This window comes from Sceloporus undulatus, chromosome 3 (assembly GCF_019175285.1).
Source record: "Sceloporus undulatus isolate JIND9_A2432 ecotype Alabama chromosome 3, SceUnd_v1.1, whole genome shotgun sequence".
Taxonomy (NCBI): Eukaryota; Metazoa; Chordata; class Lepidosauria; order Squamata; family Phrynosomatidae; genus Sceloporus; species Sceloporus undulatus.
In genome coordinates this window covers 245,563,765-245,635,853 of record NC_056524.1, presented here as the reverse complement: position 1 = coordinate 245,635,853, position 72,089 = coordinate 245,563,765, and the positions used below count along the sequence as shown (strand labels likewise).

At 39.6% G+C, this 72,089-nt stretch overlaps 2 protein-coding genes across 9 annotated transcripts in view; one reads left to right on the top strand and one right to left on the bottom strand.

Moving 5' to 3' along the window:
* Positions 1 to 23,521: 23,521 nt before the first annotated feature.
* On the bottom strand, positions 23,522 to 58,304 carry LOC121927128 (lysosomal amino acid transporter 1 homolog). Of its 7 annotated transcripts, none has more exons than XM_042460706.1 (9): positions 58,206 to 58,304; positions 42,824 to 42,938; positions 37,959 to 38,298; positions 33,822 to 33,951; positions 32,649 to 32,739; positions 31,559 to 31,683; positions 30,820 to 30,915; positions 28,855 to 29,040; positions 23,522 to 24,094 (listed from the first exon to the last, which is right to left on the bottom strand). In XM_042460706.1, exons 3-9 carry the CDS (start codon positions 38,138 to 38,140, stop codon positions 23,996 to 23,998), a joined length of 909 nt encoding a protein of 302 aa, XP_042316640.1. In that variant the 5' UTR covers positions 38,141 to 38,298; positions 42,824 to 42,938; positions 58,206 to 58,304; the 3' UTR covers positions 23,522 to 23,995. The 7 variants fall into 7 exon arrangements, with proteins under 7 accessions (XP_042316640.1, XP_042316636.1, XP_042316638.1 ...); XM_042460702.1 differs by lacking the exon at positions 58,206 to 58,304 and adding an exon at positions 47,053 to 47,194; XM_042460704.1 differs by lacking the exon at positions 58,206 to 58,304 and adding an exon at positions 45,990 to 46,740.
* A 7,717-nt stretch (positions 58,305 to 66,021) lies between these two features.
* The window catches only part of VEPH1 (ventricular zone expressed PH domain containing 1), a 177,363-nt gene continuing 171,295 nt past the window's right edge, over positions 66,022 to 72,089 (top strand). For both annotated transcript variants that reach the window (XM_042459676.1, XM_042459677.1), the window contains exons 1-3: positions 66,022 to 66,148; positions 66,956 to 67,058; positions 69,433 to 69,559. The gene's annotated coding sequence lies outside the window, so the exon portion shown is untranslated. The remainder of the gene's footprint in view (positions 66,149 to 66,955; positions 67,059 to 69,432; positions 69,560 to 72,089) is intronic.

The following is a 72,089-nucleotide window of genomic DNA, read 5'->3' as shown; positions in this document are numbered from 1 at the left end:
CTGCCTTTGGTATCTCCTCAAATTATTATTTTTTCCTCCTGTTTCATATCCTTCCCCAAACTGTTTTTGGGGAGGTGTGGGAATTATACAGGCTTCCAGAGGTATGTACCCTACAGCTGTCCTGATTTGGTAGGGAGTCCTACTCCTCTGTCATCCCACTTTTTCATCTGATTTTAAAATGTCCCAGTTTCTTTTGTCTTCTCCCACTTTTCCCCTTTGTCCATGGTTTACTTCAGTTGCTGCAAACTGAGTTTAAAGTGCAATTTTAAGTGAATGATTGTTGCTGCTTATTACTGGTTATTGCTGGAATAAGTCTTGTTTAATTACAAAGTGTGTGAAAATCATAGGTTTTGTGTGAGTTTTTCGGGCTATGTGGCCATGTTCTAGCAGAGTTTCTTTGTGATGTTTCGCCAGCATCTGTGGCTGGCAAAGCATTCTCTGAAGATGCCAGAAAATCATCAACGCCATTGCCCAATTTTCATGGGATAATGTCCATTTAAACTGCTGATTTTCTCCATGTGATAAAGTCCATATTTGCTGGTTTTCATCTGCAAAATGATGGAGGGTATAGATGTCACTGAACAACACTCTCCATTATTGGTTCTGCTGGCTAGGATTGCTGAGTGCTGCAGTTCAACACCTGGTATGCAGTATAATCCTCTGTTTTGCAGAGGGTCAAGAGAGCCACCATGAGATCTTTAATGAGGAATTGGGGTGTGACTTTTCTGCATCCACTTACACAGAAAGTTCTTTTTCTCTGTAGCTGAAGGTAGCAAGAGAATTAATTGATGAATTATCAGGGTGCAATTTTAATTGGAGACAGACAGCATGATGCAGTGGGTGTGAGTGTTGGACTAGGAAACAAGGGTTCAAATCCCTGCTCAGCCATTGAAACCTACTGGGCAACCTTGCATAAGACACACACTCTCACCCCCAGAGGAAGGCAGTAAAAACCTCCTCTGAACAAATCTTGCCAAGTGAGCCCCATGATAGAGTTGAGTTCAGAGCAAGAATTTGATGGCACACAACAATAAGAATTTTAATTGGGGAGTCAGGGGCTCTGCAGACTGGCAGTTTGGGCTGGCCTGGGGGCAGAGTCAGGGCGTAGTGTCTACATGACACACACCCCAGCTCTGTCCCAGGATGGTGTGATGCCATGCATTGCACCACACAGTGTGAGGCATCACGGTGCTCCTCTGGCACTGCATCTGCAAAATACAGTGCCAAAAGAGCACCATAAAGCTGCAGCACTGTGACTATCGCGCCCTTTCCAGGACACAAAAAGGAGCCGCTTTTTGCGGCTCCTTTTTGCGTCCTGGAAAGGCCAGATTGGGGCTGTGGTGTGTGGTTGCTGTGGCCCCGATCTGGTTGTAAAACAGGTGGCTGGAGGCTGCCCCTTCAGGGCTGTCTGTACAGCCCCTCAGTGAGTCAAAGGTGCCTCCATTTAATTTTAGGCTACTGATCTTTACTGAAGTCTGAGGTGCATGAGAGAATTGTAATTGGAAATATAAGACTATTTCAGCCACACCTCTAACTCCAGCCACAGACTACACTGCAGGACTGTTGTTAGGCTCTTTCCTTAAATCACTACTCCTTTGCGTTATGGGAATAATGGAGCAAGTTTTAAAAACTTAGAACAAAAACAACAATTGCTACACAAAACTGCAAGACCCCATGTCTTTGCTGCACTCTTTTTGTTAGATGAATACATGTAATGCAATCATAAGTATGCTAAAATCATAGAGTTCTCCATTACCTTTTTGTGGCTAGCTATCATTTCTGCCCTATGTGGGCCTTGCAACTGGGTTCTGTATGTGATTGTAATGATGCTCCTCTCTAATATGATTTGTTATTTTCCCAACACCAGCTTTCCGTTCCAGTGGGTTTCTTATCAGCATGCAAGAAACTACATGGAAATAAAGCTTACACATTAATGAGCTCAGTAGACATTATTATTATTATTATTATTATTATTATTATTATTATTATATATTTCCCACCTCTTCCTGCGGATCAAGGGGGGATTACAACAATAGAAACAACATTACAAGATAAAAACTACAATTTCATATAAAAAACACTCAATGAAACAGTAAAACCGCTATCAATACAATACATAGACTAAATCATCATTTAAAATACATATCTCACAAATAGAGGTGGGGTATTTCTAACTCTCTTATAGCAGATTGGGTGGATAGGCCTTAAGCCAAGATGTATCAGAAGACATTTTCCTTGAGCAAATATCTATCTTCTTCATGTCTTATCATCCTAGAAACAGGACACTTCACAATTTTATCCCTGAATATCCTTGTTTGCTGGCATTTATTGTGGTAGCCATCCTGAGTCCCCTACCATGCTTTAAGAAGAACACTAAGGCTGCATCTACTCTACAGAAATAATGAGATTTGATACCATTTTAACCACCATGGTGCAATGCTATGGAATTTTGTGAATTGTAGTTTGTTGTGGCACCAGAGCAAGAATTCTAATACTCCAGAACAAAGCCCAAGTCTGTGCTATTAGATGCACCAAGAGTGGTAATTTGGATACCAACACAATTGCTGCTTTGGTCACATGCAGTGGTAATAACAGCAACTCCCCCAGAAAAATGGAAAGCAGCTGTATTTCAGCCATGGATACCGGTGAGTGTAATCCTAAGAAACTGGTGGATAATTCCCCACTCCTGGAAATTTGGGAAATAGTCTTCCAACCCCAGCTTCTCTGCTAGGAAATTTCAAAAGGCCATTTGCAATAGCAGTCCTGCTGTGGCCCCTGCTCTGAGTCTGCATTCAGAGATGAAAAACAGTTTTGCTGTGTTGCTGTTTTGTCAAGATTCTTGACAAAAGTAATTATGATCTACCTAAAACTAACACATTTGAGGGTTTAGAGTACATTTCAGAGAAATACAGTTTAGCCAAACCATGCATGCTACATTTCTCTAAAATGCATTAAACTGTATTGGTGCCTGTTTTCAACTGTACACTTTTTTGCCTTGTCCATCCTAAAAACGTATAAAAATGCATACACACATTTTAAAACTGCAACTGACTGAACTATGTATGGTTGAAAATTAGGTACTGTAATTATTTTGTCAAGGGAGGAAGGACACATGTATAAAAATACCTTTGTTAGGAAAAATATGCATGAAAAATACCATATTCTCCAGCATTTCACAGATGAAAACTGGGACACGTCTAGCCAAATAACATTCGAGTACAGTCAAAGTGGCAAAATTTATTAATCAGGAAGAAAAGACAAGCTAGGAGAGGCTGTAGTAGCTGGCTTTTGCCTGAGTCTTCTGGGAAGGGCAAAATCCCCACCTCTTTCTTTTCTCTCCCCCCTGCTGATATAACTGAATGCAAATTACTTTTGCATTTTGAATTCAGTCTGAAGTAACTGAAGTTAAGTTGAGAACAAAGGGGTAAAGTGGGAGAAGGAAAAATAAACTGGGACATTTTAAAAGCAGCTGAAAAAGTGGGATGTCAGAGGATTAATCAGAACTGTCTCAACCAAATCAGGTCAGTTGAATGAAACACATACAAATGTCTATGAAGGAATTAAAAGGCAAATTTTATGACCTCATATGAACAAAGGCTGCAAATGCAGGTGAGATTCAGAGAAAAATAACAAGCTCAAAAGTGGGAGTTACATTTGTACCTGCAAGCCTCTCAGCCATTTTTGTAGTCTCATGAGTCCTGCTCTCTGTATTTCCTTCTGCCTACTTATCTGCTCACCTTCACTGCTCTGGATTCTGACTTCAACATGCCTCTCTATTTGTATTTCACTCTCTTGATCCAAATGCTTTTTATCTGAAAGTGATTCCTGAGCAGGTGAGAAATCCTGACCTGAAAATGACTCTCTGATCCTCTTAAGTCCCTAGTGACTATTGTAGTAGTATGGCCTTCTCTGTCAGCAACCCAAACACTTAAATACAAAGCTCTCTTCGGCCACCATTTGTAAATCAGAATGATAATGCGCTGTCGGTATCTGCTCTCTGTAGACAACTCGTGGACAGAAAAATAATTTGTGAGAACGACACTAACAAGGGCTTGGGATATTCCTGGTTTATAGGTTGCAAAGGAATAATAAAGAGGATTAGATTCCCCAGCCCTCCTGTTCAGAGGCATGTAAAGAAGTTTACAAGCCCAGGACTGCACAGTCTCAATGTCAGTAGCTCCAGTCCCAACAGACTGAAAATGATGACAGACATCAAAGAAACAACTATCCGGGGAAATGGTCAGAAGCCAGAGACAGCTTAACCACAAAGTTGAAAGCTGAAAACTGTATATTGCAGGCTTGAAAGTCAGATTCAATATCTCCGCTTGAACACCACATCAGAAGATTTCTGCAGAAGCCGTCAACAGATGGACACCAATATTGGAATCTTGAGTGGGGACATACTTGTTCTGTTTTCAGGCGCATTACACTTTTTCTTTTCACTTGAGAACTTTTGAAACCCTGCTAAGAAGGCTGCTTCGTCTTTCTCCTTGCTTTCAGGATTTTATTTGCTTTTGAGCTGGGAAAAGAACAGTGCATGCAGAACATATGCAACACGAGTGAATGTTCTCATGCAAGATTATCAGCTGTAGAAAGAGAGGTAAGCTTCAAGCCAGAACCTGTTTAAAAGGCAATACAAAGTTTGAGACAAAGATTTTGTGAAAACATATTCAAAATGACATCTGCTGGAAAGGAAAAAACAACTTGAGAATTGTAAGACCAAACTAGACTACATGAAGATTAAAGATATCAGCTGTAAACAGGATCAGAATAATAATGGTTTGATTGGAACAATTACTCCTACTCCCTCACTGGCTAGGGCTAGGGAGTCCAGTCTTGAAGTATCAAGGTATAGCTAGTTAGCTAGCTGCTAGCTCACTCCTTCCTTCTTTCCTTCCTTCTTTCCCACCAATCCACAAAGCTGATATTCAACTTCACTTTACTGGCCTGCATCTAGCCCCAATGCAGCATCCAGGCTTTGCTCCAGCACCTTCACAATCCCTGCTGACTTCAGTGACAAGGAGAATAAAGATAATTTTATCATCAGCATACTGATGGCATCCAACTCACAAACTGCTAGTGATCTCCTCCAGTTGCTTCATATAGATATTGGACAGCATGGGAGACAAGATACAGTACTGTGACACTCCATAACACAATGGCCATGAGGCTGAGCAGGAGGCCCCTAATGCTACTCTCCAACCTTGCAGATAAGAGCAGAAACACTGTAACATAGATCCTTCTGCTCCCATCTCCCAGAGCTGGTACAGTAGGAGATCACAATCAATCAATCAAAAGCTGCCAGGAAAGAGAGGGGCAGTAAAAGCATTCCAAGAAAACCAACAAGATAGCACTCTTCCTGCTTTTTTCTCATTGTAGGTCATCAGTCAATGCAACCAAGGCTGCCTTGCTACTCTACACTGGACTGAAACCAGATTGAAATAAATCCAGATAATCTGTTTCTTCAGTGAAATGAAGCTGCCTAGTCACAACACATTCAAATAACTTGTTCAAATACAGGATATTGGTCAGTAGTTTTCAAATACCTCTGGGTCCAGGGAGGTCCTTTTCATGAGAGAACCCAATGTAGCCTCTTTGAAGGCACCAGGCATCTTCCACTGACACAGTGAAGCATTTACCATCCCTTAGACCCACCCAATCTATCTATCTTGTTACCTGTTCTACCCCAATCATGTCCCTAATCTCCTGGTGTATGTGTTATCAATGTATAGTTTCACATTACACAGTTATATAATTTTGATACCAGTTCAAATGCCATGGTTCCATCCTATGGAATCCTGGGATTTGTAGTTTGGTGAACTGCTTAGACCTCTGTCAGAGAGTTCTAGTGCCTCATGAAATGACAAGTCTCAAAATTCTATTGGATGCAGCCATGAAAGTTAAAATGGAATTATAGTACTATGGTCCTGTACTGCAAAAACAAAGACCTTACTTGAATAATAGAGTAAGAATTGCAGAGGATCAGGCTATTAGTTTCAACCAGGTTGCAGGTCTGAAAATGGGTTTACCCATTAATAATAATAATAATAATAATAATAATAATAATAATAATAATTTTGGTGTGTGTTCTTGTCTGTTGTACTATTCCATTTCTATGGCTCTGCCATACTGCACAATTAATACAGTTTAACACTGCTTTAACTATCATAGTTCCATCCTATGGAATCCTGGGATTTGTAGTTTGTTGTGACATCAGAGGTTTCTGATAGAGAGAGATAATAGCTCACACAACAACAAATCCAAGAATTCCGTAGCACTGAGCCATGGCAGTTAAAGTGGTACCAACCTGCATTAATTCTGCAGTTCAGATGCAACCTATGCCATAACTCAGAGAAGAGTTCAAACATGTCAGGGGGAAAAAACGTATTGGGAAAAGGGCTTCAAGGACCTCAGTTCCCTGTGACTTAGTTGTTGGTTGCTGCCAAGTCAGTTTTGATTTATGTCAACTTTATGAATGACAGACCTCCAAGTGCTCCAGTCATCAACAACTCTGCTCTGGTCTTCCAAACTCAGGGCCATGGCTTCCTTGATGAAAGAAGTAAACCCTATGATGAGACAATCCTTTGTGACTGGTGTGGACCACATGGAAAATCTGCAGGTATTGCTTTCATTTTTTAAATAAAACAACCATGTTTTAAATTTTATTAAACCAAGAAGCCATGTTGAGATGCTGTCTGCAATTTAGCCATTCTAGCAAATTATGGATATATCTGATGGATAAAATAGCTAATTTGTTTTGTGGTTCTAAAAATATTTCAATATGATTGGGAAAAAAAGGAAAATTTACAGAATAAAAAAACTGGAGAAGGTCTTCTAGACCATCTGGTTCAACCTTCAATACAGGAAATGCAGGATTATAGCATCCCTATCTGAATGCTGTCCAGCCTCTATTTGTAGACCTTTGGACAGAGAAAGTACCCTACTGGTTCCACTGTTGAACTACTTATACTATCCAGACTTGGCTATAACTCCAAAAAATACATTAATCTATTAATTACATCTATTAAGTGAACTGGAGTCCACAAAATCTTAGTCTCAAAGGTGGTACAGGATTCTTTATATCTTTTTTCATTAAACTGTGTTAAATTAAATGCATATATATTACACTATACATTCCTAAAAATATTGTAAAAAGAAATATATTATGTTGCCTGTTTGGAGGACAGGATACAATCTCTTGGTGATTTTTTGGCATTCTCTGATAGATAGACAAGATAGTAGTTGTCTCATGAATATAAAGAAGATAATACTGTATTTTAAAGAAAAAAATACATGATAGAAGTGTGGAGAAAGTACACGGTTTGGAGAGAGTGGATTTGTTGTTAATTCCTGTCAATATGGCTTTAATTTACAGTATCCATATAAATCAGGTCCTCCCAGATAACCCTGTCATGAACTGCCTTGTTCAGGTGTTGCAAATTCAGGCTTCCTCGATTCAGGCTATCCACCAGTAACAACGTCTTCCTCTTTTTCTATTACCTCCTACTTTACTAAGCATTATAATCTTTTCTAGTGAGTCATTTCATCTCATGATAAAATCAAAATACAATAACCACAGGTTGGTAATTTACAAAAATGGTAATCTAGGGAGAGTGCGTGCTTGATTTGCTCTATCACACTTTCATTGGTTATTTTGGCAGTCTATGTAGAACTCTCCTCCAGCAACATTTGAAGACAAAATAAAATTTTGATTTGTGTCTGTGTAGGGTGTGGTGGTGAGCGACAGCTCTCTGACAGTTGTCCACCTCTGCCATACATGTTTAATTTAGCTGGATGCTCATTGTAGCAGCATCATGCAACATTTTCATTGATGCTGTGATCCATCGTCTTCCCTAGATAATGCAACTAAATCTTATTGGACCCTGGACTAAATCAGTGTTTTTTAACCTTTGGGGGATCACAGACACCTCTGCAATTGTAAGGCAAGCTACTGACCCTCTCTACTAGTAATGCACATAAACAGAAGCACACAAAATTTTGCATACCTTTAGCTTATTTTAATGGATTGGAAATAGCATAACATGACAATGACAAGGATTGTATGTTACTTGACTGTGTAGGCTACCCTACACTTGTTTGGAGTGAAGAAGTAACTTAATAACATAGCTTGACAAAAAGTTGTTTTCCCTATATAAAGACAATTTTCAAAGTAACATGAGGAAACTTAAAAAAAAATTAAAATCATGTTCACAAATCCCCTGGAGCCGATCCATGGATGCCCCCATCTCCTACAGGGGTTTGGGGGTCACAAATGAAGACATCCTGTGCTAAACAGAAGAAAATAGGTTTGATGCCTTGACTGTGGACTGCTGCAAAAGAATTCACACATTTTACCAGCAACAAACAACTGGCAACTAAGTTTAGAATATGTGTGATGCAACAAGTAAACAGGCACCAAAGAGAGCTCTGACAAATACTGCAGTCTGTGTGAAACTTCAAAGGTAAATAAATGATCATTCAGTTACTCTAAGCTCCTTAAATAAGAAAATCCCAGGAGTGCAAAAGAGTAGGGAAAACACCTGTCCTGTTACATTGATAAGCATGTTAATTGAATAAGTGGAGAGACTACTTACACTGATTTAATCCAAGTAAATTCATTGGAATTATACCAGATAAGGGGTCTAGGAAGTCCTTACTGAGCTAAGTTGAAGTGTTCAAGTTATGCAGACCAATTTTAAAGGCATTATAGGAACAGACGCTTCCATTCTGGAAAAGTTCATCTGCCAAAATTTTTAGCAAACCTGTCTTAGTAATGTGGGGTAGACTTTTCAATATGTCAGAAACACGATCTGCTAATAGCTCAGAAAACCTATATTTTTCAACCTTAAATTATGATTTTGCCTTTTGTAAATCAAATGGAATGTGGAGAACCTTAATGTATTGATTTACTGACAATTGTTGAAAAGGGCAAGCAAGATAGAATTTCTGTTGTTTATCTCCACTAATACTGGATGGATTCCCCCCCCCCCCCCACCTTTTCATAATTATAGAAAAAGAAGAAGAATGTCTGATTGTGTGTTTGCTACCCTGTTAATTTAACAAGATTAATATAAACATAATATTTTGGCTCATCTTGAAAATAATTTGTTGCTGTTCTTTTCTTCCAATCTGTCCTGCTTTGAAGTCACCACTGTAGCTCTCCGTGGATATATCTTCCTTTTTGTTTTGTTTAGTAAATTTATGTCCTGTCTTTCTTCCAAGCCATGCAGAATACATGGTTTCTGTTCCCTACTAGTGTTATCACTGTGAAGTCAGAGGCTGTGCAGACCGGCAGGAAAAGCCGGCCTGGGGGTGGAGTCAGGTGTGACATCATGCGCCACACCACGGCACTCCTTTGATGCTATGTGCACATGACCCAGCGCCAAAGGAGCACCTTAAAGCTGTAGCACCTCAGTTATCACACTTTTTCCAGGGTGCAAAAGGCTGCTTTTTACAGCTCCTTTTCGTGCCCTGGAAAGGCCAGATCGGGTCTGCAATATGCGGTTGCTGCGGCCCCAATCTAGGGAACATGGAGGCAGCTGTTGACTGCCCCTTCAGGGACGGTGTGCACAATTCCTCAGTTAGGATTGGAGAGAATTTGAACACAAGTCCACCAGTCTTAATCTGATACCATGCAGTTAACACTTCAGAGTGGTGCTTGTGGTATTTACTGTGTAGTCCAATGCATATTTACACAAACCATATTCAATGGAATTTACTCTCAGGAAAGTACCAACATAAAGTTGTATCCTAAACAGTTTGGGACCAAATTGATATTTTCCTTAGTAATAGTTAGTATGAGTGCAGAGAACAGTAGGCTTTCTAAATGGCTGATCATTAAAACTGCAAATGTCACAGATTTTACTATGGAACACAGGCTGCGTTCTGCATACAAATTCTCAGCTCTATTGCTGATCTTTGCAGATCATGATTCTTGATTGGAAGAAAGAGATGTAGTGATTTAATTTTGCATAAAAATATTCTGCATATACTCAGAGACTCTCTGAGTTTTCCATTTATGAATTCTCTATGTTTAAATCACTGGCTAATCTTTGTAGCTATCCACTTGTTACTGTACTTGTGATGGACGAATGCTCTGTAACAAACATTTCCTTGTTAACTTTTATGTGATAATGGAGGTAGAAAGCAAAGAGATGTATATGACTGAACTGAAGGGCTAGAAGATGAGATTCCATGTTTGGTATACCTTTTCCCAACCTCACAGTTTCCACATATGCTGGACTCCCACCATTCTCAGACAACAGTCCTGTTATTGACTGTACAACCCATGTGGTGGAAAAAATCCAGGTTTGAAAGAGATCTTTTGAAGGCGCCAATAACATAATGTTCCCTTCTAAAGTCAATAGTGATGACTTCCATGCCGTTCTCTGTAAATCCTATCATCTGACTCAATACTAATGTTTCAGTCCATGAGTTAAGTGGTAATTTATCAGATCAAGCCATTTCAATTATTAGGATTTGTGCTTGTTCAAAGTCAGTTTGACTTCAATTTACAGCAATGAGAAACCTCCAAAAAGATCCTGTTACAACAGCCCTGCCTGGATTTTCCAAATTCCTTGATTGAATCTATGCAATTATAGCGTGGTCTTCCTCTTTTCCTGCTGCCTTCCACTTTACATTCCACTGTTGTTTTCTTTCAATGAGTCTTATCATCTCATGATGTGTCCAAAGTATGGCAGCCTCAGTTTAGTCATCTCTGCTTCTAGTGAGAATTCAGGCTGGATTTTCTCTATGACCCATTCATTTTTTCTTTTTAGCAGCCTATGATATCCGTAGAACTCCACTCCAGCACCACATTCAACTGAGTTGATTTTCTTTCTGCTGCCTTTCTTGACTCTCCACCTTTCACATCCAGGCATAGAAAATGGAAATACCATGGCACGGATAAGTCTGATTTGGCATTTAAAGATATATTTTTACACTTGAGAATCTTATCTAGACTCTTCATAACTGTTCCCTCATTCTGATTAATGACTTAGCCAAGGTATAGAAAACCTTTAACTATTCTGATATCTTCATTAGCCACTTTAAAGTTATGTAAATCATTTCTGGGCATTACTTTTGTTTTCTTAATATTCAGCTGTAATCCTGCTAACTCATGTGATCAGCTATTTCTATCTGGTTCAGACCTGTTTCAGGGCTTCAGGTAGCCCAAGTACTACTTGTTTGCAAGGTCTGGGAGTTAAGAGCATTTAATGTTTTGATAGACGACATGTAAAGCTCAATTATATTTCTTTGACAAAGCCAATCCCTTGGACATAAGCAACATCTAGGTAAGTATTACCAAATGGTAACTGAATAATGCTCAAGCCACAAGCTTTAAAAGAAAATGATCCTTTTGCATTCTTGGCTCATAATACATAATTCTTAATTTGCTGGAACTATGAATGAAGGTAACATCTCTGATCCAAGCATTTCTTCTTTAAAAAAATTATTCATGAACAATCTACATTAAAATTAATGCTCAACATGATAGCTACAGTTAGCAGATACCTATTAATACACTAAATGTCAAAAGAATTGGTTGCAAATACTCATGAACCAGAATTCATAGGCTTCACACAGTATTTTTATTTATTTATTGCAGTAATGAGGTCTCTTGCTTTAGAGTAAGTCTCAGATAATGGCATATGATCTGCTCTAGGAATTTTGCCCGAAAACAGAGACTTAAAAATATCCCAGTGCCTGGCTGCCAGATTTTATGACAGCTATTATACTTATAGAAATCTACAAAAGAAAAATGAAATCCACAGGGAATCCAAATTTACTTTGACATTTGTCAACATTTGGTGGACCAGGAAAATAAACACAAGACCCAACAATGTGATATGTCAAATCATTATGGAACATCAGATGTAATAGTTACCAATTATCATAGCATCCCTGGTTCACAGTGATGTTGCTAGCAGTCTGTCACAGACTGCAGTGTAACTCCTTCATTATTAGGACATGAAAAGCTAAATTAAAATATGTCACCCTGAACTCATGTTATCTGAAGTCACTGTTTCTCTCCTGCACCTCATAGTCCCATTATTTTCAGATAAGCATACATTAATGAAATCCCATTAGTGGGTTTTAACTCTTGTCATGCTTTGGTGTTACCAAGAAACAGATCAGCAAGGCTATCTATGGTAATTCAAGGGTGCTATTGGAATATGAAAAGGTTCAGTTCTCAGGAATCCAAACAAAGCTATAAGGTGAGCCTTGACTGGGAGAACCCAAACTCTGAAGGTTTATGCCCATCACAACATTATCCGTAAGTACATGCCAACACGTATTTGGTAGAGAAAAACTAAAGCCAAGGAGCTGACAATTTCCAGCCTGTCTTTCCCCATGCCAGCTTAGATTCTGATAACACCTGTTGCCTGAAGGCCATGCTGGAAGACATGCTTGGTAGTAGCAGCCTTCTCCACGCTTTACTGCATGGTGTCATAGCATTACCGTTCTCTTCCTGCAGGAAACAGTTGTAAAAGTGTGTCTTTTGTGGAATGGATTTTTCCAGCCAGAAATAAGATTTACTTTTTAAACCATCACCTGCAGGAAGATGACTGAAACGCTACATCATGTGGTAAGGCATACAGTGAACTGCTACTTTCTGGTTCAGTTTCTGCTTTCTTTTCTTGTATGATAAGACTCATAGAAGTTTTAATATTATTTTATGGCTTAGCATATGGATGTCAGGGATGATGGGAGTTGTAGCTCTTCACCTCTGGCTCTAACTCACCACCTTGTTATGCACCGGCGCTGACCAGTTTTGGCCAGTGGTTAAAGCTTTGCTCAAAAGCAGCAGAGTTTCAGAGAATAGGCTGAAGACCCTGACAAACTCTCCAAGCCTTCTCACTCGTGCTCCAGAGAAGTCTTCACACTTCTCCAGGTTCCTGCTGGCTCTTGTATCTTCACCCAAGACACCAGACAACTCAGTAGTCTTATATAAAAGATCTACTTTATTCTACTATATACAGTACTCCACAACCATCCAACAACTATCCACAAAATACATTGGGATTCATAACAATTATTATAGCCATTGGAAAACACCACCCACTCTTGTCAGTTTCCACCCAGTGGGTGTGTACATCCATTTTGATTGGTTCTCACAGTTCAACCCATAATTAATGATTTCATCATTTCACCTTGTCCACTTAATAATTCTCAGGTGCTTTCAATTATACACTCTGCATTTCTGTCCTTGGCATTCAGGACTGCTAAATTACATTACCTTTTACACCTGTGTGACTTCTTAATTGCTTTTGCTTAGTCATACTGACTCTCACATACATGTTTTATTTCTATCACTGTATATCCCATGTTGCCTTTTCCTTAACAATAGAATCCTGGGATTTTTAGCAGGTGAGGTACTGACATTGAGCCATTAGAGAGCTCTAGTGTACTCCACAGAAATTCATCAGTAGGGCTTTCTGGAAGAGAATACTGAGTACCTTATTCATGAAGAAACTGAATAAACAAATATTGAGTATATTTAATCTTGAAGTAGGTCTGACAGACTTTACCATCCCATATGTGAGAGATATAGAAGGGACTAAGAAAGCAAACTCTCACATAACTAATGGGCTGTTTTTTAATAATTAATGAGTCATTTTCATGTAACTAATGTAACATTAACACACATACAATAGTTTAAAATTTAAAAAAAAGCTTTTTAATCCCCCAAAATGATGCTGTTCCCCCCCCCAACAAGGTGTTAAATCTAAAAACAGGACCTCTATTGGTTAAACTGGAACTTTAAAAAATTTCGTTCTTGAACGGCGGCTCCCAGGACCAGCCAGCATGGCCCCTGGGACTTTCCCAAGCTCTGGCTTAGATACAAAGGAAATGGTCAGTTCACAGTACACATGATTTTGCAAGTAATAACTGTCTAGAAGATCTGATTCAAACACTTCAGTCACTGCTTTGACTCAGTAGCCCAAATCTATTTGGTCATATAAAAAGCAAATAATTTATTAGAAGGGCTAGCTAGAAATTCACACTGAGGTCAAACAGCTCAGAATTACTGTATGTATAAGATGTGCAAGGCAAACATAAAGAAGATGCGTTCACACCACAGGTAAAGTACCTGCTAAAGTTCAATGGTTGCCAACCTGTCAGTGACGTATGATGGTTTAAATTCAGCTTATGACACCATAAGTCACTTTTTTTGTTATTTCAGAATAACCAGCCTTGTGCAATGATCAACCCCCCCCCCCCCCAAAAAAAACCTTACCTTTTAGCTGGGGTTCTATTGGTAAATCATGTAATCTTAATAGTTGGAAGGGACCACAAGGATGCTTCTCATATCCTTTTCTCTCCAATGTTGACTGAATTGCTGTGTAGTGGGGGTCATGCAGCTAAAAGGTGGATTTGGGGTAGTAAAGGGGAGAAGTAGCATAGTTTCACATGTGGGACTTCAATGTTACATCCCTGTGATGCAGGGTGTTAGTCTTTTGTTACAATCTACATGCACAGTCACTGTGTTTGAAGTGAAAGTGGAGTGCACTTAGGTATGAAAAGGGAACAAATATGTTGACAGATCACTCAAATGTGAGTTTTATATTACACATATACCTTAGTTAAAGAAATAGATATGTTCCTGGGCATTAGTTCCTTAACTGATAATGTAATAGCAAAGGTGCAAATAATATGGAAGGAATAGAGATTGATTCTTATATCATAAAACAGAGCAGTAGTTCAACATATTTCAATAAATGTTTATTCAAAACAAATGCATGTACAAAATGAAACCACTAGCTCAGGTAAGGCTTTCATAAGCCTTGGAAAAACAATAACCAAAACCGAAACTAAAACCAAACAAAAACATTTTGATCCCTATACAGCCAACTTGAAGGCTTCTTCCAAAAAGTGTCCAGGAATGACCCCCCCTCCCCAGCTCTTAATTTTCTTATGATTTCCATTTTGCTGCCAAATGTATACATCTGTAATTTTTCAAAAACATGCTGGCAGTAGTTGGTGAGGTAGGTTTACCTGCTCTTCTTTCGGTGTTTTGTTGCTCGTGCAAGGTCAATAAGGAATTCACAATCTTAAATTGTGAATTTAAAATGTGGATTCTTTTAATATGTGCACATCTTATTTGTCCTTTTACTGATGTGTATTTTACTGATGTGTATTGTCCTAAACTGATGTATATTTTAATTTATGTCTTTTTAACTGATGTTGTTAATTCCCTGCCTCAATTCATGGGGAAAGGCAGACAAGAAATAATGATGATGATACAGAGCTAATTATCTTTCCTAGGCAGACATGTACAACTAGAGTAGAATTGGCTAGAGTAGAATACCATTGTGAAGTCAAAGGTTTTCATGGCCGACATCCATAGATTTTGTGGGTTTTTCAGGCTATGTGGCCATGTTCTAGAAGAGTTTATTCCTGACATTTCGCCAGCATCTGTGGATGGCATCTTCAGAGAATTCTGGCGAAACATCAGGAATAAACTCTTCTAGAACATGGCCACATAGCCTGAAAAACCCACAAAAATCCATAGAATACCATTGGTTCCCAGGTCAAGCTTTATTGTGTTTTTTTATTTTAGACAGGCTGCTGTAATCTGCCACCCAAAGTTTCTTTCCTCAGCTCTCCTTCACCATCATCACCATGTCAAAGCTGCTCAAAACACTTCCAAGATAAATAATAATAAATAATAAAAGCTTTATTTATATACCGCCCTTCTACAAAATCAGGGCGGTGTACAACACAATACAACAAACACAATACAATAAATACACTATAAAATTACATTCAATTAAAATAACAATAAAACAACTCCAGCCAGCTGGCCATGCTGACGAAGAGAAGAGGGTAGGGTTGTTCGGGGCACACATCAGGGGTATGCCTGCTTGAATAAAAAGTCTTCAGCCCCTTTTTAAACTGGGCCAGGGAGGTGGCTGAGCGGAGCTCAATGGGCAGAGAGTTCCAGAGGTTGGGGGCAAGTGGTAAAGGCCCTCCTAGAGGTGGAGACTAATCTGGCCCCTGGAACCCTTAACAGTTGCTGCCCAGATGTTCTGAGTGTGCGGGGCGGATTGTATGGAGAGAGGCGGTCCTCAAGGTACCCTGGGCCCAAGCCATTTAGGGCTTTATAGGTAATAACCACACCTTGTATTGCGCCCGAAGTGAATAGGCAGCTAGTGCAAATCCTAAGCACTGGTGTTATATGACTGGCCTGGATGTGCACGTGTGACCAGTCGGGCTGCCATATTCTGCACTAGTTGCAGCTTCCGGGTATGGTACAAGGATTGCCCCATGTAGAGCGCGTTACAGAAGTCCAAGTGAGAGGTTACCAGGCAGGATGTACATGGTTCACAGGTCCCTCTGGCCCAGGTAGGGGATGCAGCGGATAACAGGTGCTCCTGACCATTGCATCCACCTGAGATGTAAGGTGGAGCGACGAGTCCAGGAGTACCCCCAGACTGCGTACTGAGTCCTTCACAGGAATCGTGATCCCCGTTCAGGACAGGTGGAACCACCACCATCCCCGGGCCAGGAGAAACCTATCACGAGCACCTCCGTTTTCTCTGGATTCAGGCTGAGTCTGTTTTCCCTCATCCAGCCCATTACCGACTCCAGACAGGCCAGACGAGAGAGAGATGCCATCCCCGGTCACTGCATCAGTCGGAGACATAGAGAAGATTATTTGGGTGTCATCAGCGTACTGATAACCCCGCGCCCATGTCTCCGGAGATCTCTCCCAGCGGATTCATGTAAATGTTAAAGAGCATAGGAGACAGGAATGGCTCTTGAGGGACCCCAGATGTAAGGGTCCTCTTATCGGAGCACACGTCTCCCAGCGCACATCGGACCTCCCAGAGAGGTAGGATCGGAACACTGGAGCGCAGTGCCCCCGATCCCACCTCTGCCAGGCGCTCCAGAAGGATACATGGTCTATGGTATCAGAAAGCCGCTGAGATGTCCAAAAGCACTAACACGGACACGCTACCCCCTGTCAATGCCCAGACGGAGTCATCGACCAAGGCGACCATAGCAGTCTCAACCCCGTAGCCCGCCCGAAAGCCGGTTTGAAATGGGTCTAGATAATCCGTTTCATCCAGGATGATGAAGCTGGATGGCAACCGCCCTCTCGATCACCTTCCCCAAAAATGGCAGTAGCAAAACTGGCCGATAATTATTATGCATCAAGGGGGTCAAGGGAGGCTTTTTAAGCAAAGGTTTTACTGTGGCCATTTAAGCTTGATGGAAATTGCCCATCCCTCAAAGATGTATTAATGATCCGGTGCAACAATGAAGTTACCACCGGTCCCCCCTGAGCCGCTAGCCATGAGGGACAGGGATCGAAGAAGCAAGTTGTTCTTCCGAACACTTCTAAGGAACTGTCCACATCATCGTACTACCGACTCAAAACTGATCCAGTTTAATGGAGGCTCTGGATACCTCTTCTCTAGGCTCTGTTCTAATACTGGTGTAAGACCTCGCTTATCCGAGAGGTTTTATCCACGAAGAAGTTGTTAAATTGGTCACAGCAGGCCTTAGAAGGTTCAGATCGTTGTTCGGGGCAGGAGGAGCTGAGTTAGCTCCCCACTACCTGAACAAACTCTGCTGGACGCGACTCCGGACGCAACATGAGCACCATAGAACGAATTCTTAGCTGCTCATATCGCCTCTCCATAGTCCTCCAAAAGACGGTCTAGGAGAGCCTTGTGCGGCTAAGCGTAGGTGTTTTCCGCCAGACGTGCTCTAGCCGTCGCAGCACCCGCTTCCTCGCCGGAGGTCTTCCATAACCAGGGCTTCCTTTGGAAGCAGGCCTGAGAGGGCGCTTGGGAGCGATACTGTGTATAGTCCTGTAGAGTCTGTATCCCAGATGTTAGTCAGGGCCATCAACAGAATCGCCGTCATTTCCAACCATGTGCCCCTCTAGGGCTTCCTGGACCTTTTGGGTTTCCATCAGCCTTCGAGGGTGGACCATTCTAATAGGTCCCCCACCCCCGGGAGGGGTCTGGGTAGAAGCCTTGATTTTCGCCTCCACCAGGAAATGATCCATCCATGACAGGGCAGAAATATTAGTTTTCCACCCACGGATTTTCCATATCCGTACAAAAGACCAGATCGAGCGTATTAACCCGCAAAATGCGTCGGACCCAAAACCAATTGGGACAGGCCCATGGCCGTCATGGTATCCATGAATTCACGAGCCGCACCGGGTGGAACTAGTTGGCCGCGAAGGGGATGTTGAAATACCCAAGACAAGTAGCCTGGGTTTTTCCAGCATCAGCTCCGAGACCAACGTGTCAGCTCGTTAAGGGAGTCTGTTAGGGCACGGGGTGGCCGATACACCACAAAATCCCTAGACGTCCCTGGCTTTCAGGGTCAAGTAAATACACTCAATGAAGAAGTTTGATGGATATGGGTTCCTGGATAAGAGACAAGGTGTTCTTATAAACCAAGGCAACACCCCCCCCCCCCCCCGCCCACCTAACCTGGACTGGTCCTGTCACTGAAAACCCAGCAGGGAGAGCCTGAGACCACACAGCTTCTGCCTCTTCAGGCCAAAGCCAGGTTTCAGTAATGCAAGCCAGGTCACAGTTTATCTACAAGCAGGTCATGGATGATGTGGGGATTTGTTGTTGAGGACCTGGCATTGTAACAGGAGCAGAGACAGGGTTTGTGGCACGGTTGGAATGACCCTCAGGTCCTTTTGGTTAGGAGGAGGACAGGAAGGAGGGATAGATATTAAGCATCGATCTCGCCTTCTCTGTAAAGCAAGTCCACACCTCCTACCGCCGCATACCTCCCCCCTGCCCCACACTACCTCAATAAGGAGCTCCGCTCATGCAAGAATTACCCTCTGCCTCCCCAGCTGAAGCATTCCCCCGCATCCATATCCTCCCCGCCCCTACCGAACAGCAATAGGGACAGAGATGTGACACTACAGTCATTCTCTGTCTGAATGCGGGCATGGAAACGACCCACTTGCCCTTGCGCAGCTGCAAAAGCGCAGCTGCGCAGCTGCGGAGGTGCGAAAGTCTGGTATTCAGTCCGTGGGCGGCCCCCTGGGCCGGTGCGCAGATGCGCACCTCCAACAACCCGGGGAAAAACCGCCCGCTGCACAACAACAGCTCTCAGCAGGAGTCCGGTGGCAAGGGGAGGCGTGACGAAGAAGGGACCAGGCAGCCCGGCTTTATATGTGCCGCTGCCCGACACGCCCCTCTCTCCACCTTCCCCCCAGGTGTCCCGAATTCAGCTCACCAAGGCAGCCGCCGAGACGCTGAGGAGATGGAAAGTCCGGTGTTCAGTCCGTGGGTGCCCCCCCCCCCGGGCCGGTGCGCAATGCGCACCTCCAACAATCCGGGAAAAACCGCCCGGCAGCAACACAGCTCTCAGCAGGAGTCTGGTGGCAAGGGGAGGGTGGACGAAGGAGGGGACCAGGCAGCCCGGCTTTGTAGTGCCGCTGCCCCAACACGCCCCTCTCTCCGCCTTCCCTCCAGGTGTCCCGAATTCAGCTCACCAAGGCCACCGCCGAGAACACTGAGGAGAGGAAAGTCCGGTGTTCAGTCCATGGCGCGGCCCCCCCCAGGCCGGTGCGCAGATGCGCACCTCCAACAAACCAGGGAAAAACCGCCCGGCAGCAACACAGCTCTCAGCAGGAGCTCGGTGGCAAGGGGAGGCGAGAAGAAGGAACGGGCAGGCATAAAAAGACTTTGTAGAAAAGAAAAGAAGAGCCTTTGTGAGAAATGTCTATTCACTCATGAACTAATGCCTTTGGCCTTTACTCTGTTCTCATTCTTCTCGATTTGTCTGCAGCCTTTGACACTGTTGATCACTGTTCTCCTAATTGACAACTCCTGACCTTGGGTTCTCAGACCTGTTCTCGACTGGTTTGAGATCTTACTGTCTGGCAGATCTTTGCAGTAGTTGCAGGGGTCTGACTTCTTCTCCTGTTCCCTTATCTGTTGGAGTTCCCCAGGGCTCTGTTCTGGGCCCCTTCTGTTTCTCTCTACACACTGTCCTTAGGAAAACTCATCAGCTCTTTTGGTTGTTCCTACCATCTGTATGCCGATGACACCCACTGTATCTTTCTGCTCTGCCGCCTGACCTTTCTCCAAGGCTTGAACAGCAAGTCTCCTCTTCCCTTACGCTGTCTCACAGTGGATGCGCCATCGGCGTTTGAAGCTCAACATGTCCAAGACGGAGCTTCTGTCCTTTCCTCCTAAGCCCAACTTTTCCCCGGTTCCAGGAAGGCCTCGGAGGTTGAGAAGGAACTGCTGGACCTCTTAACCCTTCCTGTCACCACTCCCTTCTCCTTCTGTGTTATGTCTTTTTAGATTGTAAGCCTGAGGGCAGGGAACCGTCTAACTAAAAGGATTGCATGTACAGCGCTGTGTAAATTTACAGGCTTCATAAAAAAGGTTAATAATAAATAATAATAAAGCTAACAGTGGCCTCATCAGTTTCTGCTAGAGTAGCCCATTTATTAATTGCTGACCGTAAATCAATCCTTGTGTAAATTCAAATCCATCCAACCGGACCACCATCCACATTCCCAACAATTACCAATTCCATCCATCCTCCAGTCCCAATTCCATCCATCCAATCCAATCCAACACCACACCATCCACACACCCACCAACAAAATCCATCCAACGCAATCCATCCAAACATCCAAATTCCACAATCCCAGCGAGCATTCCATCCATCCACATCCACAATCCAATTCCATCCCAATTCCAACAGAATCCATCCATCCACACCACAATTCCACAAATCCACATCACACAGTCCCCAACCCATCCACAACGCGTCCCATCCATCCAACCAACTCACACAGTCACCAACCAATTCCAAACCATCCACCACATCCATTCCCATCCATACAGTTCCACCATCCAAACACAAAACCAGGGACCATTCCATTCACAAACATTCAATTCCAATTCCCAAAATTTCACCTCCATCCATCCACCACCACCACACCACTCCATTCCCCATCCAGCCAAAAACTCCACATCGCCATCCTCCAAATTCCAATCCATCCATCCACCCAGTCCTCCACAACCAAGCCATCCTCCACATCCATCCATCCACCCATTCAGTGGGAGTTTTATTGTGGACGGGACTAGCACTTGGATTTAAGTCAATGTTTTCTTAATTGCATGTACCAAAGTCATTTCAAATTATCATACAGACCATACTATGAGACTTTGTAAAGTATTAATGGGAATGGTTAAAGGAAATTGCCTTTAACACACTGCTTTATATGCTTACTCAAAAGTATGTTGTACTGTGTTTAGTTGGGTAAAGTTGCATAGAATTATAGTCTTGCATACTACAGTGGGCCCTTGGTATCTTCTGGAATTTGGTTCCAGGACCCTTTGTGGCTTCCAAAAGCTGCGAATACTTCAGTCCCATTATATACAACGGCTTAGTAAAATGCTGCCCATTAAATAAAATGGCAAAAACAAGTTTTGCTTTTTTCAATTTATATATTTTAAAAATATTTTCTAACTGAGGATGACTGAATTGGTGAATGACAGAATCCATGGATAGAAGGCTGACTGTATATAAATATAACTAGAAATATAAACAGATTCATATTGAGTCCAATGCAAAAGATTATGAACAGAAGCTTTAGCCCCACCTTTTAACTATAAAATGCAGTCACAGCACATGGTAATGTGAGTCATACTGTATAAACCAGTATCCAATTAAAATATAAAACATGTGCATGTGTGCCTACATCAAAATGAATTGGGAGAATAAACTGCACCACACTTCAGGTTGCAGGCAGTGAAAGTATTTTTTTTAACTCAAGGGAACATTAAAAATGTGATCGTCCACCTGCATCCATCTGTATATTCAATTATTATATACAGACACCAGAGGTTATACTTAAGAGTGGGAGCTGCTGATTCTTTTATGAAGAGAAAATATATTCATTCTCAATCTATGTCCTATGCCAGTTATTCCTGAATTAGAGCCACTGCCATGTGGGATGTCACACTTGCCAGAAGACACCAGGCTGATCCCCTAAGTATTCTGGCCCCAAATTCCCCCCAAATTTGACCCATACCTAGTCTCTTTTGCTATAGATTTTTGCATCTTGCAGTCAATGATGGGGGCTGCCTTCCTATGCAATCCATTTGTTGCTTGGCTGCTGTGTCAGAATAAGGCGCTGAGCCACACTACTGACACTGAGTTCTGAGTGACTTGTGCCTACAATGGCATCACCAGACAGTTTGCCAGGACTATGCGTGAAAAGGCAGCTGCCATCATTGCTGCAAAGAGAGCCAAAAACTCACAGCATAAGGTGAATCAATGTGAGTTGGGGGAAGGAAAACCAAAAATAAGTGCAAGTGTCATGAAGATAGTCCAGATCTAATTGGGATTTTGGACTGCATCATGTACACAAGTTACAATGAGCCCAGTGGAATTTGAGGTAAATCACCCATGTAGACAAGTCCACAGATAGTACAGTACTGACTATAGGTTGCCTCTGGAAGATCTTTTCTTTTTCTTTGGTTGTAGCAGTTAAACTGACTACTTACTGTATGACCCCATGTCTGTGCATGGCTAGAGGGAACTCTGAATCACAACTGTATTCCCCCCCCCCCCCCACATCAGTGCATAAACACTTGGAAACACACAGCTGATTCTTTAAACCAGGTATCAAGAGCTGCCAGGTCATGGGCCAAATCTGTTCTGAAGTCTTCCTTTCCTGGCTCTGTATTAAAGGGAGTGGGTGATTGAAGTAGCCACTACAAAAGGAGGAGACAGTCCTCCACATTTGATGCCATCCTGGAAAAAATGAGAGGCTGGGGAAGAGAGATACTCATGTCTAATAAAACTTTTTAAAACCTCCCATTGGTGCCAAAGGGAACTTTTTAGAGACAAAGAGTGAATTATTTAATGGAAGAATTGGATGAGTAGATCCCTGTGTAGATGAGTGTGAGAAAAAAGTGATGAGGATTTGAAAGAAAGTGTATGGATCAATTTGATCTTGCCCATTGCCACTTCTGGATTGCTTTCTAGTACAAGGTACTCCAAATATTCCCTTCACTTAATAAAGCTCTCAGCTGAATAAATGTTCTCCACCCATCCTTTAAACTGTTCATAATTCATGTGTGGACTGGATTTCCAATGCATTAAAATGTGTGCTGTGGATATACATTATAAGATTATATTGTACTACTGAGTTTAAACATGGCAGATGATATTCCAATTGTGTAAGATCTCACAGAACTTCTGACATGATAAGAGGTCTTAGCATATTCCTGCACCTCCTTTAGTTCTGGTTCCTTAAGGAAAACAAGAGAGCAATCATGATGAAGTGGTTTGAAAGATGAACTACAACTCTGGAGATCAGGGTTCAATATGCACTCAGCCATGAAAACCCACTGGGTGACCCAGGCAAGTCACACTCTCTCAGCCTCAGATTAAGGCAAGGCATACCTGCACTGAACAAATCTTACTGAGAAAACCCATGGTAGGCTAGGGTCACTATAAATCAGAAATGGCAACCATCACAATGACTAAAACGATCTTACTGGTATATAAAAGAGTTTATTATCATCTGGCTCAGAAAAGTAGTGTGCAACATAAGATTCATTTAAGGATGAAAATATTAGTTCAAAAGATGATGCTTTTTTTGGTTGTGACTTAGCATCTGATCTTGCCAAAACTGGCATGTTTCTTCCCACACTGGCTAGTCTCCAAGGATTTCAACTTCTTAAAATCCAGTAATTGAAGATCATCCTGGAACTCTTAGGTCTGGCTTCTTTTCTCTTTTGTAACAGTATCTCTCCAAACCAACCAAATACAAGCAAATGGAAATAAGATGAGCTTCTAATGAGCATCATCTTTCACTTATGGCAAGTCTTGAAGATGTCAGAATGAAAACAAGGGGGTACATCTAAACTTTATCATATCTGGAGAGAACCCATTGGGACTTGAGTTAGTTATGACTAAATGAGGATCCAGCTGATTTTACAGAAAGATAACACGGATTTTATGGACATCAGAAATCTTCATTTATGAGCAAGGGTTCTATTTCTAAGGCCACCAAGCTGGCTCTTTTCTTCTTTTGTTTACGATATATAATAAATTGTACAGTTATCTGGATATTAAGGTAAGGAAAATAATAGTTTCAGAGAAAGACAGCTTACAGAGTGTCAATTTTAGGACCAAAAAAAAAGTAAATTAAATTAAGGACATATTTTCCTCGGTACAAAATACTTTAGAATATGTTTCATCCTGATCACAATATTTCATGGATGAACATGTACATGATAATTTGAAAAGAAAAAAAGTATTCAGACAAACATGTATTTGCTCCATCACATTAGTTTGTGTGAAGAAATTTCTGACTGTATATACAAATATGTATAAGACTCTATATACAGTGGTTCCTGACAATGAAGATTATCAGATGGGAGGGGGGGGAAGCTGGGAGTTAACGGCATATTCCTAGCAAAGTTGTGCAATTGTGCTGAAGATTTTCAGACACATTGCACTTATCCAGGACTTAATCCATGAAAATCCAGGAATGCTTCAACAACAAGCCAGTCATAGGGAAGTCCCAGGAATAATTTGTCACTGGAGCATTCTGGGATCTTCATGGGTCAAGTCCTGAATATGCGCAATGTCATCTGAAAATCTTCAATGCAACTGTGCAACTTTGCCAGAAGTATGCCTTTTTCTTCCCCGATTTTTCCTCACCTGATAAACTCCAATTTTCTTAACCAGAGAACTTCTTTAAATATCTTGTGAAACTTCACAACTTAACTCAGTATTTAAAATAGTAGTAATAGTAATAATAATAATTCCTGAACACTGAATCATTAACAGTTACACCATCCATTAACCTTCCCTCAGAGGTGCTGGAGGGGGACAGAATATTTTCCTCCTTTTTCCTACCAGTTTGCAGCTGGAGAGCATTGAATGGCAAAGTGCAGGGCCAGCCAGCCAGCCTTTGCCTTGGCTTCTGTCATGTGGCATCTCCACTTTGGGGAGGAGGTGGACTGAGCAGCCTCAAGTCTTCACAGACCTGCTGTCAGGACATCATGGCCCCCTGGGAGGTCTAGACCACAGGTTAAGAACCACTGTTCTCCACAATAACTGGAGAAGTCCAGAGTTCCAGGAATTCTCACATATATACACAGTCTTTAATCTAATTGAAAAAGGAGGTATACATACTCAAATCTAAATGTAATTTGTTTTCTCTGCCAAGATAAACAGGTATTTACTTCAGGAGAGGGAGATCCATCACATATCTGGAAGAGATATTTGGAAAAGAACAAATATAAAACAGGCCCTTTTCCACAAAACATTTATTGTTCATGATTCCCAATTAACTAACTTAGCATGCCATTTAGCAACTGAGTATATCAATTTAACCTTTAATACCACAACAGCTCTTTTACTTAACTTAATGGCATTTGAATATTAAAACCCTTTCCCAGTAATTATGTGTGTCATTCCTATTCTGAAATTTTGAATTAAAATACTATAGAGAAACATTTGTTCCTTGTCTTTTTGATATTTCTAGCCCACAGACACAACCACCTGTCTTCTGAATATATTAACATTAGTCTAGTTTGGACAAAGGAGGAAAAGGATAACATTACCAATAAACTTCTTTTTGTTAAAAAAGAAGAGCTATTTCAAAATCATCCAAGGCAGAAGACTGCAGTATAGTATTGTTTTGTTAAGAGAGAGACAGAAAGAGAAAATGCTGTAACACCAAGGAACCCAAAGTGAATTTTTTTGGTTATCCTAAAGACCCAGAATAATCTAATCTGATGTAACAGGGACTACAGGAAAACACACAACAGACAACTAACAGAGCATCATAGATACTTACTGAAGCTTATAGAAGGCAATGGCACAAATTTAAGATAAATTTGATGGGCAGAAAATAATCAAATTACATTTTAGCCATGTGGCCCTCTAGATGTTGCACAGCAACTCCAAGCATTCATCACCATTGGTAACACCAGCAATGACTGCTGGGACTTTCATTTCAACCACATCTGGAAAGCCTATTTCAAGCATTTCACAATTTACAGTTGTGAGGTGGAGATTCAGTCTGCTAGGCTACTCACCAAATAATTGGATGTTTTATCAGTTTTTTTAAAAAATAAGAAAATCTGGAGTCTGAATATAGTGTACAGACATTTGAAGTATTATTTGGCCAGTATGCAACCATGTGGTTTCAATATGAATTGAATTTAGACACACTCCCTGACATACAGTTCAGTTTCTGAACAGATTGCATAACAGAAAAATGTGTGACCATTTCTCATTTGTAATGTGTTGTTTGTGATCAGAGGTCTCCAGGTTCCTTTTAAGCTCTGTGTTGCTGTTGTGGAACAATATTAGGAACCATGCAAAAAACACCATGCCAAGATCACTGGGGTCAAATACACATTTGCTTGTTTTAACAAAGAGAAAATCCACTCAGTGTTAATGTTTCCAGCAAAAGCCATGGGACCAGGACATTGTTTAGCCCTTGCAGAAATAAAATGCTTTTTTGTTCAAATTATGGCTAGAAGCCATGCATCACAGAAGGCTGCCAGTGGACAAAATGACAGATTACCACAGCAGCTGACAATAGAGGTTTTGTACCATGGTGTGGAATTACATTTAGCTATGGACTATGTCAAGTTAGTACTAGAATTCAAATTCAAATACAATTTTTTTTAAAAAATCCACATACATTCTCAGTTCTTTGATATTGTCATATCTTGCCTCAGCTCTGTCACAAACAACATGCTAAATTTATAATACAGTGTGCCCTTGGCTTATGTGGGGGATCCATTCCGGAGCCCCCCCCCCCCCCCCATAAGCCAAATATAATGTATGTACATGGTGGCGCGCGCACCCCATTCATTCAAATGGGACGTGCCGCCCCTTGCGCCCCGCATGGCTCTACACAGCTTTGCGGGTAAACTCAAAGCTGCGTATAACACGGGTGCACTGTACCTATGTAGATGTATGGAGATACAATCTTTCCATACAAGTACTGGGAGGACATCCAAGCCCTCTGCCATTTCATTCCCATTTTTCACAAAACTTTAAAAAATGATTTTATTGGCAACAGTGATGGCAACCAACACGATATTGCTTTATGTACCATAGCTCTGTATCAAACAATTTGATTTGCATCAAAATTTAAAACAGACTGTAAACTGCTTTCTTAAAATTACGATTTGGGTTACTGAATAAAAAATAACATGTAAAGCTTGTGATAAAACTCACTGAAGCTAAACTACTAAAATGTAGTGATATTGAAAGAAAATAATGTGATGACTTGAGTTATGGATTGGACTGTTATAAATGTATATTAAAACCTTAGGTATAAAGGAGCAATAGTCAATAACATTCTTTATCTAACTTAAAGTATTTCTTGCTATACCTCTTTACAAGTCATGATGTATTTTGTAGAGAATGGGAAAGCAAAATTACTGTCTAGTTTAGATTTCATTAGTCTCAAACAAATGCCTAGTAGGTAATGTTAGCTGTAATTAAAATGAGACACAGTGAAATATATTGGTTGTTTGAGTGATTTTGAGTATGGTGTCAGCTAATTTCTACAATTCTATAGATAACTAATTGGGGAGGGAAGGTTCTATCTGGAGACGTGATTCCCGATCTTCTTACAATCACATTTGGATTATATTTTTAGAGATTCACATTGGGCTATCATCTAGTAACAGTAACACGGAAGAGAGAATGTTTCCTGCTGTGACAGCAATCAGAAGAAAGGGGACTGAACTGAAACAAGAAAGAATGAAGAAATGCCAATAAGGCATTTTAGCAATTTAATACATGTTCTTGCCATAAATTATTCTAGAATTGTGATTTAAACAAAGGAATAACTTTCTTAAGTCTTTTACCATCAATCTGAAACAATATTTCTGATAGTATAATGCACAATATATTAAACTGCAATTTAGCCACCCACTAGCATGTTTAATAAGATAGTATCCACTGCCACTTACTTGCATGTGACTGTATATAACAGCTGTGTGTATAAGTTGTACAGCATGGGTAGAAATTGTGTGGACCTCCCAGTGTTGTTGGCCTTCTAGATGTTGAACAGTAGCTCTTAGAAGCCCTGGCCAGCATAGCCAATGGTGAGGAATGCTGGGAGTTCAACAACATCTGGAGGATTGCATCATTCCTACCCTGATGCACATTTTGAGCCTATGAATATTTACTCAGAAGTAAATCTTACTATGTTCACTGGGGCTTACCTTCCAGGGAAGTATGTGAATAGGGTGCAGCCTTAGTCAGTTTTTTTTTTTCATTTTTCAATCTGGTGCTTAATCAGCAGCATTTTAATCAAGATTGGACCAAGCCCTAAGTACAGTATAAGGGACGATTTATTGGTGTTCAATAGATGCAGCAAGTGTTCCACAGAGTTTTCTACTTAAGTGCAAAATATCTATTTTATGTTCATTTTAGGCTGTACAACATGAACAAGCTATGGTAACAATAGCCATACTTAGCATACATTTCTCTGATACACTTTTTCAAAACTAATGTTTCAAGATACCATTTTGGTCCACATATATTCAAAGATATAGGTCACACACAAATACTTGTTCTCGATTTAACAGGTACATTACACACATATTCTCCTTGTTCTCTGACATAACAAATGAAATTTGGTAAAGTTGTGCCACCTATGCACATATTTGATGTAACAATAGAGTTTTAGAAAGTGTAAATTTTTGTTCCCTTATTATAGATATAATGCTGAAACTTTATTGAAAGAAAAGTTATTACTTTGTAATTTGCATCACCTGCGGGCAAAAACTACTTTTTCAAGAGATTTCTGTGAAATTAACAATTTTCATTTGAAAAGGATACAAAAATATCTAGAAACAAAACTCCAAAACTCCCAATAAGCCAAGGAAGATGATGCCAGAAATAAAAACGTATGAGATATTTTGTTGCAGGCATCTTTAAGACAAGACTTAGACCATAGGTACAGTTTCCCATCATGGCTAAGGCAAACAACAGATAAGATGTTCCTTCTGTCGATCTTCTTTGGAACTAGAATGCAACAAGTAAATGGAGGATTACAGGAAAAGCAGATTTTTTCCACACGTTACCAGAAACGAATAATTGAAATCTTATGGTGGACATTATGGACACTGAAAACCCCTGAACACATTTTCTCTACTGTCATAAGAACATAGGTTGCTGTGTGTACCTTTAAGCCATTTCTGATTTATGGTGATCCTAAGACAAACCTGAAACCACAGGGTTTTCTTGGCCTTATTTGTTCTGAGGACATTTGCCTCTGCTGGTCTGTCTAGCTCAAAACTGTCTGCACCAACTGCAGCAGTACTTATGATGTCCAGAGCATGCACTCTGCTACTGAGTTATACAGATCTCCCCTTAATAGACACACATCAACCATGATAGATTAGGAATCCTAAAATCATTTGGCAGCCCATTAAATCTTCACCTTCTCCGATGAAATCACCACTCATTTGAATACCAATTCAAATCTTCCCTTGCTTGCGGAGTTGTAACCACAACCACACAACCCATATAGGAGAGATTATCAAAAGAACTAGGGATAAGCCTGAAGATTGCTGGTATGCACAAATAAGAAAATCTGGGGGGAGCAAAAGAATGCCAAAAAGAATCAAAAGATGCATCATGATTCAGTGATTTGTTTCAATAAGTAGGGGACCTGACAACTGGACTGAGGTGGGAATAAAGACTGTTTGGTTGGAAAGGAAGAAAGAGAGAAAATACAGAATAGTATTTTCCAGATGTACTGGGACTACAGCTCCCATAATCCCATTTGGAAGGCACGGGTTTGAGGAAAGGCACTGCACTATATAACAAGGCCAGTAAGGTGTCATTATTTGAACATTGGACTAGAACTCTGGAGACCAGGGTTTCAATCCCCATTCAGCCATGGAAACCCACTGGGTTTCACATTCTTTCAGCCTTAGGGGAAAGCAAAGGCAAACCCCTCTCTGAAAAAATCTTGCCAAGAAACCCCTGTAATTGGTTTATTTTATGGCTATCCTAAGGCAAAAACCATCTGAAGACATACAACAACAACTATGTAAGAAGGGCTGAAAGAGCTTTTTCATTTTAGATAGGTCAGTTCCTGAGTCACACTGGAAAGTTAGTCAAAATGTTCTTTCAATGGAAAATGACAGGATGCAATGAAAAAAATGTATATTTTAATGTAACTGGTCCTAGGCACCAGTGTGTTCATCACCCCACCTTAACAACCACAAAATAGATATAATCCCCAATCAAAAATATAGTCCAATAAGGACTGAGTGTACTTTGTGGTTTGGTAATTTGACTATTGGAGGGAGTGGAAAACAGGGAAGCAGGGAGTTATAAAATAGTTTGAATCATAAACAGAACTCCATACTGTAATATTTTGCTGCAGTGCCAACTTGTTAAAACTTATTCAAGAATTTTAGTCTGATCTTAAATGCACATCAAGATACTTGAATCTCCATTTTCAAGATACTTTCAATGATTTACTCCAGAAAAATCATGCAACCCGTGTAGTCAAGACTGAACATATAGGATATTTCTGTTGGATAATGAAGATATCATTTTAATCATCACCTAACTCTAACCAAAAATCATTTAGTGGAAGCTGTGTTGAATTGATCTTTTTTGTTTCAGTCTGAATTGTAATCTGTTCTATTCAGTAAAGATCTATTTTACTTAACATTTAGAGTCCTAAACCCAATTCTCAGAAAGAAATTATATAAAAATATTTTAAACATAGTTAAAGATCAAAATAGTCTTCTACCAATAAAAAAACACAACAATAAACAAACTTACATTTTTATACAGCTGAGGAATTCTTGATCCTAAATAAAACACACATGATACATAGCCACAAATGAAGCCTGACGTCTCAATTATATCATGAGATCTCTGAAAATTAAGAAAACCAAAGAGAAAACATTAAGCAATTTCAAGTTTGAAGCCTGCAGGTAACCTTCAGAATCTTTTATTACAGATTAAAGCAGGGAACAGAAGATGCTTTTTAAAATGGCAAATTATCTTTAAACTAATAAATGAAACTAAAGGTACTACATAGTATTATGGTATTTCTACATGTGGTGGTTTAGTGGTTAAGACACCAATTCTGATTATTGTAAGGTCAGAAGGTTGTCAGTTCGAGGCCCAAGCACCTCATGATGGGGTGAGATCCTGTCACTAGTCCCAGCTTTTGCCAGTCTAACTGTTCGAAAGCATGCAAATGCAAGTAGATAAATAGGTACTACTTTGGTGGGAAGGTAATAGCGTTCTGTGCAGTCATGTTGGCCATATGACCATCGGATTCGTCTTCAGACAACTCTTTGGCTTAATAATAGAGATGAGCATCACCCCCTACAGTTGGTTACAGCTAGACATTCATGTCAAGGGGAAACCTTTACCTTTTACCCATTTCTACATCATATTACCTCATACTACTTTTTGTTAGGATCATAACAAATAATTATTCCACCAATTATTCTGTTCATAAATAAATACTGTATATAAAGTCTCCATCTAATATAAAACTAGGTCATACCTCACTTTTTCCTGAAAGAATGGTCTGGACTTGGCTTTGTAGCAGCAGTTGACTGGGTAAAATCATACACAGTACTAGGCACAACAAGATCCAGGTTATACAACAGTTCTTCAAGTTTATACCACCTTGAAAGAGAAATAAAATAAATATCTTTCCACTGCTGCTTTTAAACAAATCTAATGTTTGTTTATAGACTAAATACAGAAACAAATGCATGCATGTATAGTTCTATGGCAGCACAGGATCCAAATTAGGGTGAATAGCTGTTCCATTCATTTGAACTTATTTCTTCTTTTTCTATCCTTGAAGCATTCAAATTGTTGGTTCATCCTCAAATCTCTCTTTTTGGATTGAGGACAATTTGGAACTGACCCCATATGTACAATAGACAGTCATCAGATGGACCATTCACCTCTACCTGTGCGCAGAAGCCACTTGTCTTCAAGCCATGAGTTTATTGCAGCATATCAGCAAATCATACAACTGACCTATTCTGCGTCTTCTTACAGGACTGACAGGTGACTGCATGATATGGTATAATTAGGGAACTTAGCTAAGAGCACACCTGTACAGTCCTATATCTGGAAGTCTATATCTATACCTCAAAAGTAATTTTCTTAAATTCAAAAGGGCTTACTTCTAGGTAATTTGGTATAGGATTGCAGCCTAAATGAACATTTTTCTGTAGCAACCTCTCTCTCTCTCTCTCTCTCTCTCTCTCTAATTTCCTTTTCTTTCATTTGTATGCCACCTTTTCCCCAGAGTGGGACCCAAGGCAACTGACAGAGAGTGTCAATTAAAAAACCTTCACAATTGTTTCAAAAACAATTAAAATTAATGAGTCCATTTTCCTTCCCTCATTTGATAGCAGCAGAAGAGTACGTGTGACTTTCTGCAGTCCTTAGTGCATCCTCTTTTAAAACTACAGTGTGCTAGCTAGATCTAACACCAAAATCACAAGAACATGTCAAGTTGAAGACACTGTTCAACTTGCTATTTAAAACACACAGTTTAAGCAGTTTAAAGCATGACAAAATAAAAAATTAAGAGGAGCAGAAAACTGCATAACATCTTCATTCAAAAGACTCACATTTTGTCACCTTCTGATTCCTTAGCTTATAATAGGCAAACTGGGATATCATAATTATGTCCATGTAAATGTAAAAAATGGCAGTGATGATCTGTAAAAGATGACAAGACCAATGCATAATTTATAGATCTCAACTGGCAGGGCATTTGCAAGCTCCTGATCCAACACCTCATTGTTTAGTCATCTCTTATAAAGAGAAGCCCTGAGCAGGACTACAGCAGATGACCTTAACAAATGTGAATATCTGTGGATATTAGACAGCCATCCTAGCTTAGTGTGTATGAATCTCATTGAACTTTTATTCTGCTGAATTGCAAGCTTTCTGCCATTTGGAAGCATACATACATATGTACATTTTTCTGATACCATGCCGGCACAGATTAGTCTCCACCTCCACAAAACCCTCTTAAAGTATTTGCAATCCTGGGATAATTTACAAAAGCTCTGACACTTATTAAAGCCCACCAAATGTGAGTGCAGAAGACAGAGAATTCCCATACCTCTTCCTTCCTCTCTGTTGTTTCAGAAGTATGTGATAGAGTTGCTATGAACTGTCCCAGCTTCTTGCAATTTCACATACATTGAAGATTCCTTCACTGTATGTGAAATGCTAAGGAAGTGTGAAAATTTTGCAGGCTGAGGAAGATCATAAATGAAGAAAGAGAAAAGTGTGGGGGGGAGTAGCAAAGATGGGGTACTGTGAAACCAAGAAGTGTCATGTGGAATACAGAGAGAAAAGGGAGCAATGTGAAATGCAAAGAAGCCTATGGAGGTGGAATATGCCATGGGATGCACAGAGAAAGTGTAGGTAACAGAGATGGGGTGCCAGAGATGTGTGTGTGTGTGTGTGAAATGAGATAAACAGAAAAGCCATTGTGGGGGGGGGGGGGGAACCCCACAAGCGTATGTACTATAAAATATAAAGAGAAGAGAAAGAAGCTTAACAGAGAGGCTGGGAGATACCTGTTGTGGTGAGAAGAGAAAATATATATGAAGAACAAATAGAAAAGGATCATTAACTGAATAAACAGAAAGCACTCAGATAAAATGGAAAGAACACAATTTTTCATAATTTAATATAGTTTTCTTAAGTTAGCGTGAAAAGCAAGAATAAATGTCAATGTGATCTCAGGTCTATTGCAAATCAAAATTTTAAAATTCTGACCAGTTTACCTGTATTGGAAGTTGCTTTGTCAAATAACACCCAATAAAACTGGTGAGGTCTCCAGCAATCCAGCACAGGAGGAAACCCAATGACAGTGCTTGGTCCACTTTTCCATTCTGATAGGCCACATACAATTGACTGGAGTAAGGAAAAGTGAAACAATACAAATCAGAGTTGGGGGGGAAATAACACCCAATACAACTGATAAGGTCTCCAGCAATCCAGTACTGGAGAAAACCATTGTTGTTTGCTTTAAACCATTTTTTTTTTTTTTGCATTTATGTGTAGAACTATACTAATATAGGACTAAATCAGAAAATTAAGTAGCAGAATGCAGTTCAGATGTTATGACCATTAGTTTAAATAATAATTGTTCTTTATAAGGTTTTTTTAAATAAATTTATTTAGAATAAACATTGCACATAAAGAATGAGAAGAAAGAAAAAGAAGATGAAAAACAAAACAACCAACTAATACACAAACAAAACAAGTTACAATACTTAACATTACCTTCTAATAACAAACAACACATGTACTATTTACAAAGGATATTTGAATTCTTTATCTCTCTAGTCATACTTCCTTTACAATTGAGTATTCCCACATCATGAAACATTAACTGTTTACTCCTGATATTTATGCTTCTGTATTTATCTGTTCCTGTGTTGATGTAATTTTATCAAATAGTATTCATTTACTATTTATTATTTGTTATTTGTCATCTCTTCCTTCAATATTTTTGAGACATTTCCATTCTTCTTCTATCTGATTTTTATCTTTTCCTCTTAGTGAGGCAGATATTATATCCATATTTTTTGCCTCATATATTTTGATCAACCAATCTTCTATTGATGGATTAATAGTACTTTTCCACTGCTGGGCATATAAAATTCTTGCACACGTAACCATGTACAGAACAATTCTATTATTTTTTATGGATTTTATATTATGTCATGTTTAATAAGAATAACTTTGCTTCGAGTGGTATATTAATGCCTAACATATTTTGGATAGTTCCATGAATTTTTTGCAAAAATTCTTTTGTTTTATGACATGTCCACCACATGTGGAAAAAATCTCCTTCTGGTTTTCCACATTTCCAGCATTTAGTATCACCTGCTTTATATATATAATGTATTTTTGGGTGGGTTAAATACCATCTGTATAGCATCTTGATATAGTTTTCTTTATAATTTTGACACAGGGTAAATTTATTTGTTTCTTTCCATGATTTTCCCCATTCCTCTGTTGTTATTGTTTTCTTAATATCCTGTGCCCATCTTACCATACTACTTTTGATGGTTTCATCCTCAAGATCTCTTTCTTTTAATAATTTGTAGTATTTTGATATATGTTTACCTTTTTTTATCCAACATTATTTTGTCTATCTTATTATTATCCATTGTCAGTCCAAGAGTTTTAATGTCTGCTTTGAAGCGATTATTTGATTATATAAAAACTAATCTTTAATTTTCCCTTTTTCTTTCAGTTCTTCTATAGTTTTCATATTATATTTACCTTCTGATGTTTTATTTATTATATCTCCATATCTTAGCCAAGAGGCTTCTTTATCTTTAGTTCTACTGTAATAGGCTTCTTGTATGGATACCCAAGGGGGGATATTTTTATAGAATTGAAATCTCATTTTATACCAAACCTTGAGCAAAGATTTTCTTATAACATGGTGATTAAATATACTGTTATTTTTAGGTTTCATGTACCACATATATGCGTGTATTCCCAGATTCAAATTATCTTTTTCAATATTCAACACATTCTTATTATCCAGCTTAAACCATTCTTCTAGCCACTTGAGACATACTGCATAGTAATATAACTTAAGGTTTGGCAGATTACATCCCCCTCGTAGCTTATCTTCCGTCAAAAGTTTCCATTTAACCCTTGCTTTTTTACCTTCCCATAAAAATTTGCTTAGCTCCTTCTGCCACAAAACAAAACAGTTTTCATTGATAATTATTGGAATGTTGGAAAACAAATACATCAATCTGGGAATAAATAATAAATAATAAAAAAATAAGGTGCTCTTTTAAAGCATGTTGTTTTGGTTGAACTTATGTTAATTGAAAGGTCTGTTTCTGAATGACATTTCTTGCATTATAAAATAAAGAAGCAACTGACACTGGATACTGACCTAACAATAAACAACTGCCAATAAACTGTTAGAAGTTAAAATGTTTAAGTTCTAACAGTCATTGTGGTTTCAGTAAGAAGGTTGGACATAATAATAATAGCCAGACTTTTTTTTAAAGGAATAATTAATTTATATATATTATATCTATTTATGAGGGGAATATCTGAAAACATGTTTTTTTCTAGAGAGGAAGGAAACTTATAAAGGAAATTTACAGTAAATGTTTAAAAATTATTTCAATTGTGCATTTTACTATTATAAACATTTGTTATGCTTTATCATAAATTCAATTAGTCCCAATTCAAATAAAACACATTACAAAACTGAACTCCCTTATGTGCTAATGTATTAATCTTCATTGATTCAACGGATATATTCTTGTTGGTACTAACAAGTGGCTTTAAGTCTCAATGTTTCTGTCTTGTTGACCATTTTAAATTCCATTTGATGTGAAACACATGTACTATCTGGATGATAAGTACTTAGGAGCTGAACAGACTGCCCCTAACGGAGGCCTGCAGCCGCCTCTTTCTTCGCTGGATTGGGGCTACAGCAACTACATGCCACGGCCCCAATCCGATCTTTCCGTGGTGCAAAGGTTTACTCATTAATTAGATTTACTCATTAATTTCAGTGAATCTAATTCCTGGGTAAACCTGCACAGGACTGAAGACTTAAATCTATTTAAGTAACTGTGAATCCAGTTTTTAATAAAGCAAGCCAATTCTCCGTTTCTTTCTCTTACCGCAACTAGTTACTATCATTTTCCACAGTATTTAATACTAGAAAAAATGCTTTAGAAACCTTTTCTAATTTATCTTAACAATAAATATGTGAAGGTGATTATTAATATTCCTGTTCTACTAGTGAAGAACAGACGCTATGGGATAAGCAGTTTCTGAAATCATGATTGAGGGGGGAAATGAATCAAGGCTTCCTACTAGATAAGACCCTCCAATCTGATGTGCAGGACAACATTCCCACCCCCTATGGGCCAAGGACTGGTACTTTCTTAATGCTCATTGGCTACAACTGCTTCTTTCCTGGAAATCTGCCACAGAACAGCATCTGAGCATGGATTTCCATTTTGAGTAGTAGATCACACTGGTCCATGCCATCATGTGGGTCCGCTATTTCAGATATACCATTAATTCCGTTCCTAGACAATGCAATTTGTGTCATTATGATGTTGCCACTAGATTCAGATAATTATAAGCTCTGTTGTGACCCAATCAACTGGAGAATTTGTTACCTGATGTACAAATCATATACAATAAGAAAAGCTAACAGACTATAATGAAGCAATGGTTCTCCAAACATGACCCTGCAATGAGCGTCTAAGCATTACAGTGTGCCCTTACTTTACACAGGGGATCCGTTCTGGACTTACCCGCGTAAAGCAAATTCCGCCTATGCTCGAGCCCCATTTAAATGAATGGGGCTAGTGCATATGGGGGCGTGGCCTATGGGAAGCACTGCACCGCGCCTTTTCCCCACGTGGCTTTCAGTGTATGCTGTAAGCCACATAAAGCGTGCCCACATCACATGCGGGCGCACTGTACTAGCTCTATTCCCCATGCCATATCATCAGAGGTGCAGTGGCTTGTCATTTGAATCTACCAACAAAATGGGCAGAATGTAGACTGTATGATGGCTTCTCCTCCCGTTAAATGTGTGAACGATGCTCTTGCACGGCCATATATTTAATGATGGAAAGATCAAAGAAGAAGGGGTGATGTGTTCTTATGTGCTCCAAATAGCATAGATTAGTGTCAAGTCACCACAACAGTAGAGTATAGCAAGCTAATTTGTCAACCATCAAATGTTGCTTTAAACAGGAGAAACATGCTGCTCTGGCATATCCTATTTATTCTATGCAGATAGGGACAGAAATGCATCAAAGGATAAACCAAAAAAGGCTGCTTCCGAGAAAAGCTTCAGGCAAGATTACTCATATATGAATCTGAAAAGTACTTAAACACTTTAAACTCACGGTAGAGCAGCAAACAGAAAGCAGACAATGGAGATCAGGCCTATGACAACACTCCAATACTCCCACGCATTCCCGACACATTCTTCAAGGAAATGCCAAATCCAGGGTGTTCCATTTAGACACAATCTCTTCTCCTCTACTGGGGAGATATTAAAAGCTTGTAGATGCTGCTGGAGAGCCATCTATTCAAGTTCAGGGATATTATTTCAGAAGTTGGCTCAGTTCTGAACCCCATGCAAATCCATTTACCAATTCTGAATATTCTCTCTCTCCCTTCAAAGCTCACACATCCAGATGGATGACTTGGTACAACAATTTCTTTCCAACCTCACAGAAGGGCCTGCCAAATTCAAAGAAAATAAAATACATCCAGCATGAATACATCAATTTAAAAGACAAATCCAGCTAATTATTCTATTTGGACACATATGAAAGGCAAACTCAAAGCAGGAAAGAAAATTTAGAATATAGACATTAACCCACAGTTTTTGAGTGTTCTTTTGCTGATAGAAAATGTCTAGTTTTCTACAATTCAAGTGAGTGTTCGGTTCCAGCCCAAGAAAATCAATAGAAAACATCAAAATGGTAATATTGTACAGTGGTAGCTGATGAAGTGTTTCCTATAGCAAAATTGCAATGAACAGTATTCCAACTTTAATTGAACTGACATACTTATAGAAAATTTGACACCATAATAAAATTAACTACTGTACCAGAGTAAGAGAACCAGTCAGACATATTTTGAAATTATTTGCAACTGCTTTCTTTAATCTAGGTTGTATGTAATATGTATTTCATGTTATGTCTCCTTGGTCATTAGTTGATGCTAATGACATGGGGAAGGGTAGGGAAAAGATTAATCTTCACCTGGAAACAGCAGTTTAGTGCTTCTCTTTCCATCCCCTTCCTTATCTGCCAGACTTTTCATAAACTAATAGTAGAGGGTTCAATTCACTCAAACATTCTCTAGTTAAGCCTCATTAATGTAAACAGGAGCTACCAAGCTCTTACATGACTCCCGTTCATTTCAATAAGATTTGCATCAGAGAACTTTCTGGATGATTTAACTCACAGCTTGCTTTTTGCTCGTTATTATTTTAACTGGAAATATTAAATTTGATATTTGATGTGTTCAATATTACTTGCATTTCAAAACTAATTTTTGATTGTTTTAGTTCCTTATCATTTACAATTTGTCTGTATACATTTAAGCAACCTGGTTATTATATACAGCAATGATTCTTGATATAAAATGTCATTAACATTTGTTAGCATATTTGTAATGTGAACAAAATGCACCACAACACAAAATAAATTGATGCCCTATAAAACTGTATCTTTACTGTCTTATGTTAATTAATATAAAACAATGACCAGCCATAGGTTCCATACTTACAGCCACTGATAAAGATTAAAGATCTTGCTCTGAGATTCAGTATATTGTCAGATTGACTGTAAGTACATAATGGTTCAGAGCTTTTTAAAAGAGTAATAATCCACATTAAGTGATCTGGATATGCATCCTAGGTGACTAATTTCCACTGCAAATTAAAGCATGGATTTGAATCAAAATCTCTAGAGTCCAGGAATTAATTTAATGAAATGTGGATGGTAGCAGCAATATGTCTTGCATTGCCAACACTTTTCATAATTAACTTCTCCATTATTATGAAAAAAAATGTTTTGCAGTGCAGCAATGACCACACACTCAATTGCATCCTGGGTGTGGGTGTATGTGCAGCAATGGGTAAAAGGAACTGATGATAGAATAACTATGTGCTCAATGGCATATGCAACAGAGAAAGGCATAGTGAATGACTGGGCCAGTCTCCAAGATTTCAGAGTACTACAAGAAATAAATTAATGTCCATTTCATATCCACTCTGAATATGTAAAATCTTGTTATTCTCAATTTGTACATTAGTACAGAATATAGGTCACTCTATCTGTAATACAAACAAAATCACAGCAGAGGTAAGGCTGAAATTTATCTTTAGTATCCACTACAGGAGACCCACAGAATAATGGAATTTATGTATGTGTTTACTCAACGTTCAACCATTGATTAAATAGATCTTACTTTAGTTGAGAATAACTTAACACCCAGCTTTGCTATATTTTAACACAAATGATTTTGGATATAAAATCCGAACCATCAGAAATAGTCCACTCAAAATAGTTCTAACTATATTGAGCTACTTCATCCAAATTAAGAATTAATGATTGTAAAGGGCATATAAGATATTTGGGGCACTAAAAGCATGAACACTAAGATCAATGAAGACATCTCCTGCCTTTGTGGCACTTTTAGAATTCAGATACCATCTTTCTAAGATTTTATCTATAAAATATGAGAAAGTTAAAAGGAAAGGGAGGACTGTCATGTGCTGAGCTGATGAAGTTTATTCTGTATTTCTGCTGAAGTAGACAGGTTTTTGTCTCTGTGTATGGCTACGCAGACATCCAGGAGCATCTAGAAACCACTCCCAATCCGATCGCCCTGGGGCTGCAATGAACACACACTGCAGCCCTTAGGGCGCCTCCTGCTGAGGGTGCCTCCTGCAGTCCCAAATGGAGCAAAAAAAAAAAAAGCCGCTCCTTTTCTGCCTCTGGGTGGCTTCTAGGTGCTCTGGGGGCATGTGGCGTGTAAACAACACATTCTTGGAACAGCCAGAAGCTGCCTCTGTATGCTAGTATGTTTCAAGCCTAAATTAATAAATTGGGAATCAGAACATTTACTGGTCTACTGTAAGTTATCCAGTGATCTATTAATAATAATAATAATAATAATAATAATAATAATAATAATAGTTTTTATTTATATTTTCCTGCCTCTCCCAGATGGATCGAGGCAGGATTACAATCCATTAAAACACATACATCAATAATAAAATACATATAATATACATCAATAAAAGTAATACAGTTAAATCTTAAAACTGACTCATCATCAAGTGGTAATGCAGTAGATTCGTACAATGGTCTGAAGGTATCTCTTACACAAGGTCAGGTGGGTAAGCTCGCCAGAAAAGTGCTCTCTTAAACAACTCCAAGGAGGTAATAAGACAGATCTCTTCCGGGAGATCGTTCCATAGTTTCGGAGCAGCTGCTGTGAAGGCTCTTTGGGAAGTCGATATGAGCATAGTTGATTGATGTTTTAACATGTTCTTCTCAGTTATTCTAAGTGTGGGGGGCGAATTGTGTGGAGAGAGGCGTTCCCGTAAGTAACTTGGTCCTAAGTCATATAGGGCTTTAAAGGTAATAACCAACAACTTGTATTGCGCCTGGAAGCTAATTGGCAGCCACTGAAGAGATTTTATATGGTCAAACCTGGATAAACTGGTGACCAGTCTGGCTGCCGCATTTTGAACCAGTTGAAGCTTCCGAACTTGGTACAAGGGTAGCCCATATACAGCATGTTATAGAAATCAAGACAAGAGATTACCAGTGTGTGTACCACTGGTTCTAGGTCCTTTTGGTCCAGGTAGGGGTGCAGTTGGCACATCAACCAAAGTTGGTATCAAGCACTCCTGGCTGTCACATCCACTTGAGATGACAATTGTAGTGATGAGTCCAGGCGTGCTCCCAAACTGCGAACTTTGTCCTTTAGGGGAAGCATGACCCTATCCAGGACTGGTTGACAAATCTCCATCCCTGGACTTAAGGTACCTATCACAAGTACCTCTGTTTTCTCTGGATTCAGTTTGAGTTTGTTTTCCCTCATCCAGCCCATTACTGACTCAAGGCAGGCATCCAGAGGAGAGATGCCTTCTTTAGTCACTGCAACAGTTGGAGACATAAAGAAATAAATTTGGGTGTCATCAGCATACCGATAACACTGCGCCCTATGTCTCCGGATGATCTCACCCAATGGCTTCATGTAAATTTTAAACAGCATGGGGGACAGGATGGTGCCCTGAGGTATGCCAGATGTCAGCTCTCTTGTAGATCTCAATTTACACTATATGCAGTAACCCCATTGTTTATAATAGATGAAAAACTAGTCAAGATTCTTCATCAGATGTAGGTTAGACAAAGAGCTCCAGCATTGCAGCTTTTTCTGCAAATGTTACCTCTTCAGGTAGCACCACAACTGAAGGGTTTCTGAAGATCAAGGTGCTGAAAATGACAACTATAGTGCTCTTCCAGTCACTGGATGCAATAAGACAGGCAACTGGGAAGACATTATGGGCTCCTGCTGCAACTGCTTGTCTCAATGCACCCCATGACCAGGAGAGTGATGCAGTCACTTCCCAGCATCTCAATAACTCTGCAGCTGGGGTGCTGCCTGGCTTACGAGATCGACTTTTGGGGTCATGTTTAATCAGTAACAACTATAAACGTGAATCTCAAAAGTTATGAAATCACAACTCCAGCTTGCAACCTTATAAATAATGATGCCAACCACTATTTCATAAACTTTTTCATTTTTTTCAGTTACCACATTTTTGTATACAAAAGCAAGTGTCCAAAAACTCCCTTAAATTTAACCTTATTTCCTTGCAGTGGAATTTTATGTATGTCTTACCATGAAAAAAAAAATCCTGAGTTCCATGGAGCTTACTCCTAGGTAAGTGAGTTTGCTTCTAGGCAGGTGAATATAGTTCTGTAAGTTTAGTGCCTGTGCATTTCCATCCTGCCACACATTATTGACACTAACAACTACTTATTTAAAAGGGGAGAAAAGACCATATATAATCCCTTGCTCTTTCTGAATTATAAAATGGAGACAAAGAAAGTGAAATTGGAAAATGAAACCCAAGATAAAAGCCATAAAACTAAAATACTAATACAGTGTGTGTGTGTGTGGGTGGGGGGGGGGGGATCAATGCAATGCCTTATTAAAGTAGAACTCATTTCATTACCTGCAGGGCTTGCATGTTCTTGTGAAACCTTTGTGGTAGCTCTAACAACACAATGTGGTACATGCAGGAGTGTCGAACTAGCAGTTAATACTGGTGGAGATTAGCATTATATAAACTGTGGAAAAGAGAAAGCACATTTTGGTTTAGTCAAAGGGAAACCTTCATGACATTCACCTACAAGAAGAATACTGGAATATCTCCAGCCATTTATGTACATTACTTTTCAAGCTTGACCTGATATCTCCAGACAAATTCCAGCAACAGCTATTAGAGAAACAAAGTAGTTCAAAAGCAGTAGGATAATACAGGTTAGTCTATAATCCTCATGAGACTGAAGGTCTGGCCTTTGGCTTATTCCTGTACAACATCTCCTCTGATGCATGTTATTTTGTTGTCTGTTGCTAGTTACCATTTATGCAACACCAGCATTTGTCAAGCAGTAAGCTTAGTATCACTGTAGGTTCTGACAAAAACCCGGTCGTCTGTTCTTCCACGGTCAAGACATCCAAACACTTTCTGCAACTTGTAGACCTTACCTATGTAGGGTTAATTTCAAGGGCTTCCCACACACAGGTCTTTTCTTCCATGCAGGTTAAAAGTTCAATATTTCTTATTTTAGAAACTAAACCAGCTACACAAACAAATGGACGAGCAAATAAAATTCAAGGGGTGTATGGAGGGAGGACCCACACTACTGTGATGTAAAAGACTGGCAAATTACTTCACTTTAAACATTTTACTTTTAGCTTACTGTTACCTGAGTATAAAGAAATCTAACAGACCCAAGTAAAGAAATTTAGGGGCCCCCCTCCTAAAAAGCTCCTATACTTTTAAGAGTAATATTAGCAATTTATAAGTGAGCCAGCATGGCATAGTGCTTTGAGTGTTGGACTACGACTCTAGAGATCAAAGTTCAGTTCTCAGAAAACCTTCTCTGAACAAATCTTGCCAAGAAACCTAGGGTCACCATAGGCACACAACATCAAATTAGCATTTATACAAAGTTTACTCATTAATGCTTAAAACCTCCAAATAAGGCAGGTCAGCTTTGTTCTTACCATATTACAGACGTGGAGGAAAGCTGAGAATACCCTGCCTCTCATTTATCATGTTCATGGCTAAGGCAAAGACTTCTCACTCAGCTCCTTCAGACCTTACATGCTTAGCTATGACGTGTCATAATCATGATGCGTGACCTCCCTTATTCATAAAACCAGAAGTGAGGCTCACCCAGGCACAGAGACACAAGGAAAGGGAGGGTATCATCAGCTAGATTTCCATTTATGTTGCAATTACTACAGAAAGGACAGCCCCATTCCAGGGCGGGGAGGAGGAGACGTTTGCCACATCAGCTCTTTTAAGACAGCCAGTAAAAAACATGGAATGAAGCTAGAGGGTTGTGGGGACTGTGCCTGCTTTCCTCCTCCAGATCTCTGCACATTTGATGGCCCTTCTGCATATAATAATATAATAAAATAGTGCTGAAGAGGTCTAGAACCAAGGGTCCTTTCACAGCCCACAAGTACAGTCCTATTTTACTTCAATTGCCATGGCTGCTTCCTATAGAATCCAAGGGTTTGCAGTTTGGTGAGGCACTAGACCTCTCTGGTTGAGAATTCTAAATGCCCCTACCCAAACTGCAAATCCCAGGACTCTATAGGATGGAGCAAAGGCAGCTAAACTGGAACCTTAGTGCTATAATCAAGTACAGGTTGAGCCACCCTTATGCGGAATTGTAAAATGAGAAATACTCCGGGGTCATTCAGATATAGTTTTTTATACTGCAAAGACACAAATAATCTCAATCATGCATTCTGGGTTTGTTATTCACTATGGAATCGCACTGATGTGCATCTCTGCAAGTTCGGTTGCTCACACATGCAAACATTCAAATAAAGATGGAGTCGACAATGTGAATGCATTTGGAATATGTTCAAGGCATGCAACGTTTTATCCCAGGTCTATTCATATCGGTTATTCACACTACCAGCAATGTGGATCGTTTTTAAAAACGCGGGGAAAACCTGATGTCGATTATCCCGGATTAAGTGACAGCCTCCTCAACTTAATTGGGTGCATTCGGGATGTGTGTGAACAGAGATTCAACCCAGATTCATCCTGGATTATTTGCACAGTGTGAATGACTCTCTAAATAATTCCCTAAACTGTCCACACGGGGTGGCTGAGATAGTGACATCTTTGCTTTGTGAAGGTTCACTGTACACCATCTTTGTTTCATGCACAAAATTATTAAAGTAGAGTGGACCCTTCCCTTATGTGGAGGATCCGTTCTGGAACCCCCTGCGTAAGGGAAAAATTGTGTTTTATCACGCCCCATTGAAAATAATGAGGTACAAGTCATGGCGTGGTGCTGGTAATGTATATAAGGTATATACGAAACATAAATGAATTTCATATTTAGATTTGGGTCTCATCTCCAAGATATCTCATTATGTATATGCAAATATTCCAAGATCTGGAAAAAACCCAAAATCTAAAACACTTCTGGTCCCAAGCATTTCGGATAAGGGAGACTCAACCTGTAGTGTGAAAGGGCCCCAGTACAGGAAATGTGAAGCTCAGGCCTCCCCTCTCCACATGTCCATTGTTTCTGTGTTAAATTATTTTAATTTCACCCCACCAGCTCTTTCAAGACAGAAAACGAAGGCATGGAAGGGGAATAGAGGGTGGACTGTGCTCCAGACCCATTTGTGCGAGATATGAATAAAAGGAGAAAGGCAGGATATAAATACAGTGGACCCTAGTTATACACTGGGGTTTGGTTCCAAGATCCTCCGTTTATAACAAAATCCGCATATGCTCAAGTCCCATTAAATATGACATAGCAAAATGGTGTCCCTTATAAAAAATGGAAAATCAAGGTTTGAAATTCCACATTATTTAATTGTATTTTAAGGGGGGTGGGGTGGGATGAGGCTTCGGATTGTATATTTTAACCTTGTAAGCCGCCCCAATTGCATTTTGTAAAGAGGCGGGATATAAATAAATTTTATTATTATTATTATTAAATTTATACTTTTTTGGAACATTTTCAAACCGTGGATGCTTGAATCCATGTGTTAAAAAATCGTGTATATGAAGGGCCAACTGTAAATAAATACCTCAAGCAAGCTGAAGGGGAAAGGGTCTCTTTGTCCTTCCCTACCTTAGAAGTAGAGGCCTTATAATAAAGATGTTGTTGTTTGTTGTCAACTGTCCTTGAGTCGACTCATGGCAACCCCATGGATGAGATACCTCCAGGATCCCCTGTCCTTAACTGCTTTGTTTATTTAGGTCTTGCAAACTCAGACCTGTGACCTCTTGTTATACACATCTGGTGTGTGGTCTTCCCCTTTCTACTACCTTATACAGTGCGCCTTTGTTTTACGCAGGGGCACCGTTCCGGACCACACCGTGTTCAAAAAAAGTGTGTGCTCGGGCCCCATTGAAAGTAATGGGGCTCATGCATGGACTTCAGCTCCCAGAATCTTAGACAGCTGACCAAAATGGCTGAGGCTTCTGGGAGTTGGAGGACCAGAGTTTGGGAATGACTGCTCTAAATGAAACAATGTTATCGGATACAGTGGGGAAAGGATGTCCAACAAAAGGAAACAAAACTCAGCCCTGTAAAAGGATCTTGAAGAAATAGATGCCTCCTTCACTACTCTTTTGGGATGTTCTAACTGACCCCTAATAAAGATTGTGGCCTTTAGAAAAACACCTTCCCCAACAAATGAAGCAACTCTGATACCTAAAACATCTCCCAAAAATGGGCTGCACTGTCTCTTACACAGATACAGAGATGATGATAACGATGATATTGATTTGTATGCTGCTTGTTTCCCAAAGCTTGGACTCTGTCTCTGGCTGCCTCCATTTCTGAAGAGTATAAGTACAACAAATAAAGAAACAAAACCCACACTGCAGAAATAAGCTGGTTGGACAGCGCTTTAAAGTGCCAGGGCTCCGTGCTATGGAATTCTGGGCATGGCCGTTTGTTGTGGCACCAGAGTTTTCTGCAAACTGCCATTCCCAGAATTCCACAGCATGGAGCCCTGGCACTTTAAAGCGCTGCCCAACCAGCTTATTTCTGCTGTGCGGAAGGCGGTTTACAATGGAAAAGAACAGTACAATTTTAAAAACAGACGCAAAAGTGAGAGGGCTCCTTTCCTCCCTGTCATGGAGGACCACAGAAATATTAGGCCGCAAAGCCTGGCCCCTCTCAGTACCTGAGGGGCCCTTCTTCCCTCCCTCCCGCCGGGCAATGGCGCCCTGAGGCGGCACAAAGCGAAGGGGCGCCTCCTCCTCCTGGAAAGGAAGGCAGGAAGGAGGGACGCCACTGAATGGATGTCCTCCCGGGCAGCTCCCTCTGCCGACCGCCGCCTGCCTTTCCTCCTCCTCCTCCTTCTCCTCCTCCTCCTCCTCAGGCAAACCTCCCAGGGACTTCTTGGGGGGGAAAGAAGGCAGCGACTGTTTTTAATTGTATTATACTTTTATGCCGCCTTTCTCCCAGAAAGGGGCCCAAGGCGGCTGACAAGAGGCCTGTTTGTTTGTTTGTTGTTGTTTTAACCTCAGGCAGCCACACTACCAAGCTTCCTCTGTAACATCTGCTGACCTTTTTCTAGGACATTTCAGCCTCTTCTCCAGCAGGGATTTCAAAATATCCTCCATTTTGAGCATGACAAAGAAGCATGGATGTAGCTTTCTGTCTGTTTTTAGCTCAGGGTGACCAGAAGTCCTCCTTTTCCAGGACATGTCCTACATTTCAGCCTTCTCTCCAGGAGGATTTTCAAACTTTCCTCCATTTTGAGCATGACTAAGAAGTAGGAGTAGTGCCTTTTAGCTTTGATTTGGGAATGTCCTCCATTTTTCCTCGAGTGTCCTACATTTTCTAGTGGCTTGCCCTCAGGGTGACCAGAGGTCCTCCTATTCCAGGACGTGACCTCCATTTTAGCCCTTCTCTCCAGGAGGAATTTCAAACTTTCCTCCATTTTGAGCCTGGCTAAGAATCATGGACTTAGATTTCGAAGATTGGTTTTCAGTTTTAAATTGGGAATGTCCTCAGTTTTTCCTTGACTGTCCTACATTTTGTGGTGGCTTGTCCTCAGAGTAACAAGAGGTCCTCCTTTTCCAGGACATGGCCTACATTTCAGCCTTCTGTCCAGAAGGAATTCCCAACTTTCCTACATTTTTGAGCTTTTGGGATTTCTACTCCTAGAAATCTAAGATTTCTAGGAGTAGGGGGTTTCTAGATTTCTAGGAGTAGGGTTTTTTTAAGTCTTTATTTGGGAATGGCCTCCATTTTTCTTAAATTTCCTACATTTTGAGGTGCCTTGTCCTTCTTTGTGGTTAAGACATCTAGTCACCCTGGTCCTAACCACAAAGGAGGACAGCACCATAAAATATAAGGCATTCAAGAAAAATGGAGGACATTCCCATATTCACATTCATGGGAGTTTATTCTGGGCCATATAATAATAATAACAATTTATTTATATCCCGCCCAATCACAAGGAATCAGGGCAGGTTATAAAAGTAAAAAGCTGCCGTTTTTGTCCCCTGGGAATGACTGCTCTATTTTCGTGTTATTTCTGGTCTGGCAAAACGCCGTGTGATAAACTTCCCATATTTGAGGGTTTTTTAAAAAAATCTACTTTAAATCCCATTTCTTGCTAGTGTGATAAGGTCCTAAGAATGAAAACTGGAGATGGCTCCTGTACATTTAATGGTTGTAGAAGAAGAAATTCAGCAGGTGCTGCTTGTCACTCTACCAGCAGGAAATAACTTGAACACACATCTCTAGAAATTCCTTGTTGCACACAACCATGTATAGGAGCCATTTCCAGTTTTTACTCTGGCAGCCCCACCAATGACTTGCCATGCCTGCCATCATTCATTCTTCTATTCAAGTATTAAAACAAAGGTGTTCTATCTGGTCCATTACATAAATTTAGATAACATTGCTTGCCAGCTTGCTGGTACTGAAGAATATACTACTTGAGTCCTATGCTTTTAATAGTAAAAATAATCTAATGGGTGTAGAGTACTAGAAAAACTTTTCATCCACATTCATTTATATACAACCTGATGTAAGTATGCTTACTTGGAAGGGAGCCTCATGCAATTATTCCAACAGGACGTATTTCCCACTGTTTGGATTTAGAGTTGAGGTTTTACAGAGATCTGAGTCATTACTGTATATACTTTTTTCACTGCATATTTTACCAGCTTTGTTTCAGCATGTAGCCATCCAAATGCTGTTTGGCAGTTTCCGTTATAAAACCATATTTTACTTTCTGGCTGCCTTGAGATAGACTTCCTAGGGACTAGCCAAAGTAAAGCTATCCTAACTACAATGGGTCCTTGATATCTGCTGGGGTTTGGTTCCAGGATTCCCCATGGATACCAAAATCCGTGGATGCTCAAGTCCCATTAAATATAATGCCATAGTAAAATGATATCCCTTATATAAAAATGGCAAAATCAAGGTCTGCTTTTTGGAATTTATATTTTTTTGGACATTCCCAATCTGTGGATGCTTGAATCTGTGCATAAAAAGTCAGTGAATAAGGAGGGCCAACTGTATTTCTGATAATAGCTCTAGAGGTATCCTCAAGGACAGACTCTAGCAGTTGTATTCCACCAGTATATTCTCTGGTGATATACTGGTGACAATGTTTACTAGCTCAGATTGCTTTTTTTATAGAATCATAGAATCGTAGAGTTGGAAGAGACCACAAGGGCCATCCAGTCCAACCCCCCTGCCATGCAGGAAATCTCAGTCAAAGCATCCCTGACAGATGACTATCCAGCCTCTGTTTAAAGACTTCCAATGGATCAGCTCTATTAAATGCTTCCTACTATCCAGGACAGCGGCATAACACGGTCAGAAGCAGTGTGCATGAAATATGAAATGCTGGATACAAACAGTATAGTGGGTATGCAAAAACTCATGGCTGAAGAACCAAGAATATTGGGATATAAACTTTTGTGCAATGTAACAAGGGAGTTCTTCTGCACCTGAACTTCATTTGGAGATAGTACAAAATGTGTCTGCCTATCTTTTGGCAGAGGATAAAGGAGTGGCAGTATATCGTTTCAACAATTCTCCAAATTCTCCAACTAGGATGGCCACTGATTATATTGAATGGGGCACTCTAGAAGCTGTAGTCCAAAAAAGTAACTTTCCAAAGCTCTTTATCAATTAGATTTGAAGAATAGTTGCCCTGACTGTAGTCACCATCTGAATATCAACAAATTGTACTGAATTTTGGAGTAGGGAGCCTTTATCTCTCTAGGGACTTTATCACAGTAGACAAATCCCATAGAAACGGAATTTAAAAGTAGAAAAAAACTGGAAATGCAGGATTTTTTCAGACGGTGTTTCTTCCAAAGAGCAATAACACAAAAATAAAGTGAACAGAAAACTGACAAAAACTTCTGAAAGTAAAAAGATGTCATTTTTGTCTACTTTCCCTTCGCTTTGTTTTCGTGTTATTGCTCTTTGGTGCAAGTGTGTCTGAAAAACTTCCTGCATTTATGGTGGGGTTTTTTTTACTTTTAAAATCCTGTTTCTGCAACCCGGCCCCCGGCTCAAAAAGGTTGCCTACCCCTGCTGTAAACGATGCCAGATGTCTTTGATATCCAGATATATTTTAGTTTCAGTGCTTTACACAATGGATGATTATAGACAAGAAACAGTGTTTATGAGTAAGTTATTATTTAAATACAACAGTATCCAACAATGCTGCTAAACACTGGACAATGTTATTATATTACTATATTACTGGGCCAGATCTGAGGGATGGCAGTAGAAGGCACTGTCTTGGAGAGAAAAGGAGCTGAAAAAATGGGATGACATATGACTAATCAGGACTGTCCCTACTATATTAGACAGTTAGGGGTATGCATTTTTGAACAGATTCTTAGGTTTTTAAATGGCAGTTTAATTCAAATGGTTTTACATTTGTGCTTCCGCTGTCATGCCAGATCAACAGGACTCATACACGATAAAATTATACAGAGGAGGGAACTTTGGATATTGTGTCCCTTCCTTCCCCTAAGTCCCCTGAGCAAGCTATATTTGTACAAATTAACTTGACTGTGCAGCAATGAAATGTACAAAGGTTTTCTTATTACTGCACTACACTCTTATAGCATTGCTATTCCACTTCAACTGCTCTGGCTGCCTCCTGTTGCATTCTGGGATTTGTAGTTTAAAGAGGGGATTTAGAATTCTCACAGGGAGCTCTTAGACCTCATGGAAATACAAATCCCAGAATGCAACAGGAGGTAGCCAGAGCAGTAAAATTGGAATAGAAGCACTAAGTCCGGTAATGTGAGTTGACTGCTGTCACACTACAGAATTAATGCAATCAGACACCACTTTAACTGCCATGCTCAATCTTGTGGAATCCTGGGATTTGTAGTTTGTTGTGGCACCAGAGCTCTCTGACAGAGAAGGCTAAAAAATCTTACAGAAATACAAATGCTAGAATTCCATAACTTGAGACAAGGCAGTTAAAACAGTGTCAAACTAGTAATTCTGTGGTGTAGATGCAGCCATTGTCTTCCTTCATAGAATGCCTATGTTGTATGATAGTAAGGTATTCAAACTTTCAACATAATGCACATCTTGGAGTAAAACTGAGGATACTGCAGCTTTTACTGTGCATAGAACGTTTTTAGTGGTTTCTTTTTACAGAAGTTCACATCAAAAAGTAGATATTCGTTCATTCTTGAAGGATTGCTTAAGCTGAACAATCAGTTGCCAAGATGCATGATACAAACATTTATTTTGATATTTATTTACATTTATTAGTCTCCTACTAACCTAGTCCTGTAGGTATTATATTTTTTTAAGATATGAATATCCCCTCATAAAATACATAGAGGAAGCTGCCCTTCCTTTTTATTGAGGTAATTTTATGCTGTGCAAGTAACAGTAATGGAATATTTTACTTTTTGTTACGAGATGAAGTAAGACCATCTAATCAAAGAGTACCTTTATATTTTGACATAGCTGCCCTCTGCTGGACATCTGCTTTGTCAACATACTGTACAATATTTATTTGGTGGTCTTAATGTATATGTGTGATCAATGGCAGTATCATGTGATAAATGACATTTTCCATATACCACTCCTTGCCTAACATATAGTTTTTCCATTAATCTATTTTCACTGTGACTTATTTTGAAACCACAAGCAATAGAGCAAGCTGCTGCCATTTTCTAAAACAAAACAAAACATTCACTTCCATACAATGATTAGTCTCTCTAGAATTAGAATACTGCTTTTCGAGTGAAGGATATGTTGAAGGCACATGCATATATCATAGTTGCATATCAAAGAATAAGGATTTGAAGGTTGGTTATTTTTCCCTGTTTCTAAACATCTCTTGTCTCCACTGTCACTAACCTAAAATGATGCCATGATCTTAAACTCTATAAGGCTTCCCTGTGGTACAAAACACGTTTAAGTAGAGAGACTTCAGGGACGTAGCCAAGGGGGGGGGGGTTCTTGGGGTCCGGACCCCCCCTTCCATTAGAAAAATTAATGGTGTGTGCTGCTGTGCTGCCGCACCCAAGCCCCATTATAATGGTGGCACTTAGTCTGGATCCCCCCTTCCTAAAATTCTGGCTATGTCCCTGGAGACTTGGAAATAAAGTTAGCTTTTTACAAGTTATACTTAAACTGGGGGATAAGTGCAGTGTCGCTCATTATATTACAATCCTAATTTAATTTAATTATTATTAAGTTACTGCAAAAACAGACAAACAGCTTCATTTATATACCACTTCATACTGAACTAACAGTGTCTAAGCGGTTTACAACTGTAAGCTAATTGCCCCCAACAATCTGGGTACTCATTTTAGCAACCTCCTTGGACGGATGCAAGCCTGAATCGAGTTTGAGCCCTTTCGCTGGTATTGAACTCGCAACCTTATGGTTTTGAGTGAGTGGCTTTAGTACAGGCATTTAACCACAAAAGGAATTTATAAGTAACTTATAATTTGTAACTATCTACTTCCACCTATTCCTGAGATCGAAAGCATATTAAATGGAATCTATATGTGAGATGAAGTGGACTGGATGCCTCAAAAATTTGCTTAGAGATGCACTTGTCCCAGTTAGTTTCAAAAGTGCAACAGAACTCCTTTTTATCTTTTTATGCTGATTAATATGGCTATGTCTTTGAAAAGTACTTTAAATAAACTGTACTTTAGATATATAATTTAGATAGTTTACAATATTATGAGCAAATATAACATTTCTCTGTGTGAGCTGTATAGAGATGTTGAGGGAGTTGAAGTTATCAAGTAAATTCAAAAGTGGAAACATAGTTGTGCTATAAAAGGCACTTTACCCAAAGAATTCTGTAAACCTATGGGTTGAAAATTTAATGCAAGATTTTTGTTGGACTTACATCATTCTGGTTTAATTGCCATCCAGTCAACTGCTTACTGTTTTCTTTGACAATGAATAGATTTTTTTGACACCATAATCAGTTCAAACCTCACCTATGTTGTCTTGTCTGGTAAACATGTGCCCCACTAAATGGTGTACACAAGGACCTAGGATGGATGAAAAATAGGTTTTTCCGTCTATCCAGCCATCCATTTATCCACCAGTCTGTCTCTCCCACCTTTTCACTGGATATCTGTATGTTGGGCAGTGTAAAGAATTTCATAAATCTGTTCATATTCTGCTGCAGCAAACAGTATTGCGGTATATTGAAGACTATTTATTTATCACATTTTATGCTATTCATTAGCTGCAAAGCCTTGGTTTATATATTGCTACATAACCTTTTGTAAACCAGAACCCACTTTCCCTGCTGTATGAAGTATTACCTGCAATTGGCCAATAAACATATGCACAAATACAGAGAGAAGGGGCAGAATATTCTTGCAGTGTAAGATCTGAAAGCCTCAGCAATGCAAGAGACATTTGGATGCCTTTGCTGTTCAGAATCAAATGAGTAAACTAAACAGAATTCAGTACAAGGGCTAAATGAGCCAATCAGTTGGTTTGGCAAGGCAAGATAAATAATGCACATATCTCTAGCAAGGGACAGTGGTTCTCTGTGTCATTTAGCAAGAATGACATGACACGTGGACATATTTTAATGTATTATTTTAAATAATCCCCCCCCCCCTTAGAATGCTGCCTGCTTTTGTGTTTGCAATCACATAGTGGTTGTGTTATACTCAAACAAAGGATCATATAACTGGTTTCAGCTGCGGCATATCATGATAATGTTTTAACCAACAATTTTGTAGTTCCAAGCTTTGTGTGTTAGGGTCAGGAAGAGTCATAGTAATGATAAACAAAGCTAGATCTGAAGGACATTTTCTCCAGGTCTGAGATTCAGTGATTATTGCTTGCACTCAAACAATGGGTTGCTGGGCCAGATCTCTACCATTTAGGGTTGCTAAATCTCCAGGTACTCCCTAAAGTCCTAAATTAAATCATGTACATGAGCTGCCGGCAACTTCAGGGAAGTCTGGCTGGGCCAACTGTGCCCTTCTTAAACCAAAGGAAAGGTGGGATTACCATTTAATTAAATGTGCTCCAATCAGCAAGCCATACTAATACTAAGCATGGCTTGTTCCGTGTCTGGAGTGGGCATTTGGAAAAGCTGAGCTGAAGGAATGAAGGAGTGTGTGCACTTTTAAGAGCAATATTGGTTTGACAGAATGTAAAGACTGGCAGATCTGAGGGCTGATTTATTGCTGCTCTGAGTTGGGTGTCAAAGAGGACTGTGAGCAGGTGACCAGAGGTCCTCCTTTTCCAGGATATGCCCTACATTTCAGCCTTTGGTCCAGGAGGAATTCCAAAATGTCCTCCATTTTGAGCATGACTAAGGAGCATGAATTCATATTTATATAAGTGGTTGGGGGCGCATGGGGGGCCATTTGATGATCCAGGGTTTGCCACAGAGTCCCCCCCCAATAAAAATCCATGGTAAACAGCAGATCAATTTGACCCATGTTAAGGCTCTTTTCCACTAAGATCTGGCCAGATCCACTGGATCTGTATCTGATCTGCCAGGATATGACCCAATCCTTGGCCTGGGGTTTTCCACATCCTGACAGGTTTTGGCCTGCATCATCCAAACAGAATGGCATGAGGCTGGGGAGAGCACAGACTTTGGCCCATATGGACAGCACTCATGTCAAACTTTTCCTCCCTGAATTTGCCTATTCACCTTTCACACAACCTATGTAATTATTGGGGCAGTATCAAAAATGTAAAGCAATAAATAGAAAATAGTAAATAACAGGAAGAGGGGGAGGGAAGCCCGGGGTGGTGGTGGAGTCGTATTGCCTAGGCTAGATTTTGGAATTTCATTTCTCAGATCTAAAAAACAAATTTCTTTCACAGTTCAGTGAAGATTGCCAGTGTGGACAATCCTTAGCACAATTAAAGAATTAATAAAAGCATCCTGTACTGACTTCCAAGCCACTGTGCCATACTTTGATATACAATAAGGGCTTGAGATAAATTTGTACATTTGAAAAGTAAGATTAAATTTGGCTGGAATGCCATTTATCTTTTAAAGTGTTAATCTGTTTTATTTCCATTTTGTAATCTTTCTCCCTAATGTACTTGATGACAAAACCCAATCATTTTTACTACTGAGCTGGGCCTGAAAGGCCATTGCTCAATTTTCTGTTTCTCAGATTTTATGCCATGTGTATACTTGGGCACTTGATAAATTCAAACCTTGGGGACAGCACTACCGAGTTATATTGTGAAAGCAAAGGACCATCTGTTGACTTATATAATAGAGATTATTGGTTTAATTTTTTGAACCTTATGAGAAAAAAATTGATTCTCTACAATATATTGGAGAAGTTTAGCAATCCTTGTTTGGGTTCATGTGCTTGCTAGTAGTTGTGTATCATTTTAGAATAACGGCTCCTTTCTCATAAGATCATATCGAGCTAATATGGTTTTTATTGATAGCAGAGTAATGAGACATAAAGTCAAGATAGCAGGGGAGGACTTTAATGTCAGTATGGCTAGGATCTAATAACCATCTCTTGCATTGTAGGAGAATTTGTTTCTTCAGGCAGGTGGGCTGTGGTATAAGAAAAACAATACCCTTTTTGTAGGTTTTGTTCCACAAGTGCAAGCTTCACTTTACTTTAAAAAAAAGGGGGGGCAGGCAGGTCTTTATTCTACAAGTTGGTTCATGACTCACTTGGAAACATTGCAAACTACCTTATATAAATTCAGATTATTTGTTCATCTACTCCAAGATTGAAGATCCTCTGGCCTTTCAAATGTTGTTGGGCTAAGTTCCCACCACACCTGGCCATTCTGTCATGATCTTGAAGGCCAGAGATTCTCCAACCTCGATCTAGTCAAGTATCATCTATCCAATATTGTCTGTCTTGACATATCTCAGACAGAGGTTTTTTCCCCCACCACCTACTATCTGGTCCTTTTAATCAGAAATTGAACTTTGACTCCCTACATGCCAACATGTGTGCTACTACTTAGATAGAGCCCAACCATTCTTACTATTTATTAGCTTTTGCATATCTGGATACATATTTGTGTGAATATATGTCTTCCGCTCACAACCATTTAGATCTTAGATGGGATGTCTACATAATATTCATAAATGGCAACATCTGAAGATAACTTTGGAACCATTTAAGATGTTTGAATGTTAGTAGAAGAAGCATTCTTATGTTTTCCATCTCCCTTTTTTGAGTCCCATGGAAAAGAAAGAAGTGCTTGTCATCCATAGGGAGACATACATTTGTGCTCATATCAAGAGAGTAAGATCTTCATGGGAGATATCAACACCATCCTCTCACAACCCTAGGATGTTATGCTAAATCTATTTTTTAAGTTGTTTTAGCACACTAATACATTGTTTCAACACACTAATACATTATTAAAGTACTTTGGAAGTAATTTTTTTTAAAAAAATAATGGTTTTAAGTTTTAAAAAATTGATATCAGCATGCTACTTTTGAAGGTACTGAGAGGATAACCATATTCCGTTAATGAAATAATGCCTAGTAAGTGCTACAGATTGTATAATAAATAATGATTACTGTGCACTCCAAAGGTAATGTTTTTGGCTAATATCGTTTCAAGGAATTTGGGAGACTTTTCCTATTCTTAAGGCTTAAAAATCATTTGCAAGAAACAGCAGAAACATTTTGCTCTTAAAGCAGTGCATAATGCACTACTTTTTTAAAAGGAAAATAAAGATAAAGGTAGGCATTCTGTTGGTTAGTTTGAACTAGAGTAGACCCATTCAATCGATCATTGAGTGGTGAATCTTTTAAAAGTAACATTCTAAGCTCTGTTCAAACTATTGCCCATTTTAACACAAGCCCAACTTTTTTCTTTGTAATATTCACTAAAAGACTATGAGCATTATATCCATTTTCAAATGAGCCCAATTTGTTTCCTATCTAATATTCAGAGAAAGGTGCTCAGTAGTCTTCCCCCCCCCCCTTTAATTGCTGTATAATTAAGGCTCTTGGTTAAAACTGAGTTGTCTTAATTTTAGATGTTAATCAAATAATCAATTATTAGCTGTTATTGCTATTGGATTAAGGAGGTTTAGCAAGGTAAAAATTATTGTACTTTGCAAGTTCATCATTAGCATAATTGTTTTAGCTATTGATATTCAGGGTCAATATTGTGACACTGTATTTTTCAAGGGCTGTTGCAGAATTAATGCAGTTTGACAATTCTTGACTATCATGGCTCAATTTTATGGAACTCTGCGATTTGTAGTTTATTGCAGCACCAGAGCACTCTAAACAAGAAGGCTAAATGTTTAACAAAACTACAAGTCCCAGAATTCTATAGTATTGAGCCATGGCAGTTAAAGCAGTGTGAAACTGCATTAATGCTGCAGTGTAGATGCAGCCAAAGTCAACTTTTCAAAGCAAAATTTGAACAGATACAATTTGAATTTTGAAGCAGTGTTGCATTTTCCATTGATGTGACTCTCTGTATTCCCTCTGTTAAAAGGCAGCTTGAGCCCCCTTTTTCAATATGATTGGCCAGAATCCATAGCAATCAGGAATGTGGGAACCCACCTTATATGAGGTCAATCTATTTGTCCATCTTCCACAATATTTTTTTATCCTTAGGGGCTGATGCATCCTAATGTCTAGCATGCATATTTCCTATAACTTGTTGTCAGATCCTTTTACAGAGAACTAGTAGAGAATTAATCTGGGACCTCCTCTATACAAAGTAGAAAGTGAGCTTTAGCCAACTAATTTTGTTATCTAGACTTTATTTAATATTTGGAATACCAGTATCAGAGATCCCCAAGCATTATTTATACAGAAAAACCAGACTTCCTTTAAAGTTGAATTAAATTGTGCTACTTACCTTAAAAATACTTGAAAGTATTTGTTCAAGGCAGGGGGTCTTCATTGAAATTTATAATGCTTTTAAAGGCTTTCAGAAAAGTATGTACAGTAACACTCTCCTTAGTGAAGAATGCAGCCAAACTGGTCAGATATTGAGGTAGTGAAGTATGCATCTGAAATGACAGAGCTCCAACCACTTGTCATACTTCAGTGAGTTCAAAAGGAGCACCTAGTCTCTCAACGGCTGAGGTACGCAGTTCACTTCAATTAGTAGAAAGTGCTCCAGAGTTCATCAAGTGTGCAACTCAATTAGCAAAGCTCCCTGGATTGGTAACAGCAGCAACATAAAAGGCATTTCTCTTGGCCAATAAAATATGCAGCTCAATTAGCAATCCATGCAGGTTGAGAATTAAAATACATAACTTGATCTTCCAACAAGAAGACAGATGACTAGTTAAATTTTCAGACCAACCATTAATAGCAGTTGTCATGCTTTGCAATAATAATGAGAAACACAGACAGCTAAATTTGTTACTTATACAGCTGTAGCATTTTACCACCATATTATCACATACCCACACATGGGAGAAAAATATTTATCCATTAACCTGGTTTATTCAGCATTGGATCTACACTTTATGCAGAGTCAATTGGTATATCTCTGAATCACTTTCAAATTGCAGATAGTAATAGTATTTTAAAATTAGAATTTTTAATTTGTGTTTTTAAATATATAGATTTTTTAAAAGAAATGTTTGTTGCTTATATACCACCTCAACTTATTTCAGAATTGCAGTGGGCCTTTACTATCCTCTGGGATTTGGTTTGAGGACCTCCTGTGTATACCAAAAACCATGGATGCTCAAGTGTCATTAAATACAATGGCATAGTAAAATGGCACCCCTTATATAAAATGGCAAAATGAAGGTTTGCTTTTTGAAATTTAAAAAATATTTTCAAACCATGGATCACTAAATACATGGATAAAAAATCTATGGATATGGAGGCCTGACTGTACAAGAAAAAAAACATTTTAAAATTATTCCCAGTGAATGTCTCCCCTGTGAATATGGCTGGACACAACAGCAAATAAAGTGGGATGTACTAGTGATAGATAATTAACTATATGTTTTGAGAGCCAGTGTGGTGTAGTGGTTTGCATGTTGGACTACATCTCTGGAGGCCAGGGTTTGATTCCCAGCTCAGCTATGAAACCCATTGGGCAAGTCACATGCTCTCAGCCTCAGGGGAAGGCAACGGCAAGCCTCCTCTGAATAAATTTTGCCAAGAAAGCCCTGTGAGAGGGTCGCCATAAGTTGGAAATGACTTGAAGGCACACACCACCAACAACAAATGGAGAAAGTTAAAATGTTTGTATCCTACCACTGCAGCCTGAAATGGTGAGGTCCAAGAATTCTATACCTCATTATACAGAATGCATCCCTCAAGACAAAATAGTGTAAAAACTTACCCAGGCTGCATCCGCACTAATGAAATCATCCAGTTTGACACCACTTTAACTGCCATGGCTCAATGCTACGGAATTCTGAGAACTGTAGTTATGTGAGACATTTAACTTTCCCTATCAGAGAGCTCTGGTGCCACAACAAACTACAGTTCCCAGCATTCCAGCATTGAGCCATGGCAGTTAAAGTGTGAAACTGGATTATTTCTTCAGTGCAGATGCAGCCTCAGTTATCTTTGCATTTGCCATCTTTAAATAAATAGAGATCCTCTAGTCAAGCCCCATGAGAATTGAAGGGTTACATTAGAATTGCTACAGTACTTGAGATTACTGTTGACTTCTAGGATGGCTGTATACCCCCTCTGGTAACAGAGGCAGTGTAAGGGTGCGGTGTACACAGTCCCTAACCATGTACCAGTCTTTGATGGAATGACAATTTATGCATAACATGTATGGGTCTCTTACCTATCCTCCCAGATAAGAATGTAAGAATCTCTTTATGTGGGGAAAAAGTCCATATGGGGTGCGTTACACACGCGCCAAAAGTACGTGCCAAGCACATACTAGGGTTAGAAAGAGGCGTACTTTCCGAACGCCCTTAACCCTAATACACGCTCGGTGCGTAACAAAATTGCGACGCCTGTTCTACACGGGTACCGCCATCTTGACGTCACAGACGCTTAGCGTCCACATGTCGTGCAGTGGAAATGATGCCGCCAGTGCGCCATTGGCGCTTTGGGGCGCCATTTCCGCGGCACAAAAAGAAGCTGCATTTTGCAGCTTCTTTTTTGTTGCGTCTGGGAACCGCACGGTTTGGCTGCTGTGGTTCCCAGACGCAGCAAGCAGCAGCACCGGCAGACCGCCCTTTTTGGGTGGTCTGTAAAGCACCTTTGTTATCAATTTTTAAGATGGGGACAACATTTTCCCTCATCCAGTCTGCTGAATCTCTTCTGTTGTCCAGAAATTCTCAACAATTATTGTCAGTGGGTCTGAGATTACCTCTGCTAATTATTTCAGTTTTACAGATTGCTAATAAATTAGTTCTTTTGACTCTAGAGACTTGGAATTCATTTAGAGTTTTTTTTTTTAAATAACTTTTTTAATCTTCCACTCACATTTCAGCACCTTTTGGTACAAATTAGTCTCCCTGCCAATTCTTTGCACAAAAAAAGTCTTTTTGCACAAACCATGTTGTTGTTGTTGCGTGCTTCCAAGTCATTTTTTACTTATGGCAACCCCAAGGCAAACCTATTACAGGGTTTTCTTGGTAAGCTTCTTCAGAGGGTGGTTGCCATTGTCATTGTCTGAGGTTGAGAGAGTGTTATTTGTGCAAGGTGTTTATGTTCAAACGGGGAATCGAACTCTGATCTCCACTCATAGTCCAATGCTCAAATCACTACACTATGATTGTGTGTGTTTGTGCATGTGTGTATTGTACAGAAAATTGTGTGTCCCAAAATGTGAAAAATTGCACAACAGTTGACCATTCTTTCTGTGGGGTATTTCTGTTTAAGACTCCTATTGTTTACATCCTCCCTAGCTGTGTCAGTTTAACACAATTTCTTGAAGATACTGAAGACCAAACATCTTAAAATGGAATGAATTCACCAGATTATTCATTCTAATGTGATAATTGTATTTTGTGTGGCAAATTTATTTAGTCAGAGGGAATAAAAATGTGCAATTGATCAAGCAGGCAGCAGTCCATTAAAACTCATGCCAAATAAAACTTGTTAGTTTTTTTTTAAAGTGCCATAACATTCTTTGCTGGTTTTGGCTGCAACAGGCTAAAACAGCAGCACCTTGGAAGTATTACTCAAAATATAACAGCCTGTACTTTTCATTTCCTATTAGTTTCATTTCCTTTTATGCCATAATTAATTTGATAGATTTTAGCATGCTATAGGACCCTTTGTTGTTTTCACTGCAACGTACTTAACTTGGCAATCCCTCTCGAAGTCCAAAATGATCAAAAGGTTGGAACACTTTTCAAAGAGGCACAAAATTCTGACTATTACATGGCAAGGAGAATAAAAAGGTGGAATGAACTGTTACCAAAACCCAGACCAGAAGCAACTCACAATGCAACAATTTACCTGCACTGTCCCACTTGTCCCCTGTGAATTTTACTAAGTCCTTTTTAAAACCAATTAAACATAATATTGTATGTAGAAGAAAAGTATTTCCCTTTCTAATTTTTTTTTCTAAAATTGTCCTGAATCTATTACCTATCAACTTCATTGGGTAGTCTCCAGAATTATAATAGACAGAAATGTCTCCTCCTACATCATTTTCTTTGTTTTTCACCCAAGCTTTTTGTCATAGTGAAAGAGCTTGTTCATTTTGGTTGCACTTTTTAGTGCCCTTTTCATATCAGTGATATTATTTCTGAGATATGTTTAGTGTAATGATTTGCTTTAACCCTGTCCAGAAACAGCCCTGATATTATGTGTCTATATTGTTCATGTTAACTGATAAAGAAAGGCACTGATAGGGCCAATCAAAGGTTAGGGAAAATGTGGCCTGTGGAATGCATGTAACTCTTGGGGCTCTGTTTGCATCCTCTGAAGCCTACCTAAAGCCCCATATATATATATGGGTAATTTCTGGTTATATCTGAACCACCTGTGCAGGTCAGTTTTAGCTTCAGTACTTATAAGGTACAGAACAGAGAATGCAGTCAAAAAAATTAGAAGAAGACCAGGATTTGGAAGGACAGCTATGAAAGAACTAGATAAGATCCTAAAGTGTAAAGATATAACTCTGAACACTAAAGTGAGGATCGTCCAAGCCATTGTATTCCCCATCCCCATATATGGATGTGAGAGCTGAACAGTGAAGAAAGCGGATAGAAAGCTAATCAACTCATTTGAGATGCGGTGCTGGAAAAGAGTTCTGAGGATACCGTGGAAAGCCAAGAAGGCAAACAAATAGGTTCTAGAACAGATCAAGCTTGAACTCTCCCCAGCCAAGATGACTAAACTGGGACTGTTGTACTTTGGTCACATCATGAGAAGAGATTGGAACCTCTAATAATATATTTTCCAAATTGTGGACTATTTCATAATTTTATAGTTTAATAACTCGATAGCATATATGAGCATATACTAATAAGGTATTTGATTTTTTTTATATGCAGATGCAGTGCTGGAGGAGCATCATGATGCCACACTGCCATGGAGTGGCACACGGCATCAGGGCACCCTGGAGGCAGAGGCAGAGCATGCGTCATGTGGATGCAACATCCCAACTCTGCCCCCAGGCTGGCCTTAATGGCCGGTCTGAAGAGCCCCCTAGTTACCATCAAAGCTGGCTGTGGAGAAACTGTCAGTACCTGTATTTTAACATGAGTGAATAGACCGGTGAAGGGGAATTGTTTTGTCATTGTGGTAGGGTGAGGGAACTGTAGCCTGTGTACTATTCTAAGAGGAAGTTACATAGTAATAATAGTAGTAATCTTTAGGATATTGGAAATATATAAAAAAGTAGATACCAATAATGGTTTATATTTATATCTTCTTGGCTTTACTTCGCGAACGAAGATTCAGGAAGGACTCATCCGTGCTTTCTACAAGCGCGTTGATGACATTGGATATATCCTTCGAGCCTGTGCAATGGATTTTTCTGGTGGAGCGCAGCGTGCACAGAACTGGCCTCACCCTTTAAACCAGAGGTTTGACTACTGAGGCCTTGACAAGCATGGATGGTGGCAGCGAGGTCCTTGGGTTGTAGGTTTGATTAGAGTTTCCTTCTCTTAGATGGTTGACCTTACAGGGCTAGATGAGCACCATCTGCCCAGGTTTGGGATTAGAGTTTTCCTTCTCCTAGGATGGTTGCCATAAGGCTAGAGAGCCCATCCTGCCCTTTGGCGCTCTTGGTCAGAACCTTCGGTTGTGACCTGTTTGGCATGGGAGGCCCTACCGGTGGCTATTATACCACCGCCAGCATAGCTCACAACTTCATTAGGGTACACAAGCCTCTCCCACAGACAGTCAGAGCATAGCTGAGGGAAATAGGAGGCCAGAAGATGACAGTTAAGGAGGGAGGAGCCTCTTTCTTCAGGCTATCCCTGGTGGAGCTGGGTCTGCCTCTCTCTATATGAAACATGTTTTGTTCCATGTTTAAATACACTTACCAATGGCAGAGTTATGGGGCTATAGTTATGGTATTCACAGGAGTTGTGAATGACCCAGTAGAGAGGGAAATGACAGTGGAATTGGTGACACATCACATTGTGGTGCTAGCAGTTGAACCTTTGAGGGTAGTCTGGCACAAGTCACACAAAATGGCAAGTTCACTATAAAACAATTTTGCAAATATTTTATGTTTCTCCTGCCAAAACTATACTGATATATGTACTTAAATTCATTTATTCATTATGTCCAGTTATATATAAGGAAACACTGCAAAACTATACTATTCTGAACATTTTAGCACTTTGCAATAATGTTCACAGATTGTTCTGTTTTGCTAGCTGCCTAGGCAAAGGATGCAACAGACTAATTAATTATCATAATTTGCCTGCTAGCAAGTATTCTAATTCTCAAGCAGGGGAAACAAAAGGGGCATTGTGAGCGGAAATGGGGCCAAGAGACTGTTTCTATATTTAGCATAAATGGACATCGTCTAACCAAAGTTAAGCATTTTTTTATGTCTCACTGATTTCAGTTGGACTGGTAGGCATGTTTACACATCATACTAAATTCCCTAAACTACACTCTAACATTCCAACTTCATGTGTCATTAATTGTATGAATGCACTTAACATACACATTTCAAAAAACAAAATGGCATTTGTGGCAGAAAGAAGAAGCAGTGGGGCTAGAAGTAGGTCAGGAAGAATTTTTAAATGCACCTCCCAAAGGAGGTTTCTTGGCCAGCTGCTATGATTTTAATATTTAATACTGTGAAAAGTAATAATCTCAATTGGTAGGATAATTTTATTTCCTTAGCTTGTTGTAGGATTGCCAGGTGAAATAATGAAAAGAGGTTCTATACCAGGTGAAGCTTGGATGACAAGTAACACCTGTTGAAATTCTCTCTTCCACACAACTGGTAAAGATACAGAAGCAATGTCTCTTATTTCACCTTGTAACCTTATTATTGAGTTCCTAGCTGTTCTTTTTTATTATGAAGTGAAGTAAAACAATGGGTTGAAGCCGTCCTGAGTTAGTCATGGCTCTTCACATTGAAATCAATGTTTGCCACGTTAAACTAAACCCAATTACTATTCTCAGTTAAAGCATTTAGACGAAATCAGTTGCTGAATGGCATGTCCAAACTTACACGAGCCCATTGGTTCAGAGTAGGAATTGCATTTCACCTTTAGTGACTAAAGCTTCTTGCATTCTGTTCAGTAATAGTCTGTTGTTTCATGATAATACTCATCTTGCTATGAGGATGATAAACTACTTAAGGAATGAGAATAGCAATAGCAAGCAATAGCAAGTACATTTCTATACTGCTTATCAGTGCATTTCAGCACTCCCTAAATGGTTTACAATGTGTTGGCTAATTGCCCCCAACAAGCTGGGTACTCATTTTAGCAATGTACGAAAGGATGCTAGGCTGAGTCAACCCTGGAGCCTTGTGACTGTGAATGGCTGCAGTACAGGCATTTAACCACTGCGCCAACCGGGCTCCTTAAGATAAGGCAAAAGGCATAAGCATAGCTTCACTATGTTCTATATTCTATCTCTATCTATCCTTCAATCGATGGATAGATAGATAGATATTGATATATGTTCTGTGTATATGTTCTATATTCCCAGGCCCTCATTTAGGGCTCAGCTCCAGGTAGACCTGCTTCTTCAAGCTGATACTGTTTATTAAATCAGGGACCAGTGTTTCTATAAAACCACATAATTCTGTTAGTTTTATATGGAGATTCAATAAAATACTGGTTAGCATTTCTGGGGTTTTCCAAATTTCTTCTCTTTTAAGGTCTGGTACTTCTAAAAACTATTCCTAAAGGGTTTTGTTTTTGTTTTTCCTGGTAAGAGAAGCTAGCTAGGTCTAGGACTTGTATTAACTTGTCAATGTTCTTTCCTACATCTAGCAGTTTATTCATTAACTGAGTGGAGAACCACTTGGGGGTGGGAGGGAAACCCCCACAAATTCATAGCATTATAACTATAGTGATTCAAGTTTGGAAATCAACTTCATTACTCCCCCCCCCCCCCTGGCTTTCACTCAGGCCACAAGTTTTGCAACCAATTAATGTGGTTTTTGAGTAGCCAGGTTAGAGGGAAATACAGAGAAGATATTTGTTTGCCTGATTCCACATGACAACTCCAGGGTAACTGAATAGACTGTACGGTTGGTTTGACAAGGCAGAACACTGAGCCAGCAGCCTCACATACCAGAGGCAGGGGGGTCGGCAGGGGGACTCTGACAGTTGTAATGGATTTTATCAGAATTTCTCCAAAGGCTGACTATTTTGTCTTCAATTATTAATGGTTTTCAGAGGGGTTTCTCTTCCACCCCCTTTTTGTGAGGTAATGAATAACTATTAACTTAAAACAATATGCGTTCATATTAGCTTTTGCAGCAATGAATAATTTAATTGCATGCATGGGGAGGCATAGCTTTTAAATGGCTGAATGTCAAAATACTGGAGTTTATTTTTGAAGCAGTGTAAACTGTATCCTTAAAGTCGGGGTGGTTGGGGTAGAGGATGTTAGATACGGATGTGCTACAGATGCTTGTGAGTTAATTTGATGTATTAAATGTGTTACTAATGTTTTATATGAGGCGTGAACATGTAAATTAGTCTGATAAGATACTTCTTTTGGGAAATTGATGCTTCACTGTATGTATATGGTAATTTTTAATAGGTCTTAATTTCTTTTCACTTTCCTTCTCTTCTCTCACTACCTTCATTTATCAAATGTTATTCTGAAACAGCCTTAATTTGGCAACAACTTCATTTCAGGGAACAAAAATATAATTGTCTTGTTATGTAATTTCTTTATTAGATGCCCTGTTGGCTACTACTGAGGGAGAACCAAAGGGCATTGGAGGAGTGCTGTCCAGTTGCACTCGCAGTATTCTGAAAGTCACAGCCAATTGATTTTGATATTCCAAAATGAACTATCTGATTCTTCTGAATTCAAGCTACTCAGTGATGCTTCATTCATGTCTGACAGCCTGTCTTTCAGTTTGAGAGCCCGTTATTTATCTGTAATATCTGCAATATGCCTGTAATATGCCTAGCAGGCATTTTAACTCATTGAAATACTAATACACAAAATAGTGTGCAAATAAATGACAGCACTATACTATGCTCGTTCGCTCGGTTATAGGTTGCACTGTGTTCACTGCATACATCCATGCTGGTGTGCGCAAGATTGTGAACTAACAGCACCATGTCTTTGATCAGAAGTAATGTCCATTGAATTAACTCAGGTAAGTGGATTCTACGATTGCCCCCTTATTTACCCTTGTTTTGCTGCAACAACTAAATTCCAGCTCTTTACAGGAATAATTCTTGTAGGGTTAAAGAATGAGTACAGGAATACTGTGAAATATAATATTATTGTGCCTGTGAGGTGGGGAGGGGGGAGGAGTTGGTAGTATGTATCATATTGTTATTCAGTTCTCATTAAATTGTTTTTAAGGGACAGGAGGATCTTGATGATATGAGATAGTTATATTAACTTGGTTTTCTTTTCCTTTCAGCATGTTACATAGGGTGGCCAGTTGCAAAAGTAAACAGGGATCTTGGAATGTTAACATGCTGACATTTCCTATTTTTCACCACTTCTAAAGGGGAAGGGGCTTTGCTCTTGTTGTTGTCTTATTTTAGGCAATAATTGTCAACGAAACATGCTTCTTTAGTATTGCAGTGATAACCCACTTATGTATGATGTATATGACTCCACTGATTTTTGTAGGAAAGCACCAAACAGAAGTTATTGCTAACTGGACTTCTGTATTGCCACATTTTTGTTTAAAAGTTAAAGAATAAGATGCAGGATTGTTTGTTTTTGTTTCGGGTTCTGCTTGTATCATTTATACCACAAACAGGATGATTAAAAGGAACTACCTATCTCTACCAGTAGTTTTAAAACTTTTTTTGTGGGGGGTAAGGTGGAGTCAGAGTGTGTCTTGAAAATCTATTATTATTATTTATATACTGCTTTTCCATAGATCAAAGCAGTTTAGACCATATAAAAACCATTTAAAACATCTCATAAAAATAGGTAAAATCCACTAATACAAATTATACAAAATCTGAACACAATCATTCAACAGCGTAAGGCAGAGAATTATGGGATTCTCTCCCAAGAGTGAGAAAGTGTATTTATTTATATAATTTATGTATATAATTCTTCCAGAGTGGGACCCAAGGTGGTTTAAAACATGATGGAAACAAGATACAATTAAAACCCTCATGATAAAAAAAGTTTTTAAAAATTAGCCACTATAAAATCACAACTGAACACTTGGAAAGCCCAAAGCTTTACCTGAGAAGTCGCTGTGACAAGAAACATTGAAAGAAACAGGAAGAAAATGAAACAACAACAAACCAACATTTATTTATAACACTATTTCCATGAAAGGGCATTACATCAGAGCATATATTATAAAAATAAATGATAAACACCATACTATAAAATGTTAAAATAGTAAAATAAAATACTAATATGCTAAAAACAAAACCAAACAAAATCCTCCTCAGTAACTACACATCTTGGCCACCTTAGACATGCTCAGCAACTTAATGAGGTGAATCGAAGAGGAAGGTCTTTAACCTAGAACTAAACTGAAGTATATCCTTGTTCTCTGGTTAAGAACACTTGCTGTATATGCTGATAAAAATACAAAGATTCATTTTCTATTTAACAAAGTATAATGAATCCACTATTTTAATCATTTGTTGTTCAGGCAGTAATAAGGCATTTTTGGCTGAGCATTATACAGCCTAAAGTTTCACAATACAATAAAAAAATAAAAAGGGGTGAAGCAACAGAAAACAAGCTTGTTCCCTCCTCAATATGACACCCCTTCAAATATTTAAACATGGCTATCATATCACCTCTTAACCTTCTCTTCTCCAGGCTAAACATCCCCAGCTCCCTAGGTCTTTCCTCATAAAGCATGGTTTCCAAGCCCTTCACCATTTTGGGGGCCCTCCTTTGGAGACACTCCAATTTGTCAACATCCTTTTTGGATTGTGGTGCCAAGAACTGGACACAGTATTCCAATGCAGAATAGAGTAGCACTATTACTTCCCTTGTTCTAGACACTATACTTCTATTGATGCAGCCTAAAATAGCATTGGCCTTTTTAGCTGCTGCATCATACTGTTGACTCATGTTCAACTTGTGGTGTACTAGAACTCCTAGATCCCTTTTACATGTAGGAGCTTATTGCTTGGGCAAATAAGCCAGTTTACCACGGTTTCAATTCTGGATCCAGGATGCCCCCGGATGTTATCATACCTAAATCGCCACCGATCTAGGTGGGATGCTGCCGCCCGGATGTATTCCTGGTCGAAGCCTCGCTCAGCTGGACAATATTTTATGTTGGAATCACCCTGACTTCGAAAAAGTGCTGGCTCAGTGAGTCTTTGGCCCGGGTTGCATCCAGGCAGCGGCATCCTGGCTAGATTGGTGGCGATTTAGCTGTGATAACATCCGGAGGCATCCCAGATCCAGAATTGAAGCCAGAAAAGGTAATCCAGCTTTTTTTGCCCAAGTGATAAGCTCCTTAGTCTCCTTAAACCGGATATCCCCCATCCTATATCTATGCGTTTCATTTTTTCTACCTGTTGCAGTCCGGCTTTAAAAAAAAAGAACCATCAGAAGGGTGAGCAACAGCTTGATGTTATCCATCCACAGTTGGTATCGGGACAGCAAATGGAGCAGGCATGTGGCCCACCTGGTCACATTTTTCTCACTAGGGTGAGATGCATTGCATTTGCATTGAAATTACCATAATTATTTTTAGATATGAATCTCTCTGTGTAAATTAGAAAATGGAACATTTTATGCAAAACATGGCATTCTTTTGACTTTTATTCTGGTTACGTTAAAGCAAATACCCTGTGTTTTGTATTCAAATGATCTGCATGATCACAGCCATTAATTGAAAAGAAATAAAAGAGTATATCCTAACATTAGAGTACAGTGCTACCTCGGGTTACGAAATTAATTCGTTCCGCCGCTCCGTTCGTAACCCGATACATTTCGCAACCCGAAAAGGCTTTCCGTTAGCGCTGGAAAGCCGCTAGCCGCGCTTTGCGTTTGAATTTCGCGCCGAAATAAATTTCGTAACCCAAAAAAAACATCGTATCCCGGAACAGTTTTTTCCAATCTAACTTTTTCGTATCCCGGAAATTTCGTAACGCGATCAATTCGTATCCCGGGGTACCACTGTACTCTGTAAGAGGTTTATCTTTAATACCATGGGAGAAGGGGAATCCTTTTTTCCCCTTTAAGATATGAAGTATCCATTACTTGACATTTCGGCTAAAAAACAGTGTCCGCTTGCATACCACCAAAAGTGAGGACAAACGGGAACAGAGACTAACATGAAATTTGCATATACTTATTTATAGGTTCAAATTTGGTGAGGGGAAATACAATTTAAAGCCAAGGTGGGGGATTAGGTATCAGAGGCACTGCATTGCAGTGGTTCCCGTCCTTCCTCTCAGGCAGGTCCCAGAGAGTGCTGCTTGGGGACAGTAGCTCCAGAAAGAGGGAGCTCCTTTGTGGGGTCCCTCAGGGAGCTATTTTGTCCCCAATGTTGTTTAACATCTATATGAAGCCACTGGGTGAGATCATATGGAGTTATGGTGCTGGGTGCTATCAGTACGCTGATGACACCCAAATTTATTTCTCCATGTCTCGTTCGTCGGCCTTGAATTCTAATGGCATCTCTTCTCTCAATGAATGTCTTCAGGCGGTAATGGGCTGGATGAGGAAAAACAGATTGAAGCTGAATCCGAACAAGACGGAGGTGCTCACGGTAGCGGCCCCGAAACCAAGAATTGGGTTGCAACCACCAGTCCTGGATGGGATCACACTCTCCTCCAGTGACTGTGTTCACAGTCTGGGGGTGCTCCTTGACTCACCGCTCCTGATGACAAATCAGGTGAATGCGACGGTCAGGAGCGCCTGTTATCAGCTTCGGCTGATATGCCAACTGTGCCCTTTTCTGGAAGTAAGGGATCTCAAGACTGTTGTGCACGCGCTGGTAACCTCACGCCTTGACTTCTGTAATGCGCTCTACATGGGGCTACCCTTGTGCCTGGTTCAGAAACTACAGCTGGTTCAAAACATGGCAGCCAGGCTTGTGTCAGGAACATCTAGAAGGGACCACGTCACTCTGGCTCTGAGGTCCCTCCACTGGCTGCCTATTTGTTTCCGGGCCTAGTACAAGGTGTTGGTTATTACCTTTAAAGCCCTAAATGGCTTGGGTCCAAGCTATCTCAGAGACCGCCTCTTCCCATACAATCCTCCCCGCGCCCTCCGGTCCTCTGGGAGGAACTTGTTGCAGCCTCAAAAATCGAGGCTTGTGGCAACCTCCCGGAGGGCTTTTTCTGCTGTTGCCCCCAGGCTCTGGAACGACCTGCCGGACGAGATCTGTCAATTAACATCTTTGGACAGCTTCAAAAAGGCTGTCAAGATGGATCTCTTCAGGCAGGCGTTCCCAGACTAAAATATCCCGGCCTCAGGATCTCAGGATCTCCCCCCTCCTCATTAATGTCTCCAAAGCCCCCTTTTCTTTTCTTTAGAACTGAAGTTGCAGTGGTTTATTGATTGGTATTATTTTGTTTAATTTATTGTTGTTCTAACTAGTTATTGTGATTTTAAATTAGATATGCAGTTTAATAACTTTTTAAGGGGGGAGGGAAATATATTGTTTTTATGCTGTATGTTATTTTAATGTTGTAAATCGCCTGGATTGGTTGGCCACAGGATAGTATATAAATAAAATTTATTATTATTATTATTATTATTAACCTCAGCAGGGCTGGGGGCCAAATTTTCACTGCCAGCATATTTGTAGCATGCAACAGGACTGCAAATGGCTATGTGTATGGAATACATGGGAAAAATGAGCTGAAAATGACCAGATGTTGACTTCTGGTTTTGATTTTTAGGTTCGGGCAGTGCTCAACATTGTTGTCCCCCCCTCCCCCAACCTCTTGAAACTCCAGACTACCACTCCTGGAGGTTTCTAGGGAAATTCATATTTTTGCAAACATTAAACAATTGGTTTAAAGGGAGATCAGGTGGTGGTGGGGAGGTGGCCTACAGGATTCAATCTGCTCACCTTTAGATTTAAAGCAGAAATATTGTGCAGCACAACATGGCATAATGGTTTGTGCAGGTGACAGGTGTGCCTGTTCAGTTCTCTATTGATGGGCAACTTCCAAGCCATTGCCTCAACAACCATTCAAATACAGAGGATATCTATAAAACTAGA

Bases quoted from the DNA above. Each gene is read 5' to 3' on its own strand.
- LOC121927128 (XM_042460706.1), bottom strand. From the start codon at position 38,140: ATGGCTCTCCAGCAGCATCTACAAGCTTTTAATATCTCCCCAGTAGAG. The intron at 31,684-32,648 runs GTGAGTCTTTTG...TTCTCTTTCAAG, and splicing joins GAATCAGAAGGTGACAAAAT to GTGGTATAAACTTGAAGAAC. The intron at 24,095-28,854 runs GTATCCTTTTCA...CTTAATATCCAG, and splicing joins TTTTGTTTCTAGATATTTTT to ATAACTGTACAATTTATTAT.